The sequence below is a fragment of the Podarcis bocagei genome (assembly GCF_964188305.1).
Source record: "Podarcis bocagei genome assembly, chromosome: 3".
Taxonomy (NCBI): domain Eukaryota; kingdom Metazoa; phylum Chordata; class Lepidosauria; order Squamata; family Lacertidae; genus Podarcis; species Podarcis bocagei.
In genome coordinates, this window is record NC_138127.1 from 11988444 (window position 1) to 12039720 (window position 51277).

Consider the following 51277-nt stretch of genomic DNA (forward strand, 5'->3'; position numbering starts at 1 on the left):
AAAATAACCTTGTAAATCAGACCACTGAAGTCGTCCACGAATCACAGTGTTTCTCGTGGTTCCAGGTTTCTTGATGACAATACAACATCTCCTCCTCCTGGTAAAATAAGCAATAACCTCAGCAGACGGGGAGAAGCTCTAGGAGGGAGAAGAGTCACGGAATAAAACATCTGCTGTGTATTCTGAGCCATCACCTCCCAGGGAGATTGGCAAATGACTTCTGCCTTGCCAGTTCAAGGAGAGACAGATCAACAGCACCATGCTCTCTGATGGATGAAGGGGAATATGAAGAGAGGACTGGTCAGGAGAGGTCATTAATAATCTCAGAGAACCATGAAAACTGTCAAAGTCAAATCGCAGGGCATCCAGGCAGGGGGGGGAAAAAAGCAAGACTTGGAATGCATTTATCTGCACTATTATTGTCAATCCATTTGGAGAGGCACACAGCTAAATAAGCAATGGCCACAACACAGTTGCTGGGATCCAGTTGGTGCCCTTGAATTTCCGGGGGGGGGCTTTTAAACCAGCAGCGGTCTGCTAAGTCTAGAAGGATATTTATTTACCATCCCTAATCCCCAGTTTGTGCTGGGTGGTAACCCGCGAGCAACTCTTCCATGGCCACAGGGAACGGGGGCAGCAGGATCACCGCATCCTCTGTTGGCATAGGTCAAAATGTGACCCCCAGGCCTTTCTTATCAGGCCCTTGGGACTCCCTCTGTACGGCATACCCCACCAAACCTACTTTACCCTCCTCCAGTGTTTCTGTGACTGGAGTGTATCTCTGAACTCCCAACAATGCCTCTTGGTTGCCTGGTGGATTCTGTGCAGAAACAACTACCTATCTTAAAAAGTCAGAAATGTAGATTTGCTGCTCTTTCCATTTTTGCTTCTGGACCCACCCACCAACAACTTGGTTAATAACAGGCTCCCCGCATGTGGATTGAAGTATGAATTGGAGCAGTTTTTTGGGCTGATTTGAGTATACTGTCCTGCAGTTGCTACTGATGTGTATTTGGAATGTGCTGTTGTAATCTATGATTTTGGTGTTTGTTGTTATTATCTATCGCAGTTGAGATGCCAAGATGAAAAACAAAAACTTTTATTAATTTTTTTTATATAAAACACAACTCTTGAATGTACAACTGTGAAACAAATGACATGCTCTGGCAACGCCTTACGTAAAGTTCTGCAGTGTTGTAACCAGAATGCATCAAACAAGCATTTTGTTCAAATATCTCTTGCCGTCTTTCGAATAATCCTAAGTATCCAAACCTGAGGCTTCTCAGTATCAAGAAATTGGATACGAGTCAGTAAAACTCACATTTATCCATCACAATTGCAGCCTGTTAGTCAGAACTGTTGTTGCTCTGCCCCCAAAGTCAATGAATATTTCTAACACATTCTAGGACAAGGACTTTACAGCTCCTTTTTTTGCTAGTCGATCAGCCGCTTCATTTCCAGCAAGGCCAGAATGACCTGGAACATGTTTCTGTTAACAGTAAATTGAACCAGTTACCACAACTGTACAACCATCTTCATTTTATGACTATCTCCAAACCCTCCACATCTCACGAGACAGCTTTCAGTTCAAAGTGCCAAAAATGACTCTTTAAAAAAAATGCCAATACTCAATTCTTTTATTTCCAGCCCCCCACCCGCAAAGGGTTAGAAAGCAACACTGTATTTCAATTTTCCCCAAAAAACTGGTGAATAAAAATACACGGGTCAAAATAAAATGCTGTTTTCTGATTCAAAACATAACAAAACACAGGCCTTCCCCTGGACTGGTACCAAACACTTGCACATTTCCATTACTAAACAGAATTACTTGCATTATTTTGTTAACATTCATTTTTAATAGCATGCACTTGATATGTACGAAGTCTGCCTTTTCAAACCTCATAACTTACCCACTGGATATCCATGCCTTCCGAAAGATTAGCAAGCCTTTCAAAGTCCTCTCTGTTTGTTACATCTGTTCCTTTGTATGTTTTCCAGTCATTCTTCTTCCAGTTTTTAACCCAGCTTGTCATACCTATGTAAGAACAAGATGCACCTGTCGTATCGTGACTTTTTTTAAGGACTGCTGAAATTGTCCTCGGATTCTACCGCACATCTGCAAAATGGCATCCAATTGTGCTGTTCAAAGAAGCCCACATGGTGGTGAATCCAAGCTAGGTCTAGGCAGGCACTGAATGCTTGCTGTGATAAATTTGCAGCCCATTGTAAGTCATGCATATTCAATTTGACTTGGGGCCCACCATTTTAAGCACCGGTCAGCTTATAGCTGGTCTTGCCTGCCATAAGTAGAAGCTGAAGTCCAGATCTTGAAGGGGTCGTTTGTGGACAGGGACCCACTTCAAGCGTAGATAGCAGGTAACATCTGCAGATGTTCAGGTCTCTCTCAAAATGAAAAGTTAAAACCAGATGCAGATTCTACAGTTATCAATTCACTTCTAACCTTTGCTTTTGAGAAGGAAGTCGCCTTCTGGGTATACAGTGGTACCCCGGGTTACAGACACTTCAGGTTACATATGCTTCAGGTTACAGACTCCGCTAACCCAGAAATATTGCCTTGGGTTAAGAACTTTGCTTCAGGATGAGAACAGAAATCGTGCAACAGTGGCGCAGTGGCAGGCCCCATTAGCTAAAGTGGTGTTTCAGGTTAAAAACAGACCTCCACAACGAATTAAGTTCTTAACCCAGGGTACCACTGTATATGGGTATTTATTTATCAGGTTTGTTGGATCCCTGCCAATGCAGGTTTTAAACATAGGAAATGCCAATCCCTAGCTTGGGAACAAATGCATCCAAGTTGAAAGAGGATAAATCCAGAAAGGCAGTATTGGCTGGTAAATCTTGGGACTGGGGGTTGGGTGGAAAAGAAACAGTGTATGGAGAACAGCTTCCTTTGGCCACAATGCTATTATTGATTAAGTATTCTCCAGAGAGCAGCATTTGTTAGCTTTCAATGTAAACCCTTCCCAAGCCACGAGCTTTTAATAGAAAAACACCCAACGCTCATTCACATGCCTGCTTATCACCAGGATCTGCTTAAACATCAAAAGCAAACATTCATTATATATTACATGCTAAATTCCTAGGTCTTGATCATTGGAACGTTAATTATTTCTAGCCCACCTTTTCACCAAAGAGCTCAAGATTGTACACATAGTTCTCCTCTCACTCTCCATTTTATCCACGCAATGCTGTGAGGTAGGTTAGACCAAGAGAATGTGACTGGCCCAAGGTCACTCTGAGTTTCATGGCCAAGTGGGACTGGAACTCTGGACTCCCAGAAAGGTGCTGGAAGCGTCTGGTAAATAATCAAAACAGCAAGTCCCATGCCCTGCACAAACTTATTTTCCGTTCAGAAGGCCATTTCACATGCTTCTTGCCTTATTACTTATTCCCAATACACAATGACTTACCTTCGATGGTGAACTTGCTGTCAGTATAGATTGCCAGTTTATTGATATTTTGACTCTTGGCTTGCTCTATTGCTTTGCAAGCTGCCTACGGAAAACATTTAGAATACACAACTCAGCAGAAAGGAAGTTGAACCATCAATACCGATGCCAAGTTTCAAAATTGTAACACAAAAGCAACGTAATCCAATTCTAGCACCGTTCGTCCAGAAGTTGATGCAAATTATGTTAAAGACAATTGGGGGGGGGGGAGAGCCATGGCCAATTACTTAACTAGGTTTTATGAATTTTCATAATAGCTACATAATTATTCTGCGGCACTAGCCTATCAATCATGCAATTTCTTGTTAGGATTTATGAGATAACTTTTTAAATTGTTCTTTCAATTTCTCCAAACAACACTCTCTCTATATATATCCATGCAGTTCCCCCCTTGAAACAGAAGGGCATTTCCATTAAAACTAAAAGGCTCAAGCATTCAATTGTGCCAATTTTGTGTTCCATTCAACTTACATGTATTTCAGCCCTTTGATTAGTCTGCCGCCCAGGAAGTCTTTCACTACTATTTCTGTAGGAGTACAAAATACATACAACATTCAAGTAATTTTTCTCAGGCATGAAGCATTTCAAGGCTAATATAGGGATCAAAATACATCTGTGACCTGAAAGGCAGTCTGCATGTTTATAATAGGAAAACCAATGTTGTTCTTCCTTCAAACCACAGATTTTCAAATTTAGCGCTACGCCATGTTTGTTTCTACCTGAATTGCTCATATTGGATTAAAAGAAATGCCAGAGGAAGGCTGTGGCCCTTCTGTCCCAACAGCCCCTGCCAAAAACCCATCCAAGGGTTAGGAAGCCCTGTTGAGTGAGATGGGCTGAGAAACTATGGCATTGAGGGATGAAGTAGAAAGGCCGAAACTTGGACAGAAGCACCTCCTGGGAATGGAAATCCAATCATTGCCATTTTAAGGTGTCTGGTAGTGGGCCACTACCAGATCTCACATTTCCCCCAAGAGCAACTGGAAGGTTTGAAGGGCTTCTCATGCTTTCAAGGCTGCCAGTGCAAGATGTGATGAATAGCTAGTGCTCTTGGTTCTGAATGATTTAGAGAAAACCCCTGGGAGGATGACCATCTATTATTATTATTTATTATTATTATTATTAAGCAGTCGCTACTTTCCTTTGGTCCACACATTCGTCAAACAAGCCATTTCCTTCAAATGTGACCAAGGAAAGGACAGGATTGGTAGACAACAAATTGCTCCAACTCCGACCATCCACCTGGACAAACGACAGAGGCCATACTTTCCCTCTACATATCACAAGCCCTGAAGATCTTCAGCTGGATAGGAAGACACATCATACTGAGGGCTTTGGAAGCAAATTCTGACAGATGCTCCTGGCATTAATTGCTTCTGCCAGGGACATCTCAGCAGCTATTTTGGACACCACTGTGCTAGCCTCCATAATGTGACTTCCTACCAGTCTGGTTTCTGGACATTTGCTTTGGTGGGCAAGGAGGCAGCCACTTTATCCGTCTGAAGAAGCATGAACTCCTTCAAGACAGAAGAAAAGGGATATATCGAGACGGCACCATGAGGCTGACTCAGACTCCTCTTTGTTGGTTAGGAAAGCAGTGGACAGATGCCATGCACACTTTTTCTTCTTCTTACAGCCTAGTCTGCAACCAATGAAACTATGCTTGGACTGGTTTCACCTGGCCGAGTAGATGGGGCCAGGAACCTGCAACTCTTCACAAGAGCCAGAAGACTGAATCAAGAGAAGTGGGTCCACCCTCTAGCCAACGTTTTCTTCTTAAAATAGTATTAGTGGAAGGACAGCAAAATACCGCGTCCAGATTCAAACAATAGGGATCACCGCAAAAAAAGTGTCATTAGAATGGTTTTTATAGCAAGTTATTGGACCATTCATTTCTTACTTACAAAGGATGATCGGGTCCCCAATAGACACCAGTTCCAGCACGTGCTTTACGGCGCCCATTACTTGAGCAACACCCATCAGTATAAACAACTGCATAATCTCCTAAAAATGCAAATGGGACAATTATTTCAGAAGGAATATTGCCAGCTGGATGGACAACAAGTACTGATATTTAAGAAAGGTGATCAGGACAACCCAACATACAACTGCCAAATTGAAGTCTTATTGAGGTTCCCTCAAAAATACACACAGGATATATTTTAGAACAATGGGTTTAAAAAAAAACAAAACCATACAAAGAAGCCATGTGCTGCTCCCAATGCAGACTAGCTTTCAAGGGACACAGCACAACTGAGCCACTTTGTTTTGAATTACAGTATTCAGAAAAATATGGTGAACTACCAAAATAGCTGTATGTCACATTAACATTGTTGTTATTTATTCGGTTTATATACTGCTCTTCATCACAAGATCTCAGGGAGGTTCACAGAATAAAACGAAAGATAAAAGCCACAAGTTTTAAAACATTTGTCTCCCATGACTCCATCAAAGAGTTATTTCATCTATTTACCAGGAGATATAAAGCGCTTTATTATACTAAGGGTCATCATCTACTAGAACCTATTACACAGGTTTGTGAATTATTATATATAGTGCAGAAATCTGCAGCAGCTTAAGCAGAGGATAAATTGGATATAATCAAATATAAAATCCTATGTGAACTATTTAAGAGCTCCACACAGAATGTCTGGTACATTACTTTGAACTGTGAAGTAGCTCTCTCTTCTTTAAACGGAGGCATTCATATATCCCTAATTCAGTGCAGCGGTACCTCTGGTTGTGGATGGGATCCGTTCCGGAGGTCCGGTCGGATCCCGAGGTTTCCGCAACCTGAGGATCACTTCTGCACATGTGCGCAGGGCGAAACCTGGTAAAATACTTCTGGGCTTGCCGCATGTGCATGCCAAAATTTATGTAACCAGAGGGTTACATAAACAGAGGTTCGACTGTACTGGAAAAGCTCTCAATGTAAAAATTGTTATCGGTCAATGTGTTAAGACCTGGACTCCAAACTCTGTACAGCCACTAGTGGTGCAGTTCAAAACCTGGACTACTCTGGTTTAGTGCTGGGGCCACTGCTGAATCCACAAACTTGCTTCACACAACAGTAGGAGTGGAAGGTGATGGGGGTTGGGGAAGCAAATCACTGGACCAGCAAGTGGGCACAAAGCAGTCATGTGACAACAGTGGGGCCAACTCAGGTCCCAAGGGATCCTGGGCAGGTGAAATCCTTCCCTTGGAATACACGTTCCAGCAATTTCTACTGGCTACCGCTGATATGAAACCCACTAGTGGCACTTCTGCTTGCATGTCGACAGGGACACCTCTACCTATCCCCCCATCAAAGAGGGTTTGGATTGTGTCATAACTCACTAGGCAGCAGCTAAGTCAATTTCAATAGGAGTGACTTGTGCATTTCCAAGAGTAAGAAGACTGCAAAGCTCTTTTGCATATTAAATCTATATGCAAAGAACTTCCAATGGGGGGTGGGTGGAGAAGAGGGCTATTGGGTTTCTTTTTGCTCTTGGTTTTCTTAGCTATTTTGGGGTTTGTTATCTTATTTTTTTTATGTTGTGAACTGGATAGAGGACGGTGTAAAAATTTAATAAATAACAACAGCTTAAAAGCTCTATTTAAAAATTTTAAGGAAACGACATTGTTTAGTCACCTGCTACAATAAAGGCACTTACCCATATATGAGAATTCATCTTTGCGTTCTGGAGGTGTGTAAGGTACTTCGGTATATTTTACACGCTTTCTCTCACGTTGGTTCTCTGAGGGCTGTTCATATGGTTTCTTGTATGAAGTATAATCTGACCACGATGTTGTCTTCTTACCCCTGAACCTATTATTTCTTGGTCTTTCATAAGCTGCATTATCGAAACCGTAGAAGAAATGAAATGCAAAAAATAAAAAATCACATTGAAAGTATAATATTCATGTTCAAGAACCTTATACACCCACAATCACATAAATGAAGTCCCTCTAAAGTAATTAGAAATTAACTCATAAATTAACGGTGAGCAGGACTGCAGAAAAATGCATAACCACACACAGAGACAGACACAATAAGGGATATACTACAAGGCTAAAGAGTGAGCAGTGCTAACTTGTAGAAGTATGCTTTCAGTGATTAAATGGAGAGCAGCACAGATCCACACAAAAGATGAGCTCGTGGAAATCCACTGGCAATTTCTAGGACTACTTAGCTGTATCTACTACAAAGCAATTAGGACATGGTAGTTTTTCCACATATTAGGTACATGTTACAAGTTGTGAGTGGCTTATGTAGATCTGTATTGCCTACTATACAGATAGGCAACAAGTGTGTGAGCTTCTCAAATGTACCAGAAAGGAATGCCCTATTTGGGCTCACTTGATACTTTGGATTCTCAACCAAGTGACACATAATGTAACTCTTCCATTGTTTGGTGTAATGTATCTTGTGTTAAGTTGCTTGGAGACCTTTGAGGACCAAATGACTAACAAGTCTAACAAATCGCCATAATCAAGTAAGTTTTTTATCCAAAACCTACAACAAAACCTGGGGGATATTTTCATGAATCTGTAATTTGTCCTGACCTATCTGAAGCACTTGCTTATTTTTATACTCCCAACTCTTTCTAGGCCTTCTCCAAGCACTCAGTCCATGACATTCAGCCACCAACAGAAATATGTGGAAGCACTAAACCAGTATCCTGGGCAAAAGCAATCCAGCGGTGGCACTGAAACACTCCATCTCTCTTTCTGGCAAATACCACACTGAGCAAGAATGAGAGACAGTCAGGTTGCAGTTTAGTAATGCAAAGCACACTAGACAAGCTCCAGAATGAAAGCACAGGGGTGTGCAGCCTGGCGCGTTATGCATCTGCTACAGCACTACAAACACCAAGACAAGTATGAGGAGCACCTTCAGTAACAACCGCTGGGTCATTAGGTGGTGATGCAGCTGCATGTCCTGCATCCCCTGCCGGTGTGCCTAGTTTAAAGGGAACACACTGTATTATGTGACAAAGCAATTGCCGGTACAAGTTCTTCCTGTGCTAGATGATCTGCATACAAAAGTCACGTGGACCAAACGCCAATGCAACTGCAGGTTTATTGAAACTGCAATTTGATCTTATATGTTTCCTCAAAAATAAGTCCCACTGAGTTCAGCAGGACCCATTCCCAAGGAAGTAAGCAACAGAATGTAGTCTTCATTTCCCAGCTTTTAAATGTTGCCCACAGGAATGTTAGCCAAGCAGTACAATATCTAAAAAGTAGGTAGTTTTTCTATAGTTAGCCAAGCAGTACAATATCTAAAAATCTTGAACACTCTCATAAAGCAAAGGAATTATTTTAGTTACAAGGTCTTTCAGGCCCCTTATCTGATGCCTTTCAGATGTTGATGGACTCAAACTTGCATCAGCCCCAGACAGCATGACAGGGATGGTTTGAGTTGTAGTCCAACATCTGGAAAGCCATATTCTCCCCACCTCTGATCTACCGCAAAATGAGATATGCAAGAGGTCTAGACTTTCCCTTCTTACAGCTGTGACTTCTCACCACTATTTATGCAAATCCACCACTTTCACTTAAAACCAAGCCAGATCCTAAATCTTCGGTGGAGCAATTAGCCTACATAAAAAAACACCCCAGAACTGAGAACTCAGCCTGTGCCATCTGGAAATACAGCCGACCACTGACAAGTATATCAAGCTTTCTGCGGGAAGCATTTAGCACGCCCACACTAATTACCAGAAGGCTACTCTTAAAATTTCTGCCAAGCGCCAACCCTTTACAGGGTGCTTACCACTTGAATGACAAAATGTACCTGTTGATCCATCATTTACGAAGTCCCAAGCATCTTCCTCTGTTGAAAACTTCTTGAAGCTAGCATATTTATATTTGTCAACTTGTTCTTTACATTCCTCCCTATAAAAACATAAAGCTATTATTATTATTATTATTATTATTATTATTATTATGTTGTTGTTGTTGTTGTTGTTGTTGTTGTTGTTGTTGTTGTTGTTGTTATCATCTCCAATGCCACCTACTCTTCTATTAGAGCAAATCGGGGGACACAAAGCTTTCCCCTATATCAGCTGAAGGACAATCCTCACACAATTCTTGGAAGGAAAGCTTCCCAACCTCAATAATCCACCATAGTTTTAGCCCTTCAAAGGAGAAAGGTCGGGGTAGGCTATGCGAACCACTTTGGGGCCTGGAAACATTACATAAATCTAACCATTTTTTGTTTTTCAAGTACCGTATTTTTCGCTCTATAACACGTACCAGACCATAACACGCACGTAGTTTTTAGAGGAGGAAAACAAGAAAAAAATATTCTAAACAAAACAGTGGATATATGATTTTTGTGGTTCATGCTGTGGCCACAGACATGTGATCTGACAGTGAGTTTGGAGTAGCCCAATGCAAAAATCCTGAGGATCCATGTGGATCCATGCTTTGTAACCACGGAGGAGGGAAGGAAGGGGAACCATGGATCCTCTGCTCACAACTGCAGCAGATCCCCCCCACACCCGCAGGCATTCGCTCCATAACACGCACAGACATTTCCCCTTACTTTCTAGGAGGGAAAAAGTGAGTGTTATGGTGCAAAAAATACGGTAACTTAAATGCAAAGCCCCACTGAACTAAGAGCACTGAGCTAGTGTGAGGAAGATTTGGGTTAAAACCTGCACACAGTTATGAAGTTCGCCCGCAGCCAGACACCTGCTCTCAGTACCACCACCTGACAGTGTTGTTAGGAGAATGGGTTCTTTTTTAATAAAAAAAAGGGGGGGAGTGAGAGATGATGTTTGCTGCCTTGAGCTCTTTGGTACAGGCTCAGAGGGTAGAGAACAAGACTCTTTTAATCTCAGGCTTGTAGGTTCGAGTCCTGCGTTGGGCAACTATTCTACACAGATATAGGCACAGTCATACCTCGGGTTGAAGTAGCTTCAAGTTAAGTATTTTTGGGTTGCACTCTGCGGCAACCCGGAAGTAACGGAGCGCGTTACTTCTGGGTTCCGCCACTTGCGCATACGCTCAAAATGACGTCATGTGCATGCACAGAAGCGGCGAAACACGACCCCCGCAGTTGTGTGCTACGTTTACTTCAGGATGCGAACGGGGCTCCGGAACGGATCCCGTTCGCATCCAGAGGTCCGGCTTTTCCTTTCTCCTCCTGTGACGAGGCTGCATTTCAATATTTTAATGTTGTATTTTAATCTTGTTTTTAAGTTGTATTCATTCAACTTGTTTTTATTATTGCTTGTTAGCCGCCCTGAGCCCAGCCTTGGCTGGGGAGCGCAGGGTATAAATAAAAATTATTATTATTATTGCATAAATTTGATTCTCTCTGTACTTTCGACAGATCAGTTACATCTGTTATTATTTAATATTATGGAGAGACAACGCACACGCTCTTGTAAATCAAGGAAAAAAATTAATACAATTTTTTTTTTACTAAAAAGAAAACAAAATCCTGCAGGGGGGGAGGTGGAGCAATGACCCTCGTGGTCCCTTCCAGACTGGGAAGAATACGAAGCTTTTTAGCCCTAGGGAGAAGGGGGAGGAGAGAGATTGGCCACTCCAGGTGTGACTTCGCTTACCAGGTGCGATACACGCCAGTTCTCCTGCCCTTCCGCACCGCGTAGAACATGTTGCCGCTCCTGACGGTTCCGGGGCCGCTGCTGGGGAGAAAACAAGGATGAGCGAGTAAGGCCAGGATCCGGCGCAGCATAATAACTGCCGACTTCGCCTCTCCTGACCTCCCAGCTCCCCACCCACCGCCCTCTCTGCCCGTCTTCGCTGTTCTCCTGCTCTTCCGCTCTCGGGCAGCCGCGCAGGCGCATAACTAGTTGCTGGAGTTTGAGGGTCAGGCTGAAAACAACAACAAAGGCAGCCGACACTTCCGGATCACAAACGGAAGACGGGGTGAGGGCAGACGCAGCAAGTAACCTCCTCCGCCCCTCACATGGCAGCTATTTAAAACACGGACCGACCGGAAGAGGGGTGCTTTTCGAGTCTTTTCTCCCCTAGGGTCCAACCGAGGAAGTGACGACGCGGAGGAAAGCAAACAGTGTTGCGCGCAGGCGCGTTGCCACCGCCGCGGTCTCCGCCTCCGCTCCTCAACCGCCTTGCAAAAAGCGGAGGGTGGAGAGGAAGGAAATCTCAAAAAAGGAGACAGACGCCTTAAGAGTGCGCATGCGCTGGCGCCGAAGGCGGGAAAATGAAAAGCACCAGTGTTAATTCAGTGCACCTTACTCAGAAACAGCCAAATGGGACTGGAGACTTTTTTCACCAACAGCAGCTAATGGCTTTATTCTGCAAACGCTTTAAAGCCAAACTTTCTAGTTCCTGGATTATTGAGCCTCTGTGATGGACAGTAATTCTACACGTGTTTGCCCAGAAAGTAGTCGACGTTTACTCCCGGGTAAACTCTTATATATCATAGTCGTAGCTTAAGCGACATCACACCAAAGGACAGCAAAAAGCATGATAGAAAAAAGGATATGAGCCCCAAAGACTGACTGCATGCTTCGCCAATCTAACCCACTTCTAAGCGCCATTGCGCTGCGATAGTAGAATAAGGCTGCAATCGGCCACGTGCTAGAAACCTTTGCCGAGCAAGGCTTAAAAAGCCATGGCAGGCTCTGGGCTGCAAACCCAGTGGCTCCACTTCGAACTGAAGCCTCCCTCCACCATTTTCGGCTCATCCGCCCATGCATCCGCTCACCTGCCTTATCTCGCAGATCAGGATAGGCGTGAACTTCTCTCCCTGCGCAGGCACACAAACCGAATGGCGCTTCCGGGACTTCCCGCTCTCCCTAGGAGAGATGGGGAAAAACCACTGGTGAAACAAAAAAGAGGGGAGAACATGCACCAGGGTCTTTGAAAGGTCGACTGTACTTCCAGGACTTTACATGCATTACCCCTTTCACCAACAATGGTGCTTTCTTACTACCGATTTAGCAAATGCTGGAGGGCAAAGAGCTTCTATTGAAAAGAGGCAATGGTCCCCCCGCCCACTCTAAAATGTAAATTTGGAATGAGCGTAGGATCTCTTGCATAGGATCAGCAAACTTGCATTTGCCGACCCACCAACCTACCTACCTCAGCCTGTCGGTTATTGAGGCTCATGGTGATCATTTTCAATCTCCATTTGAGGCTGCAGTCCTTTACAATAAATATACACAGTTACCTTGGGGTTCAGTCCCATTGAAGTGGGGCTTATTTTTCTAGCAGGTGTGGATAGGGTTGTGATGCATGCGAATAAATCCACGCCTTCTTCCTTTCACTTTTCCCAAATGATAATCGCCCCGAACCCAATGTTCTCCTACTTGCTTTGCAGCTCTTCAATTCCAGTGAAATGCTACTTCAGGGCTGCCACAAACACACTTTGACTAGCGGGGAAGCAGGAGAAACCTGAGTGCTTGCTAGATGAGCCCACCCAAGCTATACCTGAGGTTCCGTCCCTGAGGCAGTGGCGTAGTGTGGGGGGTGCAGGGGGGGCCAGCCGCACCGGGCGCAACATCTGGGGGTTAGGGTTAGGGGGCGCAAATCCACGGGTCAGGGGGCACAAATCCACGGGTTAGGGGGCGCAAATTACTTGCCTTGCCCCGGGTGCTGACAACCCACGCTATGCCACTGCCCTGAGGTTCCTAGAATTATGTCCATCTGCAGAAGCCTCTCTTTGGGGACTCAAAAATATTGAGTCATCAGCAGGATGGTGGGCAAACTACCCCAGAAGGAGCACGATCAGAGGCCATACCCCTCCCCGAACACCCTATGCACCTCTATTTTTGCTTGTACACTACCACGGATCATAAATTATATTTGCAATGCACCTAAAGTGATGTTTTGAAACAGATTGATAAATTCTACCTCTTACTGAGCAAAAAACAAAACAAAACCGTATTCTTACAGGTATACAGGTGAAACTCAGAAAATTAGAATATTGTGGCAAAGTTCATTTATTTCAATAATTCAACTTAAAAGGTGAAATCAATATATGAGATAAGACTCATGACGTGCAAAGTGGGATATGTCAAGCCTTTATTTGTGATAAATATTTGGTGGAACACTATGTCACAAGAGACTAGGGCCCGGCGGGACTTGACATCTTTCCGCAGGGCCTGCAAGACAGAGCTGTTCCACCAGGCCTTTGGCCAGGGCACAGCCTGACTCCCTCCCTCGGCAATCTTCGCGGAGCTCTGGCCCAATGGTTGCCAGTGGCTTGATTTGAATTAATTTTATAATGAATGATTTTAGAGTGTTGTTTGTGCTGTACTTTTGTACTGTTTTATTGTTGTTAGCCGCCCTGAGCCCGGCTTCGGCTGGGGAGGGCGGGATATAAATAAAATTGATGATGATGATGATGATGATCATGGCATACAGTTGATGAAAACCCCAAATTAACAATACAGTGGTGCCTCGCAAGACGAAATTAATCCGTTCCGCGAGTCTCTTCGCCTTGCGGTTTTTTCGTCTTGCGAAGCACGGCTATTAGCGGCTTAGCGGCTTTAAGAAAAAGGAAACAAACTCGCAAGAACTCGCAAGACGTTTCGTCTTGCGAAGCAAGCCCATAGGGAAATTCGTCTTGCGGAACGACTCAAAAAACGGAAAACTCTTTCGTCTTGCGCGTTTTTCGTCTTGCGAGGTACCACTGTATCAGAAAATTAGAATATTAAATGAAATCAACAAAACAAGGACTGCAAATAGAGCAATATTGGACCTCTGAGAAGTAGAAGCATGCATATGTACTCAGTATTTGGTTTGGGCCCCTTTTGCATCAATTACTGCCTCAATGCGGCATGGCATGGATGCTATCAGCCTGTGGCACTGCTGAGGTGTTATGGAAGACCAGGAAGCTTCAATAGCAGCCTTCTGCTCTTCTGCATTGCTTGGTCTCATGTCTCTCATTCTCTTGGCAATGCCCCATGGATTCTCTATGGGGTTCAGGTCAGGAGAGTTTGCTGGCCAATCAAGCACAGTAACCCCGTGGGCATTGAACCAGGTTTTGGTACTTTTGGCAGTGTGGGCAGGTGCCAAAGTCCTGCTGGAAAATGAAGTCAACATCCCCATAAAGCTAGTCTGTGGAAGTGCTCCAAAATCTCCTGGTAGACAGCTGCGTTGACCCTGGACTTAATCAAGCACAGTGGACCAACACCAGCTGATGGCATGGCTCCTCAAATCAACACAGACTGAGAAAACTTCACACTGGACTTCAAGCACCTGGCATTGTGTGCCTCCCCATTCTTCCTCCAGATTCTGGGTCCTTGGTTTCCAAATGAGATGCAAAAGCTGCTCTCATCAGAAAAGAGATTTTGGGAGCCATGTCATTTTGGAGCACTTCATGCTTATCTCATATATTAGTTTAACCTTTTAAGTTGAATTATTGAAATAAATGAACTTTTCCACGATATTCTAATTTTCCGAGTTTCACCTATAGGCTCACGCAGGCAACTTCCGTCTAGACAACATTGGAGCGCTTTCTTTTTAAAACGCCCATTAGTGCGTGCGTATTTGTTCCCTTGGTGGAGTTGCAACTTGGAAGAAGGAAAGGCATGGAAGGTTTACAGCCGACACAGCCACATACTCCCGGTTCCCCAAAAGTGCTCTTCAATACAGCACACAGTATTGCCGTTTGGTGAAAGCAGCGCTTTATCCTCTGCCAGGAGTTCCCACCCGCCGGAAAGCTTCAGAAGGGCGGAAGTACCATTTCAATCCCAAGCTCCCCGGGACGAGAAGTGGGCGGCGTTGCGGCTCTTCCCGGCAGAGAATCTGTGGTGCTCTCGCGAGAACTCTTCCTCTTCCTTAGGCCGGCGCTGAGAGAGGTAGGCACGGCCAGCCGGGGCCTGCTGGGTTGCGTGGGGGCTTTTTCCCGCGGGGGCTCCGGTGATATTACTCCGGGGCGATGGAAGCCCTCGCGCCTGGCCTAAGTGTCCAGAGATGCGTCCGATTCGCCGCCCCTTAATGCCCGATGGCTTCCTGGGACGGCGAAGGAGACCCATTTCGGGGATGGGGCAGGGGACGGTGGAAATGACCCCCAATTCTCTTTCTCTTGGCTGCTGGAGTGTCCACGGGCCTTCCATGTGCGCCTGGCTTTCGCAGAGCGTTGCACGGAGCACGCTGCTTGGGACGCGCTGTGAAGTCTTATCAGTAGCTTTAAGCACTAGGCAGGACTGTCTTCCGTGCTTTAGCTTTCCCGGGGGAGGGGCGCGGAGGCCAGTTCTACCTCCCTTTCGCCCCCCCCCCTTCCTCAACCTCCAAGGGTAGCAGCACATGGCCCGTAAGCTCCCAGTATGCCCTGCTCGAGTAAGAGAGGGATGCAAAGCAGGAAGCTTTTGCCCCACAGTTGTCATATCTCCCCCATGCTGCAGGGGAGGGAGACTTTTGCCTGGTGTGTTTGTGTGTATCTGTGGAAGTTGTTCAGACGTGGTCCTGCATGAATCCTATTTAAGATGAGGAGCCTGTGTCCCCCTAGGTGTTAATGGACTATGGCTCCCAGCATTGGCCTAGGTGTCTGGAAGCTGCTGGGCTGCAAGTTCCCAAAACCTGTTTCAGATGGTAGCTCTGCCTTGCCACTTAGCAATTCCGGATAGCATGCTTACATCAGGAAGAACTTTCTGGTGGTAAGAGCTGTTTGGCAATGGAACAGACTCTCAGAAAGGACTCTCCTTCCTTGGAGGTTTTCTAGCAGATGTTGGATGGCCATGTGTCATGGATGCTTTAGTCAAGATTCCCACATTGCAGGGGGTTGGACTAGAGGACCCAACCAGGTCCATTCCAACACTCCAGTTCCATGGTTCTATGATTGTGGCCCTTTGATAAAGCTTTAATAAGATGCTTAAGACTGGGGTTCTCATGCGCTTCTCTAGAGTCTCTTTGCCAGAATTCTGTGGTAGCTGGAAAATGCATGCTGCTGCTCGCCTTCTGTGTGTGGACTGTTCCGCATCGTATTAATCTTGCATTTTATTTGAGTGCTTCATATAGTTATTGAGAAAAAGGCCTTGTAAGATACACTGGTGTTAATGCCCCCATATTGTAGATGTGGGGGCTGCAGTTCAGAGATTATGTCCTCCCCACAGACCTCCATTAAGATCCTGGCTAAACTTAAACAAGAGTGTTGTTTTACTCATAGTAAATACTTTTAACCACTGCACTCCTCTTTGTGCTACTTCAACTAAGCGTGCATACAACATTTTTTTAATGTGTACTAAGACTAAATCTATCACTGCTTTATCCTTAAATAAGATGACTGAGCCAGCCTTTAGAATTGGCTTCTTCCACCATCAAGGCTTTCCCTAATTTGATGTCATTGTGATAGGTGGAAATCATTCTTTAAAACAGTGCATTGAGATATTGATTGTTTCCTTTGAAATGCAGAAAGGCCATGTTCAGTTCCAGCGCAAAGATTGTGAAGCCCAATGGCGAAAAGCCAGATGAATTTGAGTCTGGCATCTCCCAGGTAAGTGCTCCTTTCAGCTGGTAATATAGGCTGTATTGTGTACAGAACATGTGAGGGTTGGAATCTTGAGGCTCCAATATGATGTCATAGCCCTATATTTTAGTATAGATGTTGTGCTAATTAACATTCAGCAGCTGCAACCAGAGTATCTTTGTAAGCTGTTTGTTTGCAAACTCCTCTACTGTTGACCAATGTTTATGGGAACATTTGAACTATATGTATTTGATATGTAACTGAGGTAGTTGTTGCAAATCCTGCTACATCAACTTGTTGAATATGAATTTGACAGAAGTCAAAGGAACATAGGTATTCAGTGATTTCCCCCTCAAAACGTTTTTTACAGCCAAGAACAACTACAGTTATTTTAGAATTGGTTTGTTGCATATATTTGTTAACTTTCCTTTTAACTTTCCTCCCTCAAGGCTCTCCTGGAGTTGGAGATGAATTCTGACTTAAAGGCTCAGCTGAGAGAATTGAACATCACAGCAGCAAAGGTAGCTTAAAAAACGGTGTTTCTCAATGGCGCAGGCTCATTTTATAGGATGCTTGGTGTATCTAAGCTACCATGTTGGTATTTAAAGTGATAATTTCAGTGTGTGTTAAGTTCTACAGCGTTTTTCCGCCTGGAAATGTCTTTAGCGGACAGATGTGTAACTTGTTGTCTCAGAGTCCAACATGGGCATCCATTGAGGTGGCTCTCACATGGCTCTGCCCAGGTGGCGTATGGGAGCTTAGCCCCGTAAGGGGCAATGATGTATAGTCCTATTCCACAATGTTGGACATGAAGCTTCCCCCCCCCCCCCAGACTGAAAAGGCTGTTGAGGGAGGCATCCTGTATATTCCTATAACTTCCCAGCTTTTACAGTTGCTGTGAAGACAAACCATGCAGGACACAAGTGATCAAACTAATTGGATGTGTTCAGGATGAGCTGCATTCATTCATTCATTTCATGGAAACCAGGAATGTTGTTATGTGCACTGTAGTAGTTGTGTTTGCAGAAATTAGGGAAGCTGTGCTGCTCACAGAAAACAGATATGGAAAGTCAACATGCCATTCAAAAGTTAGGAATTTTAAAATACCTTAGAGGCCTGGTCATGTGCTGCATAAGCTATTATAAGCTTTCTTTCAGATGAGGAATCTGGAATAATGGCTATTTCATGAAGTCATGGCCAGGCCCACATGAGTTCAGTGAGCTGTGTTGATTTTCCTTCCATTGGATATATCACATTACACAGTTATTTTTCCTTTGGTGATATATACTAAAAATGCACACAATCATCGGTTGTGTTCCAGTTTTGAGAATCACTGGAGATTATATCTGGAGCTGAACAATTATCTTTTTGTTAAACAGGTAAATTGGACTTCCATCCTATATCTACTTACTTGTATAAAAGTAAAGATGTGTAGGGTTGTGGTAAAGGCTGCCTTAAAGGATTCTGGAATAGGCTACACCGGGTTTGATACTTATGTATCCTGTGGCTTCCTCTGAATTATCTAGTATTTGCCACTGTTGGCGGCTAATAGGCCAAGTGGATGCTGGTCTAACTTTTTGTTGGAGTTTGTACAACACCCGAGGTGTTTGTAACCCAAGGTACCACTGTAGTTTATTGGACAAGCACTTGGAGGTTTTCAGGTGTGCTTTCCTAGTTAATTTCTTTAAATATATATATATCATTAAATAAGATACTAATACATTTAATATGGAACTTGATAAATGTGGTTCTTCCATAAAACTTAGTGGTGCTTGTTTCTATTGGTCTGGCCTTAGGTCTACTGCAAAATGGTGATACTTAGAAGTGCTTCTTAGGTTGTTGCCTTAAGAGCCTAAGAGTTTTTCCAAAAAAATAAAGATTTCATTATTGATCCTTTTATATTTATTTATTTGTTTGTTTGTTTGTTTAATATACCATCTTTATCTTCTAAGGATCTCAAGGTGTGGTTTACATGGTTTTCCTCACCATTTCATCCTCATACCCACCTTTGGTAGTTTAGCCAAGAGGGGACATAATGTAGTGGTAGAGCCCATGCCTTGCATGCAGAAACTCCAAGGTTCAGTCTGTGGTATCTCCAGCCGAACAACCAAGCTGCAAGCACTTCTGCTGTGACCCACCGCTAGCGAAGAGCAGATCATAACTGAGCTAGATAGACCAATGGTCTAAAGAAGATCCGTGTTTCATGACTGGAAGTAATCCTGCAAACTCTGGATGATATTTCAAAACTTAAACCATGTTCATTCCCAGTTCTGTTCTTGCTTAGGAAATTGAAGTGGGTGGCGGTAGGAAAGCAATCATCATATTCGTGCCAGTCCCTCAGCTGAAATCTTTTCAGAAGATTCAAGTGCGGCTAGTTCGTGAGTTGGAGAAAAAATTCAGTGGAAAGCATGTGGTGTTCATTGCTCAGGTAGGTGGCAGCTTGTCATAACTTTCTACAAAATGCTGGGTTGGTGGGGAAGTGTTAATGGAGGTAGAACAATTATTTGTCTGTGAAAGGTGTGCTAAATTGAATAAGAACACTGCATGCAGCCTTGTACATACTTAGGCACAAGTCCTGAACTGATTCCTACTTCCAGCTCTGTATATGCAGCATAGCATCACACAGGAACTAGGATCACAAGAGTCATAGTCGTATGTTTTTAGAATTGTCCTCCATGAATTTGTTCCTATCACTGTTGGAGGCAGCATTCCTCTGAATACCAGTGGATGGGGAGAGCACCATTGTGTTTAAGTCCTGCTTGTGAGCTTCCCATGGGTATCTGGTTGGCTCTAATACTTTTCATCTTAAATCTGGTTTGTTAATTCCATTCCTAAACACGAGAGAAATGTGCTGATATATGTCATGCTGTTGTCTTTTAACAGAGAAGAATTTTGCCGAAGCCAACAAGAAAAAGCCGCACAAAAAACAAGCAAAAGCGTCCTAGGAGGTAATCTCAAATTTATATTATATGTGTAATAATCATGCATTCATCCATTCCCTTCCGTTTGGCATGGGTGCATATTTTAAAGCTTGAAGACTCAAGGGAGAAGACTATTGTGGGTCTCTGATTCTTGCCAGGCATTAATCTTGGGTAGACCCATAGCTCAGTGGTAGATGACATGTTTTGTGTGTAGAAATTCCCAGCCTACTGGACTAGGTGGGGCAGTGGTTAGCCTCAGTATAAAGTAGCTCCATATTTATTTATTTAATACAGTGATACCTCGGGTTACATATGCTTCAGGTTACATACGTTTCAGGTTACAGACTCCGCTAACCCAGAAATAGTACCTCGGGTTAAGAACTTTGCTTCAGGATGAGAACAGAAATCGTGCTCCGGCGGCGCAGTGGCAGCAGGAGGCCCCATTAGCTAAAGTGATTCTTCAGGTTAAGAACAGTTTCAGGTTAAGTACGGACATCCGGAATGAATTAAGTACTTAACCCGAGGTACCACTGTAACTAAAACTTAAATGCTGCTAGATTTTGTTTACTACCTTATTACTGGCATTTCATAAGGTTTAGTCACCAGATCTGTCTGCTGTACCCCTAGGATTGGGCGAGGGTAGAAGAATTCATTCTGTGGATGTTTACATGCTACCTGCTGTGTTAGTATCCAGTCCACAGAAGTATCCAGTCTTTCTGCTTCTCTAATGGTTCTCTGTGGTGTAGATGAAGGGAAAGTTGACATTCGTAAAAGCATTTTAATTGTACATCATATTTTTGTTTAGCCGCACACTCACTGCGGTGCACGATGCCATTCTTGAAGATCTGGTTTTTCCCAGTGAAATTGTGGGCAAGAGAATCCGCGTAAAATTGGATGGCAGCCGGCTCATAAAGGTTCACTTAGACAAAGCGCAACAGAACAATGTTGAACACAAGGTAAGAAAGGGCATCTGTGGCACAGTGGGTCTAACCAGAAGTTTGGTGAGTTTGAGCCCACCCAGGGATGGCTTGTGGGCAGGATTCCTGCATTGCAGGGGTTTGGACCCAAGCAGAATTGAAACTGGCAAAGATTACTGCTATTCTGGCTGCTGTGATTAATCTGTGTTCAAGCTGTTTGACAGCCCATCCCCTTGGGGTGCTCGAAAGAGCCAGGTTTTCCTCCACCAGCATCTACAAACAGGAAGCAAAAACTTGGGGAAATTTGCAGCTTTCCTTGGGTGTTCAGCGCTGTCCTTGCTGACTCTGTAGTACACTGCACTACCGCATGAGAATTTGCAGTTTTAACAACCAGCATGCTGGCACATCTGTACTACCTGATTGTTATTAGAAAAGATAATGTTGGTGTGTGCACCTGGCATCACAAGATGGAGCCATTTACGATGAACGATGGAATTCAAATGGCAGAGTGATACTGGTCCACTTATTTATCAACACAGGCATTGTTCAGATTTTCTCATAATTTCGTCTGAAGTTTAAAATGCTGTGCTTCTATACAAGTGGAGTGACACAGTTCCATTTCGCAGTACAGTATGGCAGAGGGACTTCGCCTCCAAAATTCCATATGGCAGTGCTATTTCTTTTGTATGGCTTCGTGAGCTCCTTTGGGAGGAAGAATGGGATAGAAATTCAAAGAATAAGCATTTTCTAAGAAGTAAAGCCATGTACAGCACCGTTTTGAAACTCGCTGTGTATATTTGTACAAGAACTATTGTGTCTGTAGGAAACTAGAGTTTTCTGTTTACCACTTTTATGACTTCTGTTCCTTCCCTTTGCAGGTAGAAACATTTTCTGGTGTCTACAAGAAACTCACAGGCAAAGATGTCGTCTTTGAGTTTCCAGAATTTCAGCTGTAAAGTACAACAAATGATTGAATAAAACAGTTCAGTTGTTCATATATAATAAAAGTAATGTGTTTTTATTAAAACATTTGGAGAGAAGGAAAAAAAACATTTGGAGAGAATGGGAGTCTCTGTGATAGGGTTTGGTTGTAGAAAGTTTAATGTCCCACACAACAATCTTACTACTGCCCAAGGTAGGTAACTGAAAAAGAGTTCTGGCATAATCTTTTAGACTCTTGATCTTGGCTTTTCTAGAAAAAAAAGGAACCAGAACAGTTTCTGATCCAGCGTTTCTGTATGAGATGACATTGAGCATGCCTTGATCTGTAGACCTTAGACCTGCCTAACAGTATTTCTGATATACAGCAGGATGCCAATGTAGTTTTAAATGTTTACTGGTTTTTTGTCATTTTGGCATTTTAACAGTAAGCGAATTGTTCAGCAGCACTAACAAGATTTCTGCTTCAATGGCCTGGGTAAAGGGAGAACTCTGGGTGCCTAGGGTGGAGTTGAGCTGTCTTACCTTATTCAGTGTATCACATTATTGCTGATAAACTTTGATACTAACCTGAGCCAGTTTTGCTACACAAACTTCACAGAAGTATTTTGACCTGTGAGCCATTTTTACAGTTCGCAATGGCAAATAGCTTTAGGTTTTACCTATTGAACTGATGCTGTAATGAATTTGAGGCTTCAATTCTGTACCCACATACCTGGTAATATGCCCCGTTGAACTCAATGAGACTTGAAACAGACATGTTTAAGATGATCCATGAATGTAGTTCATGTAAGGGAAATGTCTATAGTAATGAAAATTGCCTTTTAAAAGTGTGACGCTTGTAGCCTATTCACATATATTCTTCATCCCGTAAATGTCAAAACAATAGAACATAGATCTCATCTATGGCTAGATGTACCTAATTCTGAAGTAATTCTAGTAGAATGGGATATATCAACATTCTGTTCTACACGCTTTTGTAGAAGAAGAGGAGTTTGGATTTTATATCCCACTTTATCACTACCCTAAGGAGTCTCAAAGCGCCTCACAATCTCTTTTCCCTTCCTCCTGCACAACAAACACTCTGTGAGGTGAGTGAGGCTGAGAGACTTCAGAGAAGTGTGACTAGCCCAAGGTCACCCAGCAGCTGCATGTGGAGGAGTGGGGACGCGAATCCGGTTCACCAGATTACAAAATAGTGGCTGCTATCCAAAGGCTCATCCAAAAATTTGTTCACACCAATGAGGTTTTTTATGCTTTCTATTTTAACATTGGACCTCTGTACTGTATCACAAACTACTTTTGAAAGGCAGCTTAGAATTGAAAGCAAGTTGCTGTATGTGCTATCCAAAACTGGCCAATCTACTCCCCTTGTGATGCTTCTGCTATATTCTTTCCAGGAATGTTCTATTAAGAATATGAGAGGAATTTGAACTTCAACTTGGGTTCTGCTAATCGTTCTAATAGGGTTAGCTGGCCATGTTTTCTCCTGCTCTCTGCACTGGGTGATCAAAGAATTTCAGATCCTGGGTATCTGAATTGGAGAAGGAAAGATGCATGCAACATGAACTTGTCATCTTTCCCAGAATCACTGCCAAAAGAAACTCTTCCAACCCAGCTGGCTGGTTTTTTTTTAGACTTCTTCAGTGGGAACCGTCAAGATACATCTTTGAATAAAAAACATGTTGCAAAAGAATATATCGTGGGCAGTTTCTCAATCTGTAAAACTGATTGTTTTGTGACATCTCTCTTATCAAATGGGGTAAAGGGTTATCTTCCTACTTGGATGGTTGTCATATTACCTGCCTCGAATATTCATAGTGTTAAAATCCACTGAAGGTTCATGGTGGCGCTGTGGGAAATCAATTATCTGCCCAAGTTTTTAATGAGTACTAGGAATGCTGCTGTTCTGCAGAACCCTAGAGTCCATTACATAGCTGTGCCTTGACCTTACCCTTTTTAAAATAAAATCTTTAGGCACAAAATCAAGAATCTGCAGGAAAGCAATTGGATTCTTGACACATGGGTGGTTTGAGCAACTTTATAATGACATCCCGTGCAAATTCTGCATTTCAGAATTATCAGTCGGTGCTGTTTGGATAGTGTACATTATGAAGAGGGATTGAAATGCACAGGATTGTCAAAGCATTACTTCATGATAGGTTCAAGTGATTGGTGGAAGAGTTGCGTGTAACCTCCAGCTACCTCTTGTTCTCACATTAACAGTTAATACGCCCTACTGAAGATTCTCTTCTTTGAAGGTGGTTGTTTTAAAGGATGTCCTGAACCTGTAACAATTTTATTTCAACTTGTTATAGTCCACCTGGAATGAGACACTCCTTCAAACAAAATGTGTGATACTTGACTGTACTCATACTTGTGAGTAGACTCACTCACTTTACTTGGTTGAATATCACACAGATATTCTCTTAAGTTTCTTAAACTTATCCAAAGTATATCCATTTTAAAAATATAATATGCATTACTTTGAAAATGTCAAGCTGTTTATTTGGTTCCCTCCACATTTTTTAAAAAATATTTTTGTCTCACTACTATTACACTGTTTATGGGCAGAGAGATCAATGCACTGGCGATTTGTATGTAACAGTCTTCAAGGGGGGAGATGGGGACTGAAATAACCCTGACACATTCTGTACATCACACAGATTTATTGGTTGGTTGCGAGTGTCTTCTGATTTTTTAGGAACTATTTCTATGAATAAAGGGAAATTGTTGCTTTCCAGCTTGGTTCAGGGTTCCTGTGTATTTGAAACTAATTGCTAGAAAATGCTTCCACTAAGCTGATGCATATGGTTAACTAGTATTCACACTATTTGACTCCTAATTGAGGACCATGTCTTTGACCAGACTTGCAACCACCAGCTACCAGACAAATAACAATGGTCAGGAAGAGTTTTTACTTGCGTTCAGAAGCTGTTTTTATTTATTGTAACATCCTTTTTCTAATTCCACATTACTGCAGATACGATTCAACCGATCTGCACGGATCCACATGGGCATATACTATAATAGCTTTCTTGGGCCAACAAGCAATGGACCTGATTCAAAGATTTCCTGAAGGGTAGTGAGAAATTAAAGAGTACTGAGGTGTCTTTTCCTCTTCCATTTCACTGGCTGCTATATCTTGGATGTTCTGCGCTGGCGTCAAACAAGACAGATGGAGACTGAGACGTAAGCCCCTTGCAGGGGTTACCCCAAAACCAAAGGCATCTCAGTTTTATCTTAGCAGTTCAAAGCCTTCCAGAATATCATTACCATTATCTACTCTGAGAGATGAACTACTGGAAACCTTGTTCATCAAGAGAACATGTATAATAAGGCCTTTTTCTTATGTAAATCTGTCCTGTGATCAATGAATACCACTCTGGAGGGTCTCCAAACAGCAGCTGCTGACAGGACAGTAGCTCCTGCTGATAATAGCCTACTATAATTTGACTGTGCTCATGGTGGAATATGAACTGCTATAATCAGTTGCTTCTGGGAGTTTCTTGGTGCATAAGGGAGGTTTCCCCCCCTACTGTGCTCTTTCAAGATAAGGAGAAATGGGAATGGGTGGGGCATCATTTTAATGGCCCAGTGTGGTTTATTAAAGGGTCAAATAGTAGTTTTCCACAAATATTTTGTTTCTTTATTTTTAGATGGCCGCAGCAAGAGCCTTAGGCTCCGGTCCAGAGGTCCTAGAGCAGTTAGTGCTAGGGTTATATGAATACACTGTGGCCTTTTAAAACATTTTCTCCCAGCAGTTGCCATTATAGTATTACACCCTCCGAGTACACAAAGGGATCTCTCTATTCTAGGTTATATTCTAGCTTGTGAAGACCTGGGGGCTTCAGCATTGCTTATTGGTTTTTAATCCCATGCAAATTGCACTGTGGGGAGCACGCCTTTATTATAGTATAGAACAGGGTTTCTCAAACTTTGGGTCTCCAGCTGTTTTTGGACTGCAGTTCCCATCATCCCTGACCACTAATCCTGCTAGCTAGGGATGATGGGAGTTGTAGTCCAAAAACAGATGGAGACCCAAGGGCCTGCTGGAACCTGTCAGTGGCCGATCTAGTCTAGCATCTTGTTCTCGCAAGTTTGACCCGAGAACAAGAACCCTCACCCTGGGATTTCTAGCAACTGGTATTTAGAAGTATTACTGCCTTCCAACTGTGGAGGCAGAGCAAAGCCATTGTTGTTAGTAGCCACTTGGTAGCCTTATCGTCAGGAATTGGTCCAGTCCTCTTTTAAAGCCATTTTGAGTTTGTGGCTGCCGCTGCCTCCTGTGGGAATGAGTTTCACAATTTTGACTGTGCAGTGGTACCTTGGATTACAGACGCTTCAGGTTACAGACGCTTCAGGTTAGACTCCGCTAACCCGGAAGCAGTACCTCGGGTTAAGAACTTTACCTCAGGATGAGAACAGAAATCGTGTGGCGGCGGCAGCGGGAGGCCCCATTAGCTAAAGTGGTGCTTCAGGTTAAGAACAGTTTCAGGTTAAGAACGGACTTCCAGAACGAATTAAGTTCTTAACCTGAGGTACCACTGTATTTCCTTTTATCTGTCATGAGCATTCCAAAATTTAGGAAGACAAGACACATTCATGGCACCATATTGGTTCCAGGGGGGACGCGGGTGGCACTGTGGGTAAAACCTCAGTGCCTAGGACTTGCTGATCGTATGGTCGGAGGTTCGAATCCCTGCGGCGGGGTGAGCTCCAGTCATTCGGTCCCAGCTCCTGCCCACCTAGCAGTTCGAAAGCACTCTTAAGTGCAAGTAGATAAATAGGGACCGCTTTATAGCGGGAAGGTAAACGGCGTTTCCGTGTGCTGCACTGGTGCTGGCTCGCCAGCTGCAGCTTCGTCACGCTGGCCACGTGACCCGGAAGTGTCTTCGGACGGCGCCGGCTCACGGCCTCTAGAGCGAGATGAGCACGCAACCCCAGAGTCGGACACGACTGGCCCGTACGGGCAGGGGTACCTTTACATTTACCTAAGGAGTCTCAAAGTGGCTAACAATCTCTTTTCCCTTCCTCCCCCACAACAAACACTCTGTGAGGTGAGTGAGGCTGAGAGACTTCAGAGAAGTGTGACTAGCCCAAGGTCACCCAGCAGCTGCATGTGGAGGAGCGTGGACATGAACCCGGTTCACCAGATTACAAGTCTACCGCTCTTAACCACTACACCACACTGGCTCTGGTAATAAGACTGGTAACCTCATAGAAGTACTCTTCTCCACTGTGTTGGAGGAAGGGACTGATTAGGACAGTGGCTTTCATCTCGGGAGGTGAAAAGGCTTTGACTGGCCTTGGAAAACGCAGCTACAAGTGGTGTGTTTGCATGTGGCACAGAACTAACAGCTATTCCCACAGGAAGTGCCTTCTCTTAGCAGCCAAGACAAGCTTCAGTGGTGATATGATTATTGCACTTGATTAGGTTTTATCCTTGCTACTGCCTTGTCTTAGCTGTTGTTGGGAGAAAGCAGTCTGATACAGTTCCAATGTGCTGCAAGCAACATGTGAAACAGCAACTGCCAAGTTTCTGTGGCCAGGTAGAAGTGGTGCTGGTCAAGAGTTGCAGATGAAATATAGCCTTCCCTACAATTCAGTTATCTCCAGCTTCTACACTATAGGGCCTTTTTAACATCCCTACCTATGGTCTGAAGTGGTACAGTCCATAATTCCACTACCTCGCTGTGTTTAATGTGTAGAATGTCTCTAAGCCACGTGCCAGGATTTGATGAGAACCATGGCCATGATGCATTTCTAAATATCCCATCCGAAAACTAAAGGGAGACAGCAGAAGCTTTCCTCTAGCTGGATCCTGTTTACATTACTGCAACTGGCCAGACCTAAATGGTTAACCAAGGATTTCTCTTCATGGGAAGGAGAGTTGTGAACGGAGAGGCATTCTGCATTCCCCAAAAAAAGCGCATTGCCAAAAGAAGCAGCTTACATCATGGGTCGCTGTAGCGTTCCCACACATTTTGCTCCTAATTACTGTCCTGCTGGACAGCTGAGCTGTTTCAAACAGGAAGCTGTTTGTAGATAACGCTTGGAACTGTTGGGTCTGATTTGCTGGATGCCGAAGAGCAGGAGACGAGTTCGCTTCAAATTAAAAACTATCAGGCTTTTGTAAATAGTAGCAATGAGGTTCATCTGCGCAGTGTCCCTCCAGGCAGAGGTTGTGCTACGGCGCCTGTTTTCTCAGCAACTGTAAGGTAGGTGATGTTTCAAAACGTTCTTTATTCGTTTATATTTATTACATTTCTGTCCCACCATTTTCCTCCTAGTAGCTCAGGGTGGTGCGCGTGGCTCTCCCGCTTTCCTCAATTTAATCCCCACAACAACCTTGTAAAGTAGGTTAGGCTGATGAGAGGCACGGACTGGCCCCCAAGGTCACCCAGCGAGCCTCATGACCAAGTGGGGATTCGAACCCTGCTTCAAATTAAAAACTATCAGGCTTTTGTAAATAGTAGCAATGAGGTTCATCTGCGCAGTGTCCCTCCAGGCAGAGGTTGTGCTACGGCGCCTGTTTTCTCAGCAACTGTAAGGTAGGTGATGTTTCAAAAGCCTGAGATAAGAAGATAGATTGTGGGGCCACATACACTTGCTCAGTGGAGTGGGTGGTAAACTTAAGGCTGGATTAACAGTGGTGTAGCATTTTTTTATTTTTTAATGGAAGCTAAGCTAAAGAGAGAGCATATTATGTTCAGTAGAGGAGTATAGTTTCTGGATTTAGTTTTTAACAGTTCTTGAAAAGCACGCATGCTGCAGTGTCTTTTTACAGATGGCGTAGTATTCACTTGAATATTTACTGCAGTCTGTAGAGAGTGTAAAGTAAGCTCATAGGGTGGAGTTTGTGTTGAGGGGTAGCAGACCAAAAATGAGCTGTCTTCACAGCAGCAAACTAATAAATCTAAGGGGGAAATAGCACAGATAAATGGTAAGCAAAACCTTCCCCAACTCGTAATATGTCCTTCTAGCATTGCAAAAGGATGGCAGCTCTGTTCTCCACATTGCTGAGCCGCAAAAATAATACTGTTTGATTTTCTATTTTTCCCATATAAAGAAAGAGTAAGGCATATTGAATATGCTCGGCTTAATTTTTTGCCTGCCACGCTGCTGTTAAAGACAGCTAAGTCTTGCCAGGAAAAAAAGGTGGCAGTAATTAAACGGTATTGGCCAACATCTTAGAGGAAGGCGTGGTGTGATCTGCATGGGTGCAAAAAACATTGGAAACTTTTGGAATCGGTGAGATTTTCTAAGAGTCAGATTGGAGGGAGAGATGGGAACAGCAGCAACGGAGAGGGAAAATGCTCTTTCCCATTGGTGGGTTCTGGTGGGTTCCCTTCCTGACCTGGCCTCTACACACCCTCTTCCAGGCAGTACTTAATTAAAAAGTGACAGGCTTCAAGGCTGCCTATAAAATTATAGCCTCTGACTGGGAAATGATTCCAAGAGTGGTTGCTGGCTGTGAAGAACTATCTGGGACTGAGGGAGAAACTCTCACAGTCATCCTCCTCATTTTTCCAGAATGGAGCCCAATGCTTGAAAGGAGTTCTAGGAAGCCCTGACTTGAATTAAGATCTGCTTCTGAGAAATACCTATGGAAACAAAAACAAAAAGAGGGGGGGTGAAAGGCCTAGTAGAAACCCCCCAAAACAAGATTTAAAAAAGAGTAAAAGAGGAAGGATGCTGGGTGAATAGGGTTGGTGGTGGTGTCAAGTCAAAGGAGAATAGAAAAGAATAATGGCCGTGGCAGGGGGGGGGGGTGGTTAGTTGTGGAGAACTGAAAAGTGGAAGGAGAAGAGAACAAATGTATGTGGGAACAGGAAAAAAGACAAATAAAGATCCCTTAAATGGTCTCTGAGGTGTGTGAGAGATGCTGCGATGGCACTGCAAGTATTTCCGAGGTACCCAAGTCACCTCAGACTAATCTCCCAGTTCTGGGCGCTGTCTAGTAGCCACTGCTGATGGGAGATACCTGGACTAGGAAGACTATAAAGGAAAGGAGGTAGGATCCAGGGCTTTGAGGCTCCTAGCAATCGTCTCCTCATCTCACGTTTGCGGAAAGCAAGCATGATAGGTTAAGCTGCTCTGGAAGTGCAGTGGGGCCGAGGGAACTAACAGACCATGGGGAAGAAATGAAGTTGGGATTAATCCATCTTCCCCCCACCCTGGTGCTCTGCAGATGTTTGGCTTGCATTTCTCCTCAGCCCCAGGCAGGGCATCAATACTTGCTGGAGTTGGTTGGGGCTGTAGTCCAAAACATCTGGAAGGCACCAGGTTGGGAAAGGATGCATTTAAATAAGGCAGTGGTCAGCTCCTACAAAAGCAAGGAGGAAAAGTAAGTTGCTTCTTGCTCTTCCCAGCCATCTCATGGCCAGGCCTAATATTAGGTATCAGTGGTTATTGGCTACGTTGAGCCCTGCAGCCATGATACTGAGTCAGTAGCCCCATTATTCAACCACCTGCACAATCTATATTTTTGTGGACAGACTTAACCATCTTGGATGGGCAGCAGTGCAGCTCCCCATATGTACTCCTCACATAATATTTCAGCTGCATGCAAACAATATTTTAAGCCACTATTCTTCAACCTTGGGTCTCCAAATGTTGTTTTTCAACTCCCATCATCCCCAGCCAATGGTAAAGGATGACAGGAGTTGTAGTTCAATAACATCTGTTGACAGGCTGAAGAACAATGGTTAAAGCAAGGTAGGAGGTTTAGGAGGAGGCAGAGTTTAGTCCTGAAGCCTGTTTCAGTGTCAGGGTTCAGACCTTAAAGCAACTTTATCAAGAAACTGCCACAGTAGTGAGTAACTGCACTGAGCCCTCTGCAGATCTCGGATTAGCGAGCTGGGCCTCTCTAGAAGTGATAGCAGTCCTCAGGAATATACACTACCTAAATGCACACCAGGTTTGACAGGTGGAGGCAGAACAGAGAGTTCCAGTCCTTTCCCCCAAACCCTACTCCATCTTCATTCCCTGCCATTAGTGATGCCAGTGCCTCTTTTATCTCATAGAATTCAATGGAGGCCACCTAGAACCAAGACAGCCCCAATCCATTTTCCCATGCTAATTCAGGAAGAAATTGACGTTTGTTCTTCCTCTTGAGCTTGCAAACAAGAAAAGCAGTGGAAAACAAAACAATTTAAGGCAGTTTTTTCATTAGGTTCGTCTCACCCAATGCATTTGTACTTGGGATCTGTTCCTAAGCGACTTTCATTTCCCTCAGTTGAACTCTCATAGCGGTTTTGAAAATGCAATTCGGGGCCTCCCTAAGGGAACTGTGAGCTGACCTCTCCCACCGTATGCATTGATTGGGCTTGGAGACTGGCTGCCAGCCTTTCCCTCCCAATCAGTGCAGTATAGGACTCTGTGACTGCCTGCTGTGTTGTCTGTAGTGTGCGAGTCCCCCTCTCTCTTTGCCCTCCTTCCCTGGGGAACCTTAAACCTCTTCAGCCTTGCGTTCCCATTTCTTTTGATCTGTTAGTCTGAACTTTTTTCCTGGGCTGAGGACAAGAGTGAGCTTTGGCTTGGCAAAGGCCCCTTTTCTCAGTTGCACTTGGGAGGTTTTGAATATTTCTTTGCTTTGCAAAGACTCTCTGACGAAGTCTGAGAACCCCGATATAGCTTTTCTGCACAGTTAAGCAAATGACGTCCTGTGGAACTCGACTCTATATACCGCATAACACAAGGTACATGATAAGCTGCTTACATGCAGCAAAGGTAGGAGGCACTGGACTGTAGAACACTGCAAACACCGTCTGGAACTACTGGAAGTCTTTGGAATTCCTTTTAACTGTTTATTCATTCTTTCCTTTTAGGAGTAAGGGACAAGCTCATTATGAAGAGTGATCTGGCTTTCTTTGTCTCTGTAATTAGCCTTGCCTTCCTGTCTCTGCCAACATCTGGATATGCTCAGCATATTGCAGAAGAATCCTGCTCTGTTCAGATTCTGGTTCCAGGCCTAAAAGGTAATGGGAATCTATTTTCATGACCAATGAAGTTCCCCCGATCCCACCCAGTCTCATTTTTGTTTGCTGAGGTTGCTTTCGGGATTGTTAGGTGTTTTCCATTGGTTGGCAAGAATGCGTTTACTAGGAGTTTCACAAACTTGATCAGGAGAGTGTTAAACTGAACCCTGAAAGGGGGAGATAATACTTTAGAGGACAGGGGACACACCAAGTACTGGGGACAATAACTTCATTGGTGTACAGGAAACTGGGACAGTAGTACAGGAACTTGCTAATGGGCAGGAAAAACCAATAAGGAAGCTGCTGGAGGAAATGATTTATGGTTTTAGTTGTTTTTATACTAATGCACAGAACATGGGGAATAAAAAAGTTGAACTTGAGCTCAGAAGGTGGTAGACTCTCCTTCACTGGAGGTTTTTTCTTAAACAGGTGGCGCTGTGGTCTAAACCACAGAGCCTAGGGCTTGCCAATCAGAAGGTCGGTGCTTCGAATCCCCGCGACGGGATGAGCTCCCGTTGCTCGGTCCCTGCTCCTGCCAATGTAGCAGTTCGAAAGCATGTCAAAGTGCAAGTAGATAAATAGGTACCACTCCGGTGGGAAAGTAAACGGTGTTTTCGTGTGCTGCTCTGGTTCGCCAGAAGCGGCTTAGTCATGCTGGCCACATGACCCGGAAGCTGTATGCTGGCTCCCTCGGCCAATAAAGTGAGATGAGCACCGCAACCCCAGAGTCGGCCACGACTGGACCTAATGGTCAGGGGTCCTTTACCTTTACCTATTAAAAAAACTAGATTGTCATCTGTCAGGGATTCTTTAAGCTGTTATTCCTGCATTGTATGGGGTTGGATTAGATGACCCTGGGGGTGTTTTCTGACTCAACAATTATGTGATTCTATGAAATTACATGTGCATATTCGTTTTTCTAAGGCTTCGCCTCTGTAGGGGAAAGAGCTTTTAGTCTTATGGTAGGGAGGTAAAGAAATCACTGGAATTGTAGGCAAGACCTGGGAGAGTTTTTAATGGTGGTGGTGATTAAACATCACTGCACACCCACACCCTTAGTTCTCTGTCTAAACAGGGCTGAGAAAGCTGTAGCCCTCGAGATGTTGCTGGACTCTAACTGCCATCAGCACCAGCCAGCGTGCCCACTGGTCAGGAACAATGGGAATTGTAGTCCAGCAGCATCTGGCTTCGGGCATCCCATGCCTGCCTGTGCTGGTCCCGGGGGGGGGGGAAGGTACTAATACCGTAGCCGAAGTTCAGTCCAGAGTCACTAGCAGGGTAGACGATCACTAGATGAGACGCGAGGTCCGAAACAGGGAGCCGGGCAGGGGAACAGGAGCGCTGGTAGGGCAGCAGCAGGAAGCCAGGCGGGTAACAGGAACACTGGTAGAGCAGAAGCAGGGAGCCAGGCGGGGAACAGGAACGCTGGTGGGTCAGCAGCGGGCAGCCGGGTGAGGAACAGGAACACTGGAGAGTCAGGAGCAGGAAGCCGGGCGAGGAACAGGCACACCGGGAGTGCGGGTCTAGGTCTGGGTAAAAGCAGGTACTCCACAACGACGTTGCTCCCGCAACCTGGGCCCGGGCTGCCTGACCTTTATCTTCTTCCAAGGCCGGGGGTGGTCCCAGCCCCCAGGAGCCCCGCCTCTCCTGGCCTTAAGGCGAGAACTCCTCCTGGGAGAGACCAGTTCCCTTCGCCTCTCTGCCCTAAGCCTCTGCAGTTCAGGAGAGGCCGAAGGGTTACTGGGCCCCGGGGGAGGCTCACCTGTAGACACTGAGTCCTCCAGCACCTCTGGGGCCAGAATGGTTTCACCTGGTGCCTGCCCCTGAGGATCTGGCACAGGTGCAGGCTCCTCAGCATCTAGGCCTTGGCCCAGTTCAGCCGGCCCTGGAGGCGGGGACTCCTGTGCCGGCTGGGATTCCTCCGGTTCACTCTCAGACTCGGAATCCCAGGCCATCACACTGCCGTAACCTCCCCCCAAGCATTGTAATGTGAAAAGCGTTGTGAAATTTGGAAGATTTCCTGATGGCAGAATTTCAAGGGGACCTGCACAAAGGTGTGCTTCCCTATTTCCATATAGGCTGGCATGTAGCCTCTTCTGGAATTCTGCATACTGGTGCTAAATCCAATTTGTAGTTGCATTTCCAGATCACTTGTTAAGAATGCTGTAGAATTTTCTTTTAGGCCTGCATTATATATTTGAAAAAGGGATGCGGGTGACACCCTGGGCTAAACCACAGAGCCTAGGGCTTACCGGTCAGAAGGTCGGCAGTTTGAATCCCTGCGATGGGGTGAGCTCCCATTGCTCGGTCCCTGCTCCTGCCAACCTAGCAGTTTGAAAGCACATCAAAGTGCAAGTTGATAAGTAGGTACAGCTCCGGTGGGAAGGTAAATGGCGTTTCCATGCACTGCTCTGGTTCGCTGGCCACATGACCTGGAAGCTGTATGCCGGCTCCCTTGGTCAATAAAGCGAGATGAGCGCCGCAACCCCAGAGTCATCTGCAACTGGACCTAATGGTCAGGGGTCCCTTTACCTTTATATATTTGAAGTGAATTTGTCACTTAGATCACTGCTGATCAGCTGATGCATTCTTTAATTCCACCAGATCTTGGTCTGCATCTCTGGTGATTTAGAGTTGCTCACCGACTAGGAAAATAAATAAATAGATGCCTCCTACATGGCGGTTTCAGTGCATTTAACAGTGGCCTGATATGCATAAATCCGTAGATGAAGCTACAGGGAAAGCAGCACCATCTTCTAAAGTTTGTGCACTGAGCTGCTGTTAAAGACACAGCTGCAGTCACCTGCAGAAAAGAACGACAACCTATTATGATGGTGCAACGCAAGGAATTCGAGTTTCTCCGAAGCCTCCTTTTGGATCAACAGTTATAGTGCTTGCGGAACATGTTTTTCAGAGAAACTACTTGGCATGTCTCTTGACTTCATTCTCCCTAGGGTTAGTTAGTATCGCCTACCAACCCTCCTTCTGCCCTCCTTTTAACATTTCCAAAACATTTTCTGGGAACTGTCGTGCCTGAACATTCTGCCTCTGACCTTAAGGCCGCTACACTTAAAAAAGAGGGAAAGTAAATAAAGGGCCAGTTGGAATAAACTGGAATTATTTAAGAAATGTGATGCCAGATCCCATGCTTTAAGCATTATGGCTGAGTGCTTTTTTTTTACCCAGCCAGATGGGTGGGGGGGGGTATAAATAGTAAAAATATTATTATTTATTATTACTACTACTACTACAAGAAGTAAACACACCTAACTAGCGTTGCAGCAGTTTTTAAATATTCATGCTTTGGTATTTTAGCAAATGAAGGAAATTTACATTTTGGTTGCTTAATGTCTTCAACATTTCATACTCAAAGTATAAGGACGTCAGTTTTTTTGCATTGCTGTTCTTGCCAATTGCCACCTTGTTTAATTTGTTGTCCCAGTGTACTTAAGCATTAAGGCCTTCTCATGCAAATGATAAAACAAATTCAAGCCAATGAAAAGGCAGCACACAAAAGGGCAGCTTACATCTACGGTGTGTACCCCTTGGGCATATACGTGCCGTAAGCTTATATCGCTGTTAGGCCATCGTTACGGATTTGCCACAAGGGATCTTTGGAATTGCAGTTTGAGGCAGAGTTTTGCTCGAGTTACCGTATTCCTTACAGATCTACAGTTCAAGAGGGAAGGATTATTCAACTAAATTTAAGCCAGTAGTATACAGTTATGCCACGTGTACAGACCGCCTGCAGAAATAGACCCTAGTTAATGTGTAGCATTACAAGGGACGCGGGTGGCGCTGTGGGTTAAACCACAGAGCCTAGGACTTGCCGATCAGAAGGTCGGCGGTTTGAATCCCCGTGACGGGGTGAGCTCCCGTTGCTCGGTCCCTGCTCCTGCCAACCTAGCAGTTCGAAAGCATGTCAAAGTGCAAGTAGATAAATAGGTACCACTCCGGTGGGAAAGTAAACGGCGTTTCCGTGAGCTGCTCTGGTTTGCCAGAAGTGGCTTAGTCATGCTGGCCACATGACCCGGAAGCTGTACGCCGGCTCCTTCGGCCAATAAAGCGAGATGAGCGCCGCAACCCCAGAGTCGGACACGACTGGACCTAATGGTCAGGGGTCCCTTTACCTTTACCTAATGTGTAGCATGTGGTTGTTGGCATCAGGGCACATGTGTTATATAGGTATGAGAAAGGCCCCTAAAGCACTATGCAGTGGAAGATAAATGTCTTTTGCAGTGAAGACAGGGAAAGGTAGAGCGGAGTATAATGTGGCTGCTCCTTCTGCAGTAGGAAAAGGTGGCAATGCTCTGTCCCTGCCTACTGTGCATAAACTGGGCTGGGGTATGAGTCACTCTTGTGAAGGAAGAATGATATGTACTGAGTGAGTGAGTGAGTGAGTGAGTGAGTGAGTGAGAAAGACCTTGCCCATTCTGCCTTTATATTCCAGAATGCCATTGCCCAAGCCAAAATCCTGATTTCAACACCTTGAAGATGAAACTATCCAAATGCAATGCCTGAATTTAGTAGGATGCTTTTATTCAAACAGGTAGCACAGCACCCTAGAGAAAATGGAGAGCAGTGTTAAATTGGGAATGGTTGTCTCTTAACGAGATTTAATACAGTGCATATTTATAGAAAGGTATAGTCTATTCTGCAGAGCACAGACTAGGTAGATGGGGGCATTAATCTTGATCTACTGATGCCTTCTTTGACCTTGGAAGAGCATCTTAACTACTCTATCTTAGTTTCCCTGTTTGTAAAGTCAAAGCATTACCACTAGATAAAACTACAAAACCACACGGAGTATGAACAGTTAGCTTACGTTTCGGGGAAAAGCCCTTCTATATATTGTCGCACAAATGCTAAAAATGATGGTTGTTAGCATGCACAGGTCTGGCTGTTTAATGCGTTCCAACAATCTCATATTCCTCAAATGATCAGAAAACACTGAACTATCTGTCTATCTCTGCCTGAGAAAGAAAGGGAGATGGGTCCCAAATCTGCTCATGGTTCCACATATCCTACCTAATTAGAAGCTATAATCATAATAGTGAAGGAGATTGATGAAGAAATTCAGTGAAGCACAAAATGGCCTGCGAAGGCCACAGCTAATATAAAATCTCTAAAAAGCCATCAGTGCCTGATCTAAACTGTCAGGGGGCTAGCTGGCTAGCTTAGAGGAGTGCTAATGAGATTTGGAGCCTTTCATCTGTTGGCTGAAATCCAGCTCATGCCCTCAGCTTCTCCGCAGCCTTGAGTCTTAGTACTTTGGAGCAATCATATTTCTTTTTCTGGAGGATGTCGGTGAGGTGCCTTTGATGCTACAGCAAAGTTCAAAAAAGTACCCACTTCACATCTGGAATGGCCCTGTGGCAGAGGCTGCATTCACACAAAGGCAAAAGGTGTCAGGTAACCTTGTTGGAGCCATGGCTAAGGGCATGGCTCGTTTTTCTAAGGCCTGTACTGTATACACAGCAGTACATTATCCACATTTTCCTTCACAAGGAGGGCTATTGATCAATGAAGACATTTGAGAACATCCCAGAGTTTCCACTGCTACATTTTCTAGTGACCTATGGTTCCATTTAAATGTTGCATTTCTCTAATGGTTAGTGCTTTATATTAGTTTGTTTGTGTGTGTCTGAATGTCTTATTATGTATTGTTGCTTTTATTTTTAAGTTGATAATAGAATGGAAACCATGACTAAACGCAGAGGCTCTGTCCGAAGTTTACTAACTGCATTCCCATTGCATGGGTGACATGTATCTGATTGTTATGTGACCATGCTGTTCTTGTTTTCCGAAACTGAACTTTCTGCATCTTTTTTTCAATTCTCTTTTGCCATTCTCAAGACCTCATTAGGTTCTGACAAGCCAGTTCTTTTCCTCTTGCATTTGTACTCTCTCCCTTTACCTTTGGCCTTTTCCCACTGACCAGACTTGAATGTAATTACCTTAGGGAAGAGACCTACTCTTCATTATATCTTTTAAACTTTTACCTGGAAAATCCCTCTGAAAACTTAAAAAGTGGTGGAGTTCAAAAGCCGAGGTTGCTGAGCAAACACAACCAACCAGACCCTTGACACCAGGTGGTTCTTCTTATATCTAGACATACATGCACACACTGACACCCAAATGACATTGAGTGATCTTATACAGTGGTGCCTCGCAAGACGAAATTAATCCGTTCCGCGATTCTCTTCGTCTAGCGGTTTTTTCGTCTTGCGAAGCAACCCTATTAGCGGCTTAGCGGATTAGCGCTATTAGCGGTTTAGCGGCTATTAAAGGATTAGCGGATTAGTGGCTAAAAGGCTATTAGCGGCTTAGCGGCTTAGAAAAAGGGGGGGAAAGCGAAAAAAAATCAGAACACTTGCAAGACGTTTTCGTCTTGCAAAGCAAGCCCATAATAATAATAATAATAATTTATTTATACCCCGCCCATCTGGCTGGGCCTCCCCAGCCACTCTGGGCGGCTTCCATAAAAACCAAAAATACAGTAAATATCACACGTTAAAAACTCCCTGAACAGGGCTGCCTTAAGATGTCTTCTGAATGTCAGGTAGGTTCTGACATAGACATGACATTTTCCATAGGGAAAATCGTCTTGCGAAGCAGCTCAAAACCGGAAAACTCTTTCGTCTAGCAGGTTTTTTGTCTTGCGAGGCATTCGTCTTGCGGGGCACCACGGTACTCAGTTATGCTCAGAGTGGGCCCTTTGGTATCAATTGCAAAATTATTTCAGTGGATCTGCACTGAGTTTGAATGCCGTCCACTCCTATTACTTATTGTAATTTTCACTGCAAATCAAGAGGGTTGTTCAAATTGAGAATTCAAGCATGTTGTTGTTATTGTATCTCCTTTTTAACTACAAAACAGGGGATGCTGGAGAAAAGGGGGAGAAAGGCGCCCCAGGCCGCCCAGGACGAGTTGGACCTCCAGGAGAAAAAGGTCAGTATTTTTTTAAAGAGGGAGGTGATGGAGGTTACTCTTCACGAAACTGTTTATTTCCTAGTGCTGAGTAGAGGGCAATCATGTATATCAGGCTTTCTGGCAGTATTGTCGGGTCCAGTGTTCTCAAAAGAGAAGAAATGGCTCATAGCATCTGGAAATGCAAGAAATGAGAGCCAGGAACCTAACATTTCTTCTGCCTTAAGTTTTCCTGGCATCATAATTCCATCTTCTGTGATGCAATCAAAACCATTGGAATTCCTGCCCTGTCCTCCATCACCAGAGGGAGTGCTGCTAGAGAAAGCCGCTTATACCTGTAGAAGCTATAAAATATGTGGAAATGCTGCTGCCTTCCCTTGGAGCAAATATTTCTTTGTTTGAATACGATTTCCATCTACATTTTCCCTGGAGCATATGGGAATTATGGCTGTTCCTCATGAATCCCAAATATTTGTGATGAGAGCTTGTTCAGAGATGGTCTGAATACCAGTCGTGGAGAACAAACCACCTGCTCCGTGGCGTAGCTTGATGGGGAGCCACAGGGGAGGTTGCCCCGGGCACAAAATTGATAGAGGTGCAGAATTTCAACACCCAGTACTGCCTCAATACAGCTGTCGCTAGGCTCCACTGAAAACTGCTTCTCCATGCGAACCAGGAAGCGATCTCTCCAGAATGACTCTTTTCTTATTTCTGCGGCTGCAATCTCCTGGGCGACACGGATGCCGTTAGGCAGTTGAACGCACATGCATACTCCATCTTGTTTCCCTCCCTCCGCATGGCCCTGCGTGCTGGCAACCCCTGCTATGCCACTGCCCTGCTTGTTGGCTTCCTGGATGCATCTGGATTGCCACTGTTGGAATCAGGATACTGGGGAAACCTCTGGTCCACAGACCAATTTGGCCTGGCAGGCTGTTGCTTAAAAAACACACCCCACCTGTTGTTAGCTGAGTGACATGAGTGGTCCCACCCACTTATCAAAGTTGACCTGTAGGTGTGGTGGGAGATAGTGACCAAGCAGAACTGAACTTCCAGTGGATCTATGTGCATCAACTGATTGAGCAGGTACAGTGGTACCTCAGGTTAAGTACTTAATTCGTTCCGGAGGTCCGTACTTAACCTGAAACTGTTCTTAACCTGAAGCACCACTTCAGCTAATGGGGCCTCCTCCTGCTGCCGTGCTGCCAGAGCACGATTTCCGTTCTCATCCTGAAGCAAAATTCTGAACCTGAAGCACTATTTCTGGGTTAGCGGAGTCTGTAACCTGAAGCGTATGTAACCTGAGGTACCACTGTACTTCAGTTCTGCTTTTTGCAGAGTTCTGGCATGAGAGAGGGTTCTCAAAACCAAAATCCAGCAGGACCCTGCTTTCTGGTAATACCAGACTTAGCTAAGGAAAGGTATTTTTCACATTCAGGAAGCAGCCAGAGTGAACAGACTGTATTGCGGGGGGCCAGTAATGCCTGGAGCAAGGGGAGGGGTGTGTGAAAGTAATTCCTTGGCCGATCTGGCAATGGTTTATGTTTATAATGATGCTTTGGGACTTGCACAAGCATTTCTGTAATTCCATTTGTGCCAGGCCTGTAAGTTCTAAAATACTTAGGCTCTCTGAGTATTATTAAAAAGACATAAGAGGCTATTTTCATTGTAAAGAAATCTTATGAGAGAACAATTGCACACCAGAAACCAATTTATCTGACCCCTTTTATTTGACCTTTCTTCTGGACTTAGAGCACTGGGAGCTCTTTGAGAGAGACCTGGAAGGAGTAGTTAGAAATTAAATACAAAAAGTAAATGTGGCATTTGGCTTTAGAGAAGGTATAAAGTTTCTGCCCCCCCACACACACTCAAGCTCACCATAACAACGGTAAACAGCTTTGCAAGAAACAAAAGAAATAGTTAAGAACCTCTGAATACCAGTTAATGTTATACTTGTCAATTTTGTTGCATTTTTTTTTAAAGAATAGACATACAATAATTCTTCCATTTTTAAAAAGAAATTGGATAAAACAGTAAATAGCAATCTTAAAACACAGGGCATCTGATTTCATCATCATCAATAATAACGATATTGATTATTATTATTATTTATTTTTAATTGCAAATTTAACAACTTTTGTTGGGTACTACTCCTAAGAAGAGTGAGGGTTGCTTCTGCGTAGAGTTCCAATGTAGAGAATGTCAGGTGACCCTCTGACAGGCCTAAGGATGGAGAAATCTTCCTGCCTTCCTTCTTTTGAATTTCCATTGCACACTTCAGCTTGCCAGAAGAGCTGCCTAGGCTTAAATTAATAAGTGATACTAGTTTTAAGTGCTTTATGTTGAGACCCAAAGACGTGAGTGAACCTCAAGGATCAGAAAACACAGGACTACTGAAAAACAAGTCCTTTATTAAGATCAATCACAGTTCAGAATGAATGATGCAAACTCTCAGGTTGGACAGAACTCTTCTTCAGGCAAGATATCTCTATAATGGTTTTTGTTTGTTTAAAGAGGGGGTTGTTTCTATGCCAGAGATCCATGAAGGATCATGTTAGCTGGAAGTATATTGTTCTATTGTCTAATGCAGAGGTTTTCAACCTTTTTGAGACCACAGCTCCCTTGACCAACTACAGTGGTACCTCGGGTTAAGTACTTAATTCGTTCTGGAGGGCTGTTCTTAACCTGTAACTGTTCTTAACCTGAACACTTTAGCTAATGGGGCCTCCTGCTGCCACTGCTGCACGATTTCTGTTCTCATCCTGAAGCAAAGTTCTTAACCCGAGGTACTATTTCTGGGTTAGCGGAGTCTGTAACCTGAAGCGTATGTAACCTGAAGCGTATGTAACCCAAGGTACCATTGTACATTCTTTCTGCAGCACCCCTGTGGGGCTCAGGAGCCCAGTTATTTCATCTCGTCTGCAGAGATGGCAGCTTCTCACCCTTTTTCAAACATCCTCCCTTGCGGAGTGTTTCCTCAGCCTCCTCTCCCCTCTCCTTAGGAGTCTGGGCAGCCGCTGCTGCTGCCCCAGATCTCTGAGCTGCCCCATGCCTGCCCCAACGAGAGGTGCTTCCTCACACTGCCCCACAGGGGCCTGGGGCTTGTCTGTCTAATCTCAACAGCAAGGGCTGGCAGACTGGCTGGCTGGGCTCCCTCGCCCGCTTGCTTGCTCACTCTGAGGTGATGACAGCTCCTGGCAACCGGCACCCCCTGACCAGCCCCAGAAGCAGCATTTGCCTGGGGAACTTGTAGCCAAGGCTGCTGCAACAAACAGCTGTGCAAGCCTTTGGTAGGTAGAGATGCGAGAAGGCATCAGAAGAAAGAGGGAAGGAAAGAGAGACAGAGGCCAGTGTTGCCCGTGGCACCCCTCAACATCATTCAAGGCACCCCAAGGTGCCATGGCACACTGGTTGAAAACCACTGGTCTAATGCACGGAACCCTTTCACACAACTCAATTTTGTATTGAATACAGGGATTATTTGGTTGCATCTGTTATAAGAGTTTCTTTCTTCCTACATGCAACTCACCCTGTTATATGTACACAAGCGTCCTATATAATCACTCTAATTTTTCTACGCATGGATGAGAGCTTCAAGCTGGGTTCCAAAATGTTGGCTGACAAGACTGCTGCTTCTGTTATCTAGTCACAGAAGACTGTTGTGAATTTTTCCTGTGTTCATGATGAGCATTGCAGCAGCCTCAAATATGCCTGCCAGAAGATGCCACAAAATTAGTATTGGTATCTCACAGCAGGAACCGAGATGGTTTTTCAGTTTTAATGGCAATGCTGTACAGCATTTTTACAGCAGAGTTGTGACAAAATGAGCCTCTTACAAAATTGGCTATCTCAGCTATTTGTCATGAATAAGGGACATACGCACAATAAGGCACAAACTGGATACAAATATTGCTAGCAATGCTTAAGTATTTGTTTTGTGTCCTTTTCACCGTTTTCCCCAGGTTGACTTAGGGCCTGAGGTTGCAACCCTATACCTGCTTTCTTGGCAATGAACCCCATACTTCTGAGTAGACGTGTACAGGATTGCATTATAAAACAATTCAGGACTGGGGAGGGAAGCATCCATGCACCCAGAAGCCTCCGGATTACTGTAGCAGCTACTGGTCAAGTGGAAAAAACTATTCAGGCTCTTTGTTTGCATGTTCTGCCTGTTCACTTAAAATCTGCCACTACAGGTCTTCTCCCTGCAGCACCAAATAAGAAACAAGATGGTTGTAATGGGGGTTCTTGGAATATGGCTCACCAGAATTCATGGTTGCTACAGCCTGCTGGGAGCTTCTGAGCAGGCAGAGGTTATTCTTAGGCAACTTGTGTAAACTGGTTACCTCCGTACTAGTGTGTGCTCTTCTTGGAATGAGATCTACACAAAACAACCCATGTTTTTTCATTCTTCTGCTCATTTTGGGTGCTATTGAACAATGTTGTTGTTTAGTCGTTTAGTCGTGTCCGACTCTTCGTGACCCCATGGACCAGAGCACACCAGGCACTCCTGTCTTCCACCGCCTCCCGCAGTTTGCTCAAACTCACGTTGGTGGCTTCGAGAACACTGTCCAACCATCTCGTCCTCTGTCGTCCCCTTCTTCTCGTGCCCTCCATCTTTCCCAACATCAGGGTCTTTTCCAGGGAGTCTTCTCTTCTCATGAGGTGGCCAAAGTATTGGAGTCTCAGCTTCAGGATCTGTCCTTCCAGTGAGCACTCAGGGCTGATTTCCTTCAGAATGGAGAGGTTTGATCTTCCTGCAGTCCATGGGACTCTCAAGAGTCTCCTCCAGCACCATAATTCAAAAGCATCAATTCTTTGGCGATCAGCCTTCTTTATGGTCAAATAACATACATTAAAGGTGCGCGCGCGCGCGCGCGCACACACACACACACACACACACACACACACACACAGTGAATCTAAGCTCCTGCAACCATTTCTGTTGCATGCATAATAGAAAACCTGGGCAAATAATGAAAAAGATGGCCAGATGCTGAAGTGTTGTTGACAATATTTATATCTGATTTGTGCTGCAATGTGCATATTTATCTCTTATTCATTAGAATTTGCTGAGGCAGCCAATTTTTTAAGAGGCTCGTTTTGCCACAGCTCCACTGTAAAATGCTGTATAACACTGCCATTAAAACTGAAAAACCTTCTTGCTTCCCGCTGTGAGGCTCCAGATAGTTATTTCGTGGTATCTTCCTGGGGCTGATGTGCACTCCTCGTTAATAAAGACTTTGAATGCATACAGGGAAAAGATCAGCCGTGTAGTCTGCTTAGCATAGATGAAATGAAAGGGCTGTAATCTCAGACCTGTGGTTGTGAGGGCACGATCTATTCATTCCAGTGGGGCTTGAACTAATTTTAGTCTCTGGCAACTCTGACTGAGGACTACATGATGCTTTTGGGTATTTTTTGATACATCCCCCTTACATATGGCCCAGGCTTGTGCCCCAGGGAGATCACTTTCGTGTTGCTAACACAGCAGTTTGATTTCACCCCTCGAGGCAGACTCCATTGTCTCTCAATAGTCTCTGACTACTGAGGGTATATGTAAAAATTTACATTTATTTTGTCTTTTGTTTTCTTTTTTCCTCCTCTAGGAGAAACAGGGGACAAAGGACAGAAGGGAAGCATAGGGAGACATGGAAAAATTGGCCCCATTGGTTCAAAAGGTATGTTTTCATTCAATATTTGTTAGGTGGTTATTTCTGAAAAGTTGTTTAAATTATTTTGAGGTTTCTTTCTGCAAGGAACAAGAGATGATTGACCATGATTACGACAAAGCCATATGCGATGATCATGACAAATAAATGAGGTTGAGTTTCCTTCACATAGGTCAGCATTGGCAAGGCTTAAAAAACCCCATACAACTAGTGTTCTGGTGTCAGTGCATAAGATAAAGGCTATTGTTTCTACTTGAAGCTATCTGCTGAGAAGCTTAACTTTATTTTCCCTTTCTTAGGAGAAAAAGGAGATAATGGGGATGCAGGACCACCTGGTCCTAATGGAGAGCCAGGTAAACCAACCATATTAGCACTGGTTTTAATGTCTTCACATCCCATTTAAGGTCCTAATTAATAAATGTGAAATTATGTATAGTTTGTATAAGCTTGTATAATACGGTTTTTTAAGATAGAATATTTCAGCAGCCATAATATTAGATTAACCACTGAACTCGAGTGATATGCATACAGATGTGAATTAGCCTTTAGCAGTCCAACTCATCTTTTTTGTACCAATGTGTACTACGCTCTCTCAAATTCAGCTCATGTCTATGAATCAGTCACTCCCCTACCCCCACCCCAGCACAATTCCTATTTTGTATGGGAAGACACAGAAGAATCTTAGTTTGAACGCAATTGTGAATGGATACAGCCATTTCTATGATTATCTTCAATAGTTGCAGGAAACTGTGGGCTCTGTTTGAGTGCAGCCAAGATTTTATTGGCTTACCACACATGGTTGTTCAGGAGAAACAAACGATGGTTTGCATGTAATGCTAAGAGCAGGCCTCGTGGTTTATATTGCTTGGCTGCAAAGCGGGAGCAACTGAGCAGCATCTACCAGCAAGGTGTTCATTCATAGTCTGCCATGGTTTATTCCACACTATGGTTTACTATGACGTACAGACCATCCCGTGATCCCTTTGTGTTGGGATGGACCGTGTTGAACACAAACAACTGTCTTATATGTATGTACCAGCAGCCAGTCTGGGGGGTTCAATACCTGCAATAGAGCATTACTGGTATTCTCCAGAGCAGGGGATGGCAAGGCTTACTGGGCATCGGACAGATCACTCCCACAGAGATCCTCCGTGAGTGGGCCAGTGCAGCACGATGCTGGAAATTGTGTCTGCGCATGGCCAGACGCCGAAAATTGCACCTGTGCAGAAGCGATTTTCGGTGTCTGGGCATGCGCAGAAGCTATTTCTGGAGCCGCAGAAGAGAGTCCCCGCGCCACGCTGCACCAGTTTAGCGCAGCGCACGGGGACTCCCTGAGTGGGCGCTCGGTTCAGGGGTGGCTTGTGGGTTGGCTAAATGGCCTCCGTAGGCCACTTCCGGCTCATGGGCCTTAGGTTGCCTACCCTTACTCCAGAGGGTTGGAGTAAGAGGATAGTAAGTTAATGGATGAAAGCTATGAAATACGACTATTTTGGGACATGGGTGGCACTGTGGGTTAAACCACAGAGCCTAGGACTTGCTGATCAGAAGGTTGGCGCTTCAAATCCCCGTGACAGGGTGAGCTCCCGTTGCTCGGTCCCTGCTCTTGCCAACCTAGCAGTTTGAAAGCACCTCAAACTGCAAGTAGATAAATAGGTACCGCTCCGACAGGAAGGTAAACGGTGTTTCCGTGCACTGCTCTGGTTCGCCAGAAGCGGCTTAGTCATGCTAAGTCATGACCCGGAAGCTGTACACCGGCTCCCTCGGCCAATAAAGCGAGATGAGTACCACAACTCCAGAGTCAGTCATGATTGGACCTAATGGTCAGGGGTCCCTTTACCTTTATGCACTATTTTGGGTAGCCAGAAAACAGTGTGAGACGTTTTGTGCAAATGCCCATATGTAACTTGCACACGGATTTTCTGCAGGCATTCCTTGTGAATGTGGCCAGCTACGAACAGCCATTGGTAAAATGGATAACCAAGTGACCTTGCTGACGACTGAGTTGAAGTTCATTAAAAAAGGTAAGAATGTCTAGACAAACATTCTCCCCTTCCTTGCATGTGGGGCAATCTTGCTTGCTTAATCACTGGTTGATTGTGCTATGCATTAAGTTGGTTTATAGAAATGCAAGTGCTCACTTTTCAGCACTGCCCTCCCCCGCAGCTGTTGCTGGTGTGCGTGAGACAGATAATAAGACTTACTTGCTGGTGAAAGAAGAAAAGAGGTACATGGACGCCCAGCTCTACTGCCAAGGAAGGGGAGGAACGCTGAGCATGCCCAAGGATGAAAACACCAATAGCCTAATTGCTGCTTACATCAGTCAAGCTGGCCTCAGCCGGGTTTTCATTGGCATTAACGACCTAGAGAAAGAGGGCCATTTTGTTTACTCTGACCGGTCCCCAATGCAGACCTTCAACAAATGGAGCAACGGAGAGCCAAATAATGCTTATGATGAGGAGGACTGTGTAGAAATGATAGCCTCTGGAGGATGGAATGATGTCGCCTGTCATATTACAATGAATTTTGTTTGTGAATTCGACAAAGAAAATGTGTAGAAATATAATTCCTGCCCCCCACTCCCAGCTCAATTTTTGAATCAAGCTTTGTGTACAGGTTAGGCTGCATGTCTGCACTATCGGTTTTTTAATGTACCAGAATAAGCTGGTGCAGTCCACAAATCCTGAACTGCTATCTGTTTATGGGTGGTTTTTGTGCGTGTGTGTGTGTTTGCACATAACACTAAGCTATGGTTGGTTTTAACCATGATTTATTTAATAAGCCAAGGGTTGTCTCAGTTTCTTTTGTTTCTCCAAAGCTTGGCTTGTTTCCCAGCCACGCCTGCCTTGTGATTTGTAGCCTGATGAGCATTTGGGGTGGGGTGCCCAAGCAAGCCATGCTTAAGCAAGGTTTTCACATAAAGCAAACCATAGTTAAATGAGTCATGGGTTCACAAGCATATCATGTTTGTTGGCAGAAAATAAACCAGGGTTTATTTGCTGGGTTGGGTTCACCCGTTCAAACAAATTTATTTAGGCTAAACAAATCATGGTTTAGCAGTATGTGCAAATCAGCCTTTTATTTGAAAGTTAGTACCTTGTTGATGAGGTACTGATCTTTCAACAAGCTTCATATTAGTCTGGACAATTATCCCAGAACACCCTCACCTCTGCCAGCGTTTCAAAGTTGTTCTATCACCAAAAAAAGCAACATGACATTTTTATGTGTTTAGTTCAGGTTATGTGGATATCCATCCTGCAAAAAATCCTCATATCTGGTCTGTGTGTGTGTGTGTGTGTGTGTGTGTGTGTGTGTGTGTGTGAGAGAGAGAGAGAGAGAGAGAGAGAGAGAGAGAGAGAGAGAGAGATGCATACACATTCCAAGATTAAGCCATGGCGTATGTCAAGTTTCCCATTCCATTTGTGTGTGTGTGTGTGTATTCATAGCATGGGTTTTCTTCACTCATATTCAGCACAGCTTTTTCTTTCTTTCTTTTTTTTAAGCCCTGTTTCATGTATTATCTTTGCAGTGCTCCCTCTCTTCTGTCATGCAGGTGACCTCATGTAAGAAGTGGAAATTCACAGCACATGCTTCTTTTTCTTCCACAAAAAAGGAATTCCAATACAATTTGCTTGTTTTAGCCATAAGGATAGCTACCTTGTGGAAGGAATAGGGGCGTGCCCACTTCTATACCATGCAATGAGGAATCCCTCCAAGCGCAAACTTTCACTGAAATAATGAGACTCATTCATTTTAACTGGGCTGGCACAGGAAATCTTCCTAACAGATTAAAGAACAGCACATCATCCTGGATAGTAGTAGGCACATGTGAACATGAAATATGTTAAGAATAGGACACAGGAATTAATGAAGGACAAACTTCAACATTAAGATCTATAACACAGGGTGCTTGTGGCAATCAACTCCAAGACCTACCCTAGTTACTTTTGTTGATAAAGTATTATAGTGGTATTTTTAGAAGTATATTATATTAGTATTGTACAGCTGTAAATATAATCTAGGTATTTCAAATATCAATATTCACCCTTCAGAAGGGAAGAGCAGAGTCAACAGAGACACGGTTTAAAGAAATATGGCTGTAATCCAACACAGAATTAAGCATAGTTAAACCTCTTGAAATCATTGGGCTTAAACTCAGTTCTGCGCAAGATCTCTAGGCAGAAAATATTCATCAAATCGCTTGTTGAGATTAATGGAAATCTACAATGAAAGTGGAAAGTATAAATGTAGATTTTAGGAAGTTATTTTTGAAGACCTATAGCCACCATTTCTATCTTTTAAAAAGCCTACCCTTCTATTGCTCACATTAAGTCCTGTGCTGGTTCATAATGATAAAATGTAAACATTATCTTTTATCACTTTCTGAATCCTAATGAACTAGTTCCTTAGCTCTTCCATTACACAGTTGCTAAAGTGGGAATACAGCACTGATGTAAACCAGTTCAACTCTTTAGGCAGTGTTTAATAGATTATAAATTGAGTATTGCAAAATTATTTACAGAAAACACGAATATTACATTTTCCTTATGTACCCTTTGGCACAGAGTGGATCTGAGCATTGTGGCTTGATGGCCAGAATAATTTAGCAAAGTTAATCAAGTCCCAGCCTGTTGCAGTTTAAAGCAATCTCAGTAGCCATAATGCTACTCTGAATTACACATGAATCAGGTTGTTCCATTAAATCAGGAGTACATTTTGCACAGAACTGCACCCTAGATAGCTGCCATGATTGTGTTTAGATAATTGCATGCTATTACTGTTTTCTTAAAAATAATAATAATTATCCAAGCAGGTCTTTGTAAGTTGTCATGCAACTCACGAAAACTTTTAAGTTATTCATATTCTGAAAGATGCTTTAAAATTCATTTGCCCATCCTTCCGTTTGTCACTGTAGGCACATAGCTAAATGAATGCTAAGATTTTGTGGGAGTAAGTTGACTCTACAGACTTAATGAATGTTATCCATTTACAACAGAGGATGCAGCTGGTTGCACCTGACGTTTGGCCCTTCATGAAGTTCTATAGTTTTAATTATTATTACTGAGGCCTTAATCCCATGATAGAGTCAATCCAATTGAATTTCTTCTAGCCTGGTTGCAAATCAAGGGAGGTAGCACATGAAACAGTTGAAGTTAAAATTAAATTTGCATTTTATTTCCCAGTTCATCTGCACAAACAAATCCACCTGAAGCCAGATACAAATCCCAGCACTCAAGCAGTGGGTATTAATTCAGCTGGCTTCTCAAGATTGCTGGCGTTGGAATTAAACTGAGAAGTTCATTAATAATGGGTGAACTACAAGACTGAGTCCAGTACATGAACAAGAGTTAAAATTGGTTCACCATCTCTGTTTGACTTTAGGAACAAGATTTATGCTGTTGTTCCCCACAAAGATAGTCATTGGTTTAAAACAGGCATCCCCAACCTTTGGCCCTCCAGATGTTTTGGACTACAATTCCCATCATCCCTGACCACTGGTCCTGTTAGCTAGGGATCATGGGAGTTGTAGGCCAAAACATCTGGAGGGCCGCAGGTTGGGGATGCCTGGTTTAAAACTTTACAGAAGCATAGGACAGCTGTTCACTTAACAAATCTATATTGCCAATCCTGCCTATGCATAAACAACTGCATTCACTTATTTAATAGATATAAAAATGTGGCTATTTGTTATTACTAGTTCACTTCTGCATTAGGCTTGCATTGCTATGCTGGTAGAGTGCTTTCTAAATCTGTTCCCCCTTGTTGGGATGTTGTAACTTCTGTGCAGCACAGAGCTATTCCAGAATTTGCTAGCGGACCATCCATCACTAAGTCACTTATGATTCAAGCCCCTTTCCCTTTCTCGTTGAGGTTTGTAGCATATCAAGTAGGGATAAATAATCTTTCCCCATCTAGACATTGTTGGATTTCACTCCCATCACTCCCAGCCAGCAGGAATGATGGGATTTGCAGCCCAACACCATTTTGGAGGGCCACAAGTTCCCCATCCCTGGTTTAAAGCTCTCTGATGCTTTGCTCATTAGAAATAACTTGGATACAAAAATGAATGTGGGGGCATGCATAAAATAGTGAATACTGGCCCATGTGATAACTTGGAATAACTGCAGTCTTATGCATAGTTGGTAGTGTATTCTTCTGAAGAAAGAAGGAGTTCCTTCTAAGGCAATACACAGGGGATCAGACTGTAAACCTAATCTTGCCAATGTTGATTCAATAGGATTTCTATGTAAGCAAAAACAACAGGGTTGGGTGTATAATAGGTTTCCTGACGCTGTAACATCCCAGAGACTATGACAAAAACAAGAGTGGATTATCTGTAACTTGATACTGACCCATTGATTTAGTTCCCAACATTTAAAGCTTTGAGGGTATATGTTTTCTGTTGCGTTCTTCAGTATTTATGTTTAATCTAACGATAAGCTTCCTGGTAGCACACAAATGCAAGTACGTAACTAATTTATAGCGACTGGATTGATAAAGGATTTTTTGTTTGTAGCAATTTTGCTCTCAAAAATAAAAGTATGGCAAGCATTTGAAATTATTGTGTATCGTTTTGCGTTTAGGGGGAAAAAATAAATAAATTTTATCCCAACTTTTGTTTCCTCTGAGCTTAATTTCTTTTCACTTGTTTCTACCAGCTTCCCCAAAGAGGTGGAATCCCTACAGTTTAATTACAACCCTAGAATTTTAAAAGAATTTAAGGAAAGAAAAAAATAACGGTAATATGTTTGACTCTACATAGAGTGTTTTTCTCCGTTAAGATGTAAATTGGCTGCAGATATACAGGTACCATGCCTTGGGACCTCAGATAAAGTTAAACTGAAGGAATTAATGGGAGGAAGTTCTCACTGCTTCCAGGAAGTTATCTGCGGACTCACCCACCCTGCCAATTTTGGGTGTTTCAACACCCCTGTGTTGCACCCCAACCCTCTAGAGAGGTGGAGTGTTCATCACTGTGCATAGGTTGCCATGCCTGAAATGTGTTTGTCTAGTAGACCAGCAGTTCTCAAACTTTCTTCTCTGGGCCACGCTTT

General features: G+C 44.0%; 3 protein-coding genes across 11 annotated transcripts; 2 read left to right on the top strand and 1 right to left on the bottom strand.

Moving 5' to 3' along the window:
• Positions 1 to 1083: 1083 nt before the first annotated feature.
• Positions 1084 to 12268, bottom strand: RNASEH1 (ribonuclease H1). Of its 6 annotated transcripts, none has more exons than XM_081189193.1 (10): positions 12160 to 12268; positions 11033 to 11113; positions 9229 to 9350; positions 8344 to 8412; positions 7124 to 7303; positions 5375 to 5474; positions 3942 to 3996; positions 3432 to 3516; positions 1911 to 2035; positions 1084 to 1489 (listed from the first exon to the last, which is right to left on the bottom strand). In XM_081189193.1, the coding sequence occupies exons 2-10, from the start codon at positions 11080 to 11082 to the stop codon at positions 1403 to 1405; spliced, it is 873 nt and encodes a 290-aa protein (XP_081045319.1). In that variant the 5' UTR covers positions 11083 to 11113; positions 12160 to 12268; the 3' UTR covers positions 1084 to 1402. The 6 variants fall into 6 exon arrangements, with proteins under 6 accessions (XP_081045319.1, XP_081045315.1, XP_081045316.1 ...); XM_081189189.1 differs by lacking the exon at positions 12160 to 12268 and adding an exon at positions 11211 to 11357; XM_081189190.1 differs by lacking the exon at positions 12160 to 12268 and adding an exon at positions 11211 to 11356 and having other exon boundaries at positions 9250 to 9350.
• Positions 12269 to 15184: 2916 nt separating this feature from the next.
• RPS7 (ribosomal protein S7) lies at positions 15185 to 21711 on the top strand. Its single transcript, XM_081189261.1, has 7 exons — positions 15185 to 15259; positions 16812 to 16893; positions 17316 to 17387; positions 19151 to 19294; positions 19750 to 19814; positions 20593 to 20743; positions 21583 to 21711. The coding sequence occupies exons 2-7, from the start codon at positions 16819 to 16821 to the stop codon at positions 21658 to 21660; spliced, it is 585 nt and encodes a 194-aa protein (XP_081045387.1). The 5' UTR covers positions 15185 to 15259; positions 16812 to 16818; the 3' UTR covers positions 21661 to 21711.
• Positions 21712 to 28083: 6372 nt separating this feature from the next.
• COLEC11 (collectin subfamily member 11) lies at positions 28084 to 50835 on the top strand. 4 transcript variants are annotated; one of them, XM_081189223.1, is made up of 7 exons: positions 28084 to 28197; positions 31477 to 31626; positions 38506 to 38577; positions 44163 to 44234; positions 44525 to 44578; positions 46151 to 46246; positions 46371 to 50835. In XM_081189223.1, the coding sequence occupies exons 2-7, from the start codon at positions 31497 to 31499 to the stop codon at positions 46778 to 46780; spliced, it is 834 nt and encodes a 277-aa protein (XP_081045349.1). In that variant the 5' UTR covers positions 28084 to 28197; positions 31477 to 31496; the 3' UTR covers positions 46781 to 50835. The 4 variants fall into 4 exon arrangements, with proteins under 4 accessions (XP_081045349.1, XP_081045351.1, XP_081045350.1 ...); XM_081189225.1 differs by having other exon boundaries at positions 46389 to 50835; XM_081189224.1 differs by lacking the exon at positions 28084 to 28197 and adding an exon at positions 30924 to 31347.
• Positions 50836 to 51277: the final 442 nt, after the last annotated feature.

Excerpts from the sequence above, each read along its gene's own strand:
- COLEC11 (XM_081189223.1), top strand. The coding sequence starts at position 31,497 with ATGAAGAGTGATCTGGCTTTCTTTGTCTCTGTAATTAGCCTTGCCTTC. Across the intron at positions 44,579-46,150 it reads TGGTCCTAATGGAGAGCCAG|GCATTCCTTGTGAATGTGGC; the intron begins GTAAACCAACCA and ends GATTTTCTGCAG. Across the intron at positions 46,247-46,370 it reads GTTGAAGTTCATTAAAAAAG|CACTGCCCTCCCCCGCAGCT; the intron begins GTAAGAATGTCT and ends CTCACTTTTCAG.
- RNASEH1 (XM_081189189.1), bottom strand. The coding sequence starts at position 11,275 with ATGCGCCTGCGCGGCTGCCCGAGAGCGGAAGAGCAGGAGAACAGCGAA. Across the intron at positions 8,413-9,228 it reads TACATTTTGTCATTCAAGTG|GCACACCGGCAGGGGATGCA; the intron begins GTAAGCACCCTG and ends CCTTTAAACTAG. Across the intron at positions 7,304-8,343 it reads CCCAGCGGTTGTTACTGAAG|CTTATGAAAGACCAAGAAAT; the intron begins GTGCTCCTCATA and ends TCGATAATGCAG.
- RPS7 (XM_081189261.1), top strand. The coding sequence starts at position 16,819 with ATGTTCAGTTCCAGCGCAAAGATTGTGAAGCCCAATGGCGAAAAGCCA. Across the intron at positions 16,894-17,315 it reads TTGAGTCTGGCATCTCCCAG|GCTCTCCTGGAGTTGGAGAT; the intron begins GTAAGTGCTCCT and ends TCCTCCCTCAAG. Across the intron at positions 20,744-21,582 it reads AGAACAATGTTGAACACAAG|GTAGAAACATTTTCTGGTGT; the intron begins GTAAGAAAGGGC and ends TTCCCTTTGCAG.